The sequence below is a fragment of the Leucopleurus acutus genome, assembly GCF_964270905.1.
Source record: "Leucopleurus acutus genome assembly, chromosome: 2".
Taxonomy (NCBI): Eukaryota; Metazoa; Chordata; class Mammalia; order Artiodactyla; family Delphinidae; genus Leucopleurus; species Leucopleurus acutus.
The window spans coordinates 2,466,315-2,537,758 of NC_139143.1; the positions used below are offsets into that span (position 1 = coordinate 2,466,315).

The 71,444-nt window shown below is 46.4% G+C and overlaps 1 protein-coding gene across 1 annotated transcript; it reads left to right on the plus strand.

The window, feature by feature from the left end:
* Window positions 1–5,695: 5,695 nt before the first annotated feature.
* On the plus strand, window positions 5,696–53,008 carry KIF14 (kinesin family member 14; the record flags this gene model as incomplete). Its single annotated transcript, XM_082865750.1, has 29 exons — window positions 5,696–6,777; window positions 8,637–8,891; window positions 9,415–9,502; window positions 12,916–13,014; window positions 14,011–14,063; window positions 15,345–15,375; window positions 15,812–15,919; window positions 17,280–17,396; window positions 18,121–18,240; window positions 19,485–19,647; window positions 20,615–20,762; window positions 21,048–21,111; window positions 21,707–21,891; window positions 24,933–25,035; window positions 25,891–26,051; window positions 28,728–28,875; window positions 29,244–29,396; window positions 30,885–31,011; window positions 33,450–33,543; window positions 34,068–34,200; window positions 37,129–37,229; window positions 40,992–41,086; window positions 43,896–44,120; window positions 44,288–44,469; window positions 47,016–47,174; window positions 47,764–47,886; window positions 51,467–51,541; window positions 52,126–52,264; window positions 52,626–53,008. The coding sequence occupies 29 exons, from the start codon at window positions 5,696–5,698 to the stop codon at window positions 53,006–53,008; spliced, it is 4,914 nt and encodes a 1,637-aa protein (XP_082721876.1).
* Between the last annotated feature and the right edge of the window lie 18,436 nt (window positions 53,009–71,444).

The following is a 71,444-nucleotide window of genomic DNA, read 5'->3' on the forward strand; positions in this document are numbered from 1 at the left end:
GATTAGTTCTGCTTCCCCTTGGAGACCATTTGTCACTGCTTTCTCCTGATTTTTAATAGACTCCAGTGAGTCCAGTACAAAAGGACTCGCTGTTTCATCTTGTGGTTATTTCTAGGGATTAAATCGTAATCCTCAGCCTTCATAAAGTAAGATGTGTCATTACAGAGAGCCTGTAAATGTACGATCGCGGTTGGTCAACACTGGCCAGGGCCCTGCGGCGTTTTGGAGAGTGGTTTTAGGCGATTCAATTTAGTAGCTTACATTTATGGAACGTAATCCTGTGCCCGGCTCGATGCTAAGCACTTTGCATGCACTATCTAATTTAATCCTCATGACAACTCTTTAGGGTAGGTGGCATTAACATCTGCAATTCCCAGATGAGGAAGCTGAGGCCCCCAGAAGTGACTTTGCCTGCTGGTCAGCTGTGGGCAGGATCTGAAGAGAGAAGCACCGTGTCAGTGGAATATATAAAAGACCCCAAATGCCTCTTGTGTAACCCGGAGGTGGCTCACAGGTGGCCCTTGATTCTGTGGAGTATTATCCCTGTGGCTGGAATTGAATCGGGAGCTTCGTACAGAGCAAGAAGAAGAGGGAAGTGTGGCTAGCGACCTGTGAAGGTTCTCTGTGCCAGGCACTGGGGAGACAGGGTGACATAGACGAGGCCCCTCTCCATCTTGGGCTCACAGTCTGGGGCGGTGTCTGGTCTTTAGGCCACACACTGTCTGCTTCTAGTTAATTCGTAATTGTAACTTTAATGACACTTAGTTGTTGTAATAGAAATTATTATTTTTTTTCTTCATTTTTAACTATTTAAAGCATTCTCTCATGGTTGGCCATTGAGAGCTTTTCCAGTTTGGGGCCTACAAACTTTTAGGATGCCACTGAGATATTTTCTAAGAATAAAGTTTTGTAGGGCAGTAACTAGGTCAAAGAATATGAATCTCTTTACGGTTCTTTCAATACATTATCATATCGCTTTCTTTGATATTTACTCAACAAATGTTTATTAAGCGTCTTTTATATATTAGGCCTTACACTGAGCAGTAGGGGTACACTGTGAATGGGTGTGGTCCTTGTCCTCAAGAAGCTTACCAGTTGCTGTCACTAGAAATGTGTACTTTTAATTCTGATGCAAAATCACTAGCACCAAAATTAAAAAACATTTTTTTTACTTGTACCTCTTTTTTTTTCACACTTGCATTTAATGGCTGGGTTTTACATTCTATTTTTATCTGAATGATTTTTGTGTGTATATGAATTCTTTATTGCATGAAGTCCCTTTGCCCATTTTTACATTTTATTTATTTTCTTATTCTATTTATAAACTTATTTGCCTTATAACATTGAAAGAGATCTTTACATCTTGTCACACTTAATGTATTTTTCTAGTTAGTTTACTACGTTTTATTTTTGTTATTTTGAACGATACTTCAGTTTAAAGTTTTAATGTATTTGTCAGTCTTCCTTTGCCATATCTTCTTTTGCTTCTAGACTTGATCATTTCCCATATATCTGATAAATACAATATTCTTTTTCTCTGATAGTTGCTCTATAACTTAATTTTAATACATTTTAGCATGTTTTTTTAGTATGATTTTTAAAGTGAGCTTTAGAATGAGTACTTTATCATCCACTCAATTTTTCTTTATAGTTGGAGTCCATTTCTGTTTCTCTAGCCTACTGAATACATTTCCATTATCTGCACTTTTTGCTGTTTAAAAAATATAGCTGCTTTATAATATTTGCTGGACTAGAGTCCCTCTCACAGATCTGGTTACTTTTCAGCATGTATTTTTATTGTTTTTTCATGCTTCAAAATCTTATTGTAATATTTATAGAAAGTAAGTTATATCTCACGACGTGGGCTTTGGAATTCTAGTTACACCGCCTGCTACTTGTCTGATTTTTCACAAGTTTAACTCTAAACCTCAGTCCCTCATCTGTAAGCTGGGGAATCATATTAATATTTACCTCGTAAGATATACAGGATTAACTGAAAAAATTCCATGTAAGACATTTAGCGCACTTCCCATCACCAGTCTTTGCACAGGAAATCCTAGAAAAGTGTGAATGATTCTGGTTCACTTGGGGGCAAACAGCCATTTCTGCACCGAGAAGTCCTGCTGTGAGGCGGACGGATCGTACTCACTGTGCACCGAGGTTGGACAAGCGCGCTGCTGCCCGCTTCCTAGTCCTAGCCCACTCGAGGGCGGGCGCCCCGGCCGCCCAGAGTCCGCGCCCCCTGCGCGGCTATGGCCGCGCCCAGCTCCGTGCGCGAAGCCCGGAGGGCGGGCCCGTTGCCTAGGAGATGCGAGCTCGGATCCGCGCTACGGGCGCGCGCTTCCGGGAGGACGTGCTTGCGCGGCGCCCGGCAGCCAATCAGAGGGCGGGGCGCGCGTTCAAACCGCTGGCCGGCGGCGGAGGCGTGAGCGGCGCGGGGAGGCCTGGGGCCTGCTAGGTGGGGTACGCGAGGTAGGTGTTGCGGCCTGGGGGCGGCGCGTCGGTGCGGGCGGCGGCGGGGGGCGGCCGAGCGGCTCGGGAGTCCGGGCGGGGCGGGGCAGGGGTCCTCCAGGGGGACGGGGCGGGGGGTCCCCAGGAGAGACAGGGGGGACCGGGCCTTGCTCTTCGCGCCGCTGCCCCCGCCGGGGCCGCCTTCGGGGCGCGTCGCTGAGAACCGGTCCCGGGGTCTGGGCCCCTCTTCCCTCCGGTCTCACAGCGACCCCCCCCACCCCCCCAAAAAAAACAAAGAGCCATCTCGTTCCGTGTAAGTAGCAGCGGGTTTTCAGCTGCGGTTGAAGGTCCGCAATCTCTTCTTGCCTTTGTATTTGCTTCCGTAACAGGAAGATTCCCTGCTTTTAGTTAAAAGGTGACGGGAGATGCTTAGGTCCTGGTGAAGTTTCCGGTAATGATTGTTAGTGATTTAGAACTTTCAAAGGCTTACTTGAAAGTGAACCTCTGTTATTTTGTTCCTTCAGAGCCGTAATCTCTGGGGTCGACTTTAAAAATACAGCAGCCAGTTGCTGGATTAGCAGGAAGAGTCCGTGTGGGAGCAGCAGAGAACTGCAGCTCAGGGCGAGCTCGCTGGAGCAGAAAGGGTGGACCAGTCCAGAGCAGAGGAGAGGGGCTTGTCTGTCCCGGCACCTCCCAGGTAGTGTGGGCTCCGTGAGACCACCCATGGAGTCACAGGGATGTCTTGTTTCATATAAAAGTTATGTTTGTGCTATACTGTAGCCTATGAAGTGTGCAATAGTATTGTGTCTAAAAAAACGTGTATACCTTCATTTAAAACACTTTAATGGTAAAAATGCTAACCATCATCAGAGCCTGCAGTGCGTCCTAGTAGTAACATCAAAGACCGCTGATCACACATCACCATAACAAGTAGGGGGCTAATGAAAAAGTTTGAAATATTGTGAGAATTACCAAAACGTGACGCAGACATGAGGTGAGCCGATGCAGCTGGGAAAATGGCTCTGACTTGCTGATGCAGGGTTGCCACAAACCTTTAGTTTGTAAAAAGCGCAGTATCTGTATGGGGCAGCAAAGCGCCTAAGACAGGTCTGCCTGTGTGAAGAAAAGGAGGGAATTGAACGACAGTCGGGGTGGTGATCACCTCCTAGTGGCTGAGCTGCGCATCTTCTCATTGGCTGGGCAGTTGCTATAGGCGACGAGGAAACCTTTCTTCCTCTTTGCTCTGGGATGTGAAGTAGCTTCTTCCTGTAGAGTCTGTAAAACATGGCAAGGGATAAAGCGTGAGAGCTGCTCTTTAGATCCCCCAGTTCTATTTTAAATGAGGTTTCCTTTATTTACTTTCACAATGAAATATGTGTCAATGATCAGGTGTCATTTTACAAGTTCGAATCAGGCATGCAAATGTAAAGACTTGTTTACATCAATATAACCAGTTTGATTCAGCGTTGACTAGAAGCCAGACCTCTTAGTTGTTACTGCAGTTCTCTTTTCTCTTAAACATGAATGCTGGATCGCTACTGTTGACACATAGTTAAATACATTCCTGTCTACTTTGTTGTCTAGCTGCTAGAGGGCAGGCTGTCTACTTAACTAATCTTGCATAATTTTTCTCAGCACAAGCAATTAATTTACAGCACTTATTTTTATTGTCTCTGCTACTTATTTGGGAATAATCTGTCTGTGACACCTCTCAAACTCATCTCTCTGAGGCATTCTTGCATGTAACGTGCATTCAGCTGATGTAGAAGTGCTTCACTCCGGTCTTTAACTTTGGTGCTGGAGTGTCCCCGTTAGTCCCCCTCCCTGCTCCCCAAGCTGGGGGTACTTAAAAAAAAACCTTTGCTGACATGTTCTCTTTTCTAACATTTACCATCTTAACCGTTTTTAAGTGTACATCCTTAAATATATTCATATTGTTGTGTGGTCGTCACTACCATCCATACCCATAACTCTGGTCATCTCGTAAATCTGAAGCTCTATACCTGTTAAACACTAACTCTCTGTTCTCCCCTCCCGCAGATCCCCCAGGCAGCTTTCTGTCTATGGTTTTAACTACTGTATGTACTTGATATAAGTGATGTCATGTGTTCTTTGTCTTTTTGTGACTGGCTTATTTCACTTAGCATAATGTCCTCGAGGTTCATCCATATTGTAGCATATTGCAGAATGTCCTTACTTTTAAAAGATGAATAATATTTCATCGCATGAATATACCACATTTTGGTAAGCCGTTCATTGGTCAGTGGACACTTGGGTTGCTTCCCCATTTTAGCTATTGTGGATAATGCTGCTATGAACATGAGCATAAGGATATCTCTTCGAGACCCTGCTTTCATTTCTTTTGGGTCTATACCCAGAAGTGGAATTGCTAGGTCATGTGGTAATTTCAATTTTTTGAGGACTGTCCATACTGTTTTCCATAGTGGCTGTACCATTTTGCATCAGCAGTACACAAGGGTACCAGTTTCTTCACATCCTTGTCAACACTTGTTTTTTTTGATAGTAGCCATTCTAATGAGCTAGTGATGTGGCATCTCATTATAGTTTTGATTTGCTTTTCCCTAATGATTAGTGATGTTGAGCATCTTTTTATGTGCTTGTTGGCCATTCTTATGTCTTTGACATGTGCTTTTTTTTTCTTTTTTTGGCTGTGCCACACAGCATGCGGGATCTTCGTTCCCTGACCAGGGATCGAACCCGTGCCCCCTGCAGTGGAAGTCTTAACCACTGGACCACCAGGGAAGTCCCCAACATGTGCTTTTTACACCTTTAAAGTCACCTGGTACATTTGGCCTGATAGAAGTGTTATCTGTGCATTCCTTCTAGACTAAGGAAATGAAAACAGGGGTCTTGCCTTTGAAAATCCATAGTGTCCATCAGAGGGCCTGGCACCTCATGGGAGCTCAGCTGAGTAATGATTGTAAGTAATGACTGTAAGCTCTTTGAGGTCGGAGGTTTGTCTGAAGCTGCATGGGAACAATATCTGAGCTGGAGATCATGACCCACTCTGATGTATTGCTCTGAGCAGTTACTTTCACCATAGAAGCTTCTCATGTTTTTACGGCCTATTCGTAGTCTGTGCCATCTAAATTTTATTTATTTAATTTTAGCAGATAGTTTTGGAAACTGATGCAGAAGGAATGGCCGGAAGTTAAATGAACGTCCGAAGAAGAGCTTAAAGTTTCTTCAGCAACATCCTTTCTAAAAATAACTTGTTGCCACAATGTCAGTTTACACTGCACAGAGTAGAAATGACAGCAATATCCTTGGTATCCCTTCTTCCCCAAAGAGTTCATCGCTGCCTGTTCTCCCCCACGGTAGCAGGCTGAAGCAGCATTCAAAGTCGGATATGTCGGAATGTGAAAATGATGATCCGTTATTGATATCCGCAAGTAAAACCAGAGACATAAATAGCACTTATGTTATCTCTGCCTGTAAAAAAACGGAAGATACACCCCTTCCCCCTAACCCTGTGGGTAGGTTAACACTTCAGAGGAGAGTGACAAGGAGCAAAGAATCCTGTCTGCTTGGTGAGTTGGGAGACACAACTGCGAAAACAGCAGAAACACGTCTTGCGTTACAACGTCGGGCTAAGCCAGATTCTGTGGAAAAGTGGAAAGCAGCGCAGAATGTGGGAGGTAAAGGAGAAAACAATTGTGCTTCACCAGAAACTAGTATAAATGCAAAGACTGTAAATAATGATAGAAACTTTCTTGTCACACCTTCTGTACCTTTAGCTGCAGACCCAAAAGACCCTGAAGTGAAGGCTGGTGGAAAATACAAAGAAACACTTTCCGCTGTTAGTGGGGCAGACGAAAATGTTGCCCTTAAGTCCCTAAGTGATAGACCACCCGCTGGTTCCCAGAGTCAGACTGACGCTGTTAGATCAGGACGCTTGGCAACAAAACCTATTCAGAGCAAGTTGGATATCAGAGTGTCAGGAACAGGAAGCTTACATCATAGAAGTGCTGGGAAGGATGGTGCGAAACTTGCACCTAAATTTGAAAGCTTAGAGAAAAGAACACCTTCGAAGTGTGTTACAGAGCACAGATCGACACCAAAGCGTGGCATTCCTCAGTTTAAGAGCCCAGCTGCGTCAGTTCTGAAAAACAGGATGCCTACCCTTCAAGTTAAACAAAGGCCGAAAAGTTCTCTTCTCGCAAACAAAAGGGAACGGTCACGAGAAAATATATTCCTTCTTGAAGAAGAAACTGCACTTCGGAGAACCTCTACAGAAACAGACCCCCTAAGAGTGGAAAACAGTCAAGTGACGGTGGCAGTCAGAGTCAGGCCTTTCAGCACGCGGTACGTTCCCCTTTCTGTCTAAGGCCAGGCTGGTGGCGTGGGGCGTGTCCAGTTCCTCTCTGCCTATGGGAAGTCAGTGTGTTCATGCATTTTCAAACTGGCTGGTGATTCTTTTATATAGATAGAACTTCTCGGTTCAGTTGTAGTATGTGGATTATTTTTGATGATTGGCTGTGAAATTAAAGAATCGAAATCACCGTATTTTGCAGACGTAAGTTTCTCTGGCTATGCTGCTTTTTAAAAGTCTGAATGACTTCAGTCTAACGCAGTCTGCTTTCAGATCTGTAATGTACGGTGGGATCTCTACCTTTCCCTTGAAAAGAGCCACAGCAGGTACTCGTTCCCCAAAGAGGTCCTTCCAAAACCCTTTCCAGAGTGGTGGTCACCCCCTCATCATCTCTGCTATGTGGTGGTTATACGCTCATTTATTAGATTAGATTTTTTTTAAAAATAAATTTATTTATTTATTTTTGGCTGTGTTGGGTTTTCGTTTCTGTGCGCGGGCTTTCTCTAGTTGTGGCAAGCGGGGGCTACTCTTCATCGCGGTGTGCGGGCTTCTCATTGTAGTGGCTTCTCTTGTGGAGCACAGGCTCTAGACGTGCAGGCTCAGGGCCCTCATGGGCTTAGTTGCTCCGCGGCATGTGGGATCTTCCCAGACCAGGGCTCGAAGCCGTGTCCCCTACATTGGCAGGCAGATTCTCAACCACTGCGCCACCAGGGAAGCCCTAGATTTGATTTTGATGGCAAAAAAAAATCTCTCCCCAAAAGTGCTTGTGGGTGAGACACTCACAGATTGCGGGTTGTGCTGAAAAAGACGACCCGCCCAGTGTGAATGTGACATCTGGTTATCTTTACATTCTTGGAGAGATGACTGTGAGGACTTCACAGTCAGTAGTTTTTAACTCTGTTGTGGACCTAAGTGAGTTAGAGGAGGGTATGGTGACCCGGCAGTGCAGACGGACCTCGGGTTTGAACCTAAATGGCCAGCAGTTAAGGCAAGTTCCAGAGGGCTGTGGGCCTTTTAGCTGAAAATGTGGGGTCAGTGATAAGGGGAGAGAACTCAGTACCAAAGAGCCTCAAGACTGTGTGGGGAAGAGGGGCAGAAGGGACAAGCCCGGGATGGGTGGCTGCCCTGGAGAGCATGGAACGAGGGACCACGTGCTGATTCCAGACCCAGCAGGCGCACCTGTAGCAGGCCCGCGGGGGAGGATGAGGGAGGTGGTTTCCGCAGTAGTTTCTGATCGAAAGCAGAGTTGGGGGCAGAAGGAGAGACCTGGGGCCAGACAAGGACTGATATTGTTTTTCTGCAGCTCTGGAGCCAGTGAAAGATTTCCTACTAAGTCTTAGATGGAAGAAGGATGGACCCAAAGAGATAATTTAAAGGAGGAGGGACCTTTGGATTCATAGAAACGTAACTGGTAGCCCAAAGACGCTTATGGTTCAGACTTGTATCTAACTGAGTTTGTTGAAATTGTGTTTCTTACCAGCTTTATATAGATTTGTACCTCCAAAATTTCTTTATAATATATTCAAACAAGTTTCCAGGTTTGAACTGCTGAGACAGGTAGATTATAGTAGGCAGGATGAGAAAAGGGAGAGCTTAAGAGAAGAAGGAAAAAGATGGAAAATCCTGTAAAAGTAGGGGGCATTTTTCCAGACAAGCAATCTGGAACTCCATTTTCCCTTTGAGCAGTGGCACTGGAGCTGCAGGAAATAGATTTTGGAAACCCACTATCATTACGTGTGCTGGTCTGGAGTAATGTTGTATTTAACTAGTTTGAGGTCCTTATTACATTCTGTGGGAATAATACTCAGAATAATTATAGTAACGATATTTTTCTCTGTGCTTCTTTTTAAAGAGAGAAGAGTGAAGAAACATCCCAGGTGGTCTTCCTGAACGGGGAAGAAATAGCTGTGGAACATCCCAGCATGAGACAGGTGTACAGTTTTGTTTACGACCTTTCCTTCTGGTCCGTTGATGAGTGTCATCCCCGCTTCGCGAGCCAGACGGCCGTGTACGAGGCACTGGCAGCCCCGCTCCTGGAACAGGCCTTCGAAGGCTTCAACACCTGTCTCTTTGCTTATGGTCAGACTGGCTCTGGAAAGTCCTATACGTAAGTTGTATCATAAGTCCGATTATCCAGAAATGTTTACATTTTTTGTGCGAAGCAGCATAGTTTAATAGAAAGAATATAGTTTTGCAACTGCACAGGCCTGGGCGCAAATCGCACCGTTTTACATACTAGTTCTCCAAACCTGGGCAAGTTACTTTGTCTCTGGGTTTCTGTTTATGTGTGAGATATTGTTTCGTTGGCCCCATTTTACTATAAACTCTTCATTGTGTAAACTGAAGCCCAGAGAGGTGAATTGGAAGTATTGTTGTGAGAATCACAAGCAAGTCATCTGATCAACGGTGTGGTGATAACACCTGTCCCAGAAGGAAATACTCAAATTTTAATAGTAGCTAGCACTTACTAAGTTTTTACTGTGTTCCAGGCCCTGTGCTAAAGGCTCTGAATTAGATAGTTCTTATTTATTCCCATTTTACAGAAGAGGAAATTGAGGTTTAATTTCTCCCCAAAGAACTTAAAAACCTAATTAGTTTTACTTCCTCCCTATTCATAATGTATTTTCCAGGATGATGGGATTTAGTGAAGAACCAGGAATAATTCCAAGATTCTGTGAAGGTCTTTTTGCCGAAATAGCCAAAAAACAAACCCAGGAGGTATGTTCTCATAGTATCCGTAAGCCTTCTTATTAGACTAGAAAACGGTCAAACCAGTTGAAGTCGGAGTCGTGGCCCCTGAGGAACTGCTCAGCAGAAGATGGTGTAACTTCTGGTCGCTCTCCTTTCGGACAGTGGTTTGGGGGACGGGGGCTCCAGACTCAGAGGCGGTTCCTCCTGCCTGACAGCGATGCAGGGTCCTCTCTTCCGCCTTCTCTGCCCAATCACCTCCATGGGTGTGGGGTGCACGTGGCGGTAGTTACGCCCCGTCGTGCGTGTCTGCAGTGGGGTGGCGGCCCGGCCTTCCCTAAGGACGGCAGGCATCAGCATTAGGACGGCGACAGTAGGAGAGAGGGGAGTGGCGTGCAGGTTCAGCCCGGAGTGGAGGTCACAGCCTCGCTCGTGCCCCGCACTGCCCCCGTGCCGGGTGCCCACGCCCCCTCACCTGGTCCTAGTGCGGCCAGCTGTTTGCCGGGCAGCCCGTTAGACCAGTTTTTCCGAAACTCGCTTGAGGATAAGAGCGCCTAGGAATGTGTGTGTGGGTGTACTTGCTGAAAAGCTTCTGGAGATTCTGGTTCAGTTGGTGTAGAGGGTAGCCTGGGAATTTGTAATTTTCATATTTTTCCTCTAGTGATTCTTATGATAAGGGGACTTGGGAAAATGTTGTGCTGTACTTGGGAGCACGGAGTGGAAAGACCTGGTGCCTGTAGTGAAGAGAGTGTGATGGAGAAACGGGCCAGTACACAGTCGAGTACAGTCACTGAGATGCTAAATAAAGTGAAGTGAATACTAGGTTAGGATGAGGGCGGCGGCTATGGGAACAGGTAAGCTGGGGGCATGGGGTCCTTAGAGGAGGCGTGGCCCGTGGGTTAGGCCCCTCTGTTTAGCATCTGTTTTGTTTAGAGGTGGTGGAAGTCAGGGAGGGAGAGCAGGCGAAGGCGAGGGGTCTCTGGAGTGATCACGGGTCTGGGGGCCTCCAGTTGTGGGGAGCGACTTTGTCAGTGAGCGGAACACATGAAACGGTTCAGAGCGTGGACTTTGGAGATGGCTTGAGCTGGAATCCAGGTTCCACACTTCCATGCTGGAAGTGTGACCTCGAGCAATGTGCTTAACTTCTCTGAGTGCCTCAGCACAGAGCCTGGGGACGAGAAGGACGTTCTCCTAGGTTTGCTGTGTGAAATGTGCTCCGTGTGAAGGGTTTTGAACAGTGCCCGCCACATAGAGAGCCCAGCGAAGTGACTGTGGTTTTCTCAATTTGGGATTATTCAGGATGGTAGAAGATAACAGCATGCGGGTGGGGGTCTCGGAGGTGGGTATAGCCACAGATGCCAGGCGCCTCGAAGGAGCAGACAAAGCATGATCCTCTGCGACGTGACCTCTGCACCTCTCGCAGCTCCCCTCCCACAGCATGTTCCTCTCCAAGGCCCCCTGGAAGCCCCATAACACAGTACACTGTTTTATATATAATAGACATTAATGCATGTTTGTTGAATTCTGAGCCCCAATACCTGTATCCACAGCCCTTGTAAATAACCTGTAATTGCATGGGTTCACCTGTACCTGATCTCTACCCGGAAGTGCTTTGTTCCTCTCCCGGGACGCTAACTGTATCCTTCTGTCTGTGTTACTCAAGTGCTGTGTTGCATCTCCAATTAGACTGTGAGTTCTCTGAGGATGAAGCCTGTCCAGTTCGCCTCAGGTTCTCCCACGGCACCTAGAAGAGTGCTGTGTGCCTGGTAGGCCTAATAAATATTTGGCGAATTGAACCTACATCTCTTTGATCTCCCTTGAAGCTTCTAGTTTCGTTAGCGCTGGGTGTTTGCTGACTCACTTTGGGCCTGTAGATGAAATTTATTTCGCTAACAAGGAAACATGCCCTAACTCAGAAAAGCTACATGGAAGCAAATTTTCCCTTTTTGGCTTTTATACCTTGTCTTTCAGAGTCAAAAGGAGGAGAAGCTCAGCTCTACTGAGTCTGGTGATTGTTTTTTGCCGCAATCCGGAATCACAATCTGATTTGAGATCCGCACTTAGCAGATCAAGTGTTCGCCCACAGGGTCCAGCGCGCTGCGTTTCTCATGCCTCACATCCTTTTCTCCTTCCCCAGTCTCTCTGGCACCCGCATCTCCCCTTTCTGATTGGCCGTTTTATCTATGGTCATGATTTCTCATTTTGGTTCTTAATTTTCTATTGCTCTGTCTTATCTGTTGGAGGGTATGTTATGTTTCTCTGAGATGGAAACTCGTGGGTGAGAACCTTGCCATATACTTCTGTATATCCTTCTCATATAGTCCAAAGCCATGCACATACTAAGGTGAATTGAATTAGGTGAATCTCCTAGAAGTTAGTAAGAAATGCAAGGACTTTTGTTGTTGAAATTTTCCTATATTAAGATAAAATTCACATAACATAAAATTGACCATCTTAAAATATAAAACTCAGTGGCATTTAGTACATTTATAATGTTGTGCAACCACCACCTCTATGTGGGTCTAAAAAAATTTTCATCACCCTCAGAGACCATCCATGTACCATTAAGTAGTTATAGCCCATTTCCCTCCCCTTAGCCCCTACTTTCTGTCTCTGTGGCTTTACCTATTCTGGACGTTTCCTGTAAGTGGAATATCATGCAGCATGAGGTTCATCGGTGTTACAGCATGTATTGACACTTCATTCCTTTTTATGGCTGAGTAATATGCCATTGCATATATGCGCCACGTCTTCCTTATCAGTTGATGGGCATTTAGGCTGTTTCCATCTTTTGGCTTTTGTAATACTGTTGCTATTACAATACACAGTTGTACAGTTGTGTACAATTTTTATTTGAGTAATTTTAAAAAATATTTATTTATTTGGCTATGTCGGGTCTTAGTTGCGGAACGCAGGATCTTTCCTTGCGGTGCGTGGACTCTCTGTTGTGCACACGGGCTTCTCTCTCGGTGTGGCGTGTGGGCTGCAGAGCGCGCAGGCTCAGTAGTTGTGGCGTTTGCTTAGTTGCCCCGCAGCAACTAAGTGGGATCCTAGTTCCCCGATCAGGGATCGAACCCATGTTCCCTGCATTGGAGGGTTCTGATTTCTCTACATGCTCATCAGCATTTGTTGTTTTCCGTTTCCTTGATTACAGCCATCCTAGTGGGTGTGAAGTGGTTTCTTACCATGGCTTTGATTTGCATTTCCCTACTGACTTGTGATGTTGGACACCTTTCCATGTGCTTGTTGACTATTTGTGTATCTTTTTTGCAGAAATGTCTGTTCAGTCCTTTGCCTATTTTTTAATTGGTTCTTTGTCTTTCTGTTGTTGAATTGTAAGAGTTCTTTATATATTCTGGTTACTACACTGTTATAAGATATGATTTGTAAAAAGTGCAAGAACTTTTCACATAAATTGTATGCTGTGTTTCTGTTCCTGCTAGGTCAGCTATCACCTTGAAATGAGCTTCTTTGAAGTATATAATGAAAAAATTCACGACCTTCTGGTTTGTAAAGGTGAAAATGGGCAGAGAAAGCAAACAGTAAGATTTAAAAACTTACTTGTTTTTAATTTCTGTTTTTATTGATGCATATAATTATATTGGTTCTCAAGATGATATATAGCTTAATTACTAAAATGCATATGATAGCAAATGCTTGAGATCTAGTCTAACTGCATTGCTATTTACTAAATAAGCTGAACATTATTGTTAGTGGACATTAAACTAGTTATGAACTGTAACCTCATTTTACTTAAACAAGTATTGTGTAAAAGTTAAAGATAAAACATTCTAAGATTTAGTTGGACCACTTATGTCAAATACCAAATTCCTAAAAGTCTGCAAAGCCAAAAAAGAATAAAAGTTTAAAAAACTGTATTGTTATTGTAGAGTATGTATTCCACTCGATTATTTAGCAAATTGATATCTTATAGCTCATATTTTCTGTGAAGTAGAAAGTTTCACAAAGGCGTAAACTTTTTAAACAACCGCTATTAGAATTAAAAACTTCTGACTTTGGAAAGGGCTGTGGAGAGCGAGAAGCTAACATCTGAAGAGGTCACTTGACTCGCTCAAGGTCGTGCAGTCTGCTTTTGGCAGCATCAAGAGACTCACACAAAACTTGGCGTTTCCTTCTCTGACTTCTACGTGTTCTTAAATTTCTGCTCACAAAGTTTAAAATGTATAATGTAAAACGGAAAAAAATGTTAACTGTCTGAAATTTATTGCACGTATTTTAGAAAGCTATTTAAAAGCATATAAACAATAGCTACGGCAGGACTTAGGAATAAAAAACTAGTAAGATATTTGATGTTATGGTATGTTGTCAGATACTGTGCAGATGTGAACAGTTTGTGGTCTTGAGGCAGTTTCCTAGTGCCTTACAGATGTGTTTCTGTGAGGACCTTTATATTTATTTCCGGGTAGAGACAAATCTCTTTACTGTAGACTCGAAATATAGAAAAAGAAGGTCATTTGAAATTCTCTTTTATATGAAGTATTTGCCTTGCTGTTAACGTGCCTCATGTTTGCCCACAGCTGAGAGTGCGGGAGCACCCGGCCTCCGGCCCCTACGTTGAGGGCCTGTCCACGTAAGTGTGTGCAGCCAGGGCCCGTGACCGCTGTGCTCTTGGCGGCCTCCCCAGCTGTGAAACGCTGCGTCACTACTTAGTCTTCTCCCCTTAATATTATCCAGTTAAATGTTCCTCTTTCCAAATAGAGTGTTAGCTGCTTGTTGTTATATTTGTTTATATCTCTCACGGCACCTGTGAAGTGCCTCGCGTAGAGCATTAATTATACTGTGTGGGAAATATTTGTCTTTCCTCCCTTTCCCCTGCTAACCCATTAAGTTAAGCCTTCCCTCTCGAGCCACTTTTTTTATGTTACTTTAAGCTGTGGAGGCGAGAAGGTGCTGAGCTCAATGTTTAGAGTTAGAAATATGCTGAGAGTCATTTATTTGGTTTTCAACTCCAAATGCTCTCTTTTTATATGTGTATATATATATATATATATATATATATATTTTTTTTTTTATAAATTTGTTTATTTTACTTGTTTTTGGCTGCGTTGGGTCTTCGTTGCTGAGCGCGGGCTTTCTCTAGTTGCGGCAAGCAGGGGCTACTCTTCGTTGCGGTGCGCGGGCTTCTCATTGCGGTGGCCTCTCTTGTTGCGGAGCACGGGCCCTAGGAGCAGCAGGCTTCAGTAGTTGTGGCACGTGGGCTTCAGAAGTTGCGGCATGTGGGCGCAGTAGTTGTGGCGCACGGGCTTAGTTGCTCCGCGGCATGTGGGATCTTCCCGGACCAGGGCTCGAACCCGTGTCCCCTGCATTGGCAGGTGGATTCTTAACCATTGCGCCACCAGGGAAGTCCCAAATGCTTTCTTAAAGGAAAAGAAAAGTGGCTAGAAAAAATTCAGCTCCATTTAGTAAATCTGGGACAGTGCTGAGACCCATACACACCCGCACTACCACACCCATATATATGTGTACCTATACATATACCTGTACCTCTACCTACGCCTAACCACACCCACATATACAGGTACCTATACCTATGCCTTTGGGTTAAAGTTTATCTTTTGGTCTCATGATTTAGACTTGGATAGTACAATGTTAAGATGCTATAAGGTGCTTCATTATATTAAGAAAAATCATACTTCTTAAAATTTGTTAAAATGAAAACATTATTTTATTACCTCCCTTTTACAATGGAGAAAATGAAAGATTCTGTAAGAATCAGTATAGTAATACCTATGGATTATTCCACCGTGGTATTCGTGGAGTAATTATGTGGTTGAAAGGTGGCTGATGTTTTATAAGGACAGGAGTGTGATCATGAGTAAAACTGACTTTGTCCTTTGCTTTTGTGAAATAGGAATGTTGTCAGCTCTTACTCTGATATCCAGGTAAGGTCCATTGTAATTGATCTTCTCTCCACTAGATAGAAAGATCAGTCATAAATATTCATAAATATTGCTGTTTGCATAAATAAAAGGTTAATTTATAAGGAACTGATTTTGTTTGTGTAAACTTTAAGCAAAAGAATTACTCTTATAAACGAAAAATTTAAATCGATCATGTCAGTTTAGAGTTATAGAAATAGCCTGTTAAAGGTATTATTTCCTCATTCAAATTTCTATGACAAAAAAAAAAATTTCTATGACAGAAAAAAAAATAGACAATGGGAATGCAAATTCTTAAATAAGCATGTATTAATATTTTTATTTTATAAGCTGATTATAAATGTGTGTATATATGTGCTCACTCTACTTTGCTGTTCGTTACTTTGCTCCGGTGAGCCCCTGTCTGCAGGCCTGACCTCCTTCTCTCCTTTCTCACTAGATTTGGCTGGAACTGGGAAATAAGAGGAAGGCAACTGCGGCCACTGGCATGAATGACAAAAGCTCCCGCTCGCACTCAGTGTTCACCCTGGTGATGACCCAGACCAAGGTACTGTGTTGTTGATTCATTTCTTAGGTAAGATAGTCACTATATTCAAGTTTCATGTTTTCCTTATTTTCTCCTTTATTTTTTTATTTTTATCATCTTTATTGGAGTATAATTGCTTTACAGTGGTGTGTTAGTTTCTGCTTTATAACAAAGTGAATCAGCCATATGCATACATATATCCCTATATCCCCTCCCTCTTGCATCTCCCTCCCACCCTCCCTATCCCACCCCTCTAGGTGGTCACAAAGCACCGAGCTGATCTCCCTGTGCTATGCGGCTGCCTCCCATTAGCTATCTATTTTACGTTTGGTAGTGTATATATGTCCATGCCTCTCTCTTACTTCTTTAAATCAAAGGTAAAAGTCCAATCATATAAATATATAACATAATTGGATTTTAGGACATATACACAGTAACGCTGAGTGGCATATACAGGAGTATGTTTTTCTCACTGTTTTAAAAATCAGTAACGTGATTATTAACTTATCATGATATTGATATTGTCATATCAATATGTGATAATATATTATCAACAATACATGATAATTGTACAGTATTTGAAAAAACATATCAGAAAGTAAAAGATTTTAAATAATTCAGCCGTAGGGTTCCACTGCTCAAATGAAACCCCTCTAAAGAGTTTGGTATATAATCTTTCAGTTGTTTTACAATCACATGTAAACAAATTCACAAAATCTGCAACAATTTTATACTATTAAGATTACTTGCAAAACATTATTATTCACAGCTACATAATTTTCCTTTGACTGTTAAAATTCCTCAAATTTTTCTCTGCTGTTGGACATCTATGTTGCTTTTAAATGCTTTGCCACTTCAGGGCTGGGATGAACAGCACCTTTGTACATTAAGCCTTTTTTCTATCTGTGGCCGTTTCCTTAATATAATTGCGTAGTTATGGGTTTAGCCCTTTAAAGTCATTCCTTTTATTTTGCATAGTCTGAGCACTGCTCAGTATGTTCTTATAAATCGTCACAGATTCAAGAAGGGATAGCTTCAAAAATAAGTGAGTGGTTTGTAATCTTGTCAAACTTTCCGTTTTGCAGACTTATATTGATGGCAAGTCGTAGAAGAACTTATGATGTGTTATTTTACCTTTTTTTTTTTTTTTTTTTAACTGTATGCGGGCCTCTCACTGTTGTGGCCTCTCCCGTTGCGGAGCAACAGGCTCCGGACGCGCAGGCTCAGCGGCCATGGCTCACGGGCCCAGCCGCTCCACGGCATGTGGGATCTTCCCGGACTGGGGCACGAACCCGTGTCCCCTGCATCGGCAGGCGGACTCTCAACCACTGCGCCACCAGGGAAGCCCATGATGTGTTATTTTAATGTCCTTTTGTCCCAGACAGAATTTGTGGAAGGGGAAGAGCTGGATCACAGAATTCGGAGCCGCATAAACCTGGTGGACCTGGCGGGCAGTGAGCGCTGTTCCGAGACCCAGACAAGCGGGGAGCGGCTGAAGGTAAGGGTGAGCCCTCACACTGGGGAGCTCAGTCCTGGCCACTTTTTTTAGGAGATTACTGGCTAAGCACATAATCTTTTTTTTATAAATTTATTTATTTATTTATGGCTGCGTTGGGTCTTTGTTGCTGCGCGTGGGCTTTCTCTAGTTGCGGCGAGCGGGGGCCACTCTTCGTTGCGGTGCGCGGGCTTCTCATTGCGGTGGCTTCTCTTGTTGCGGAGCACAGGCTCTAGAGCACAGGCTCAGTAGTTGGGGCACACAGCCTCAGTAGTTGTGGCTCGTGGGCTCTAGAGTGCAGGCTCAGTAGTTGTGGCTCGTGGGCTCTAGAGTGCAGGCTCAGTAGTTGTGGCACACGGACTCAGTTGTTCTGCAGCATGTGGGATCTTCCCGGACCAGGGCTTGGACCCATGTTCCCTGCACTGACAGGCGGTATTCTTAACCACTGCGCCACCAGGGATGTCCCTAAGTATGTTATCTTAACCAAGAATAGCCTCTCTGTCCCTGCACTTTATAGACTGTGTTGCTGAGACTTAAAGAGGAACCCGTAGTTCCTGGTTATGATTGCTTCTCAGAGTCAATTAGTAAATTTTGAGTTTGAAGAAAGTTGGTAGTTTATGGAAGAAAGTATTTCCTCAGTAATTATATGAAGGAAGAAATATATTTTGTGAAATACATTTATTGCTGGGCAGTTCCTTTCAATTAAAATGTTTGATCTTGTCCCCAGGAAGGCGTGAGTATTAACAAGTCCCTGCTGACCCTGGGAAAGGTCATATCTGCGCTCTCCGAGCAGGCCAGCGGGAAGAGAACATTCATTCCTTACCGCGAGTCTGTCCTCACATGGCAAGTAGCTTTTGGAGTATAAGGAATTGTACAAAATAGAGTGAGTACTGTGGGGGAAAAGGGCATAGACTGACTTCATGTGACTCTGGGACAGAGCAGTGGTGAGCGGTACGGATTCCAGAGCCAGGCTACCTGGACTTGATCTCAGCTGTGCTTCCTACAAACTGTGTGACTTTGGGCAAATCAGTTAATAGTCCTCCAGCCTGTGTCCTCATCTGTAAAATGGGGATAATATCAATATCTGTCTTTTAGGGTTGTATGAGGGTTAAATGATGAATGAACTATTATTAGTGCCTGATGTTTGAGCATATATGGTATCACCAAATACATTACTATGTGTGTGAAGTGAAGTTTAGCACACACTGGCTGGTATGTAAGTGTTCAAAAAGTATTTTCATTAATGAACATGTATTTAACTTCAGATATATTACATTCAGAATACATCTGTATTGATTTAATATCCAATTCTGATACGGACTGCATCACTGTTGACAGCAGTGTATCATTACATTTGACTTATATTATAATTGCCACCTCAAAACCTGTAAGGGAACAATGTGATTTTTTTAATGCCTTTTGAAAATTAAGAATAACTTTTGAAAGTTAGGAATAATTCACTCTGCATTCATAAATACAGAGCTTTTAGTCTCATGATCTTTTTCCTTCTAAAATAAGGCTTTTGCATATAATAGAAAACAAAATTTGTGTTTATATGTTCATCCATCATTTTCTGCACTTCTGAGCAGCTGCTTTGAAGGGCTCTGGTGACCCTGGAAATGCAAGGGTGACAGACACACGGTCCCGCCCCTAAAGTAGCTCGCGGTCTAGTATGGGGAGAGGGATTTTACTAAATATTGGAGAGTTAACCGTATTTTAAAATCTTTGCACAGACTATCGCTTCACAGAACAACATAAAAAGTGTGAGACGAGGGACTTTCCCTGGCAATCCAGTGGTTAGGACTCTGCGCTCTCACTGCCGAGGGCCTGGGTTCAATCCCTGGTCGGAGAACTAGAATTCCACAAGCTGCGCAGCCAAAATAAATAAATGAGAAGTGTGAGATGAAATAAAGTGCGCAGAGATCTAAAAATAGCTACAAATACCAAACAATTCTAACCGGTGTCTGAGTGAGGAGCGTAGCACTGTGTCACGTGTCCCGGTGGTCTGCCTTGTGCTCTCTAGGTAGTTGTCACGAGGTCGTCGCAGAAGCAAAGTCTAATCGTGACTGTTTTCCTTGAAGGCTGCTGAAGGAAAGTCTGAGCGGAAATTCCAAAACGTCGATGATCGCCACGGTCAGCCCGGCGGCCAGCAGCGTGGAGGAGACCCTGAGCACGCTGAGATACGCCACCCAGGCCCGGATGATAGTCAACGCCGCCAGGGTCAACGAGGACGTGAGCGCCAAGTTGATCAGAGGTCAGCAGTTCCCTACAGACTTAAAGATTATCTTGCAAGAGTTTAGTCTCAAATATTCATTTCAGTGATGAAAATATGCAGTTTAAGGAAGTTAAAGATTTTTCTCTCGTATCTGTGTAATAGCTGCTAGCCATCGTTCCACACTGATGAGGAAGGCGGATGGAAGGACGGTGGGAAGGAGAGTAACGGGGAAAGTCAGCAAAAGCTGGGAAATGGGGTGGGTGAAGGGGAAGGAGCCAGCGTAGGAAACCCTCTATGGACTGAGTCGTGCGCCTGTGCAGCACAGGGACGATAATGTCCTTTACTTTTCCTCCTGTAGCCTTTCCGCCGTTGTCTGTCTCTCACCTCTGCTTCCTCTTGGTTCATTGACCCAAAGGCTGCTTGGTCCTGGGTTTCCAGCACGGGCCTCCCTTCGCCAGCGCCGAGTGTCCTTCTCTTGCTCACCTGCTCGGGGATCTTGCAGAAGGCGAATAGTTCCCTCAGAGGTGTGGGCCAGAGGAGGATGGATTTGCCGTCTCGTGCTCCATCTTTTCCTGTTTGGATCCCCTCGCGTTTACAAATGGGACCATTTTCATTAAAAATAATTATTCTGAATTCCAGCTTGGCAAATCTGTCATCTTTATCTAACATGTCTTTATGAGTATGGTTTGCCTGGGGCAGTCCTGGTTCATGGCTGTCATCCCAGTGTGATGAATGGTGCCCCCGGTCCTTCCCAGGCGTGTCCCTCTTTGGACGATACATTACGTGGCCATACTGCTTATGAGGGAGGGAAATTCGTTAAGAGGGGAGCAGTTTTTCAGGTAAAGGTTAGGTAGAGATTTGTAGGTAAAGTAAAATTTCTGCAAGTATTCTGTTTTACTTAGTATTTAAAACGTCAAATAAAATAGAAGATTGGAGGGTTATGTCTAGTGTGGGAATTACTATATATCAAATGTTATTGATCATGCATCTTTCTACAAATATTTAGACTTGAAAGCAGAAATTGAAAAGTTAAAAGCTGCTCAAAGAAACAGTCAGAACATTGACCCTGAGCGATATAGGCTCTGTCGGCAAGAAATAACATCCTTGAGAATGAAGCTGTATCAGCAGGAGAGAGACATGGCAGAAATGCAAAGGTGGGCTCTGGTCACTGCCTTCGATGCTGTGGGTGTTGCCTGGAATCGCTGGACTGGCTTGGGGCAAGGGTCGGGAGAGGGGGCGGGGGTGGAGGTGGGGATGGGAGGCTGAGGAGGTACCAGAGTCTGCCTTTATCCCTGCCTTCCCTGTGAACAGAGCAGCTTATCCCCAGACCATTACGTTTTAAGTATTCCCAAGTGGTTTCCTCATCTCAGAATCTCTTGATCAGTCTTATAAACCTGGATATTTTTAACTCTTTTAAACTCTCGTTTGTCTTTGGTAAGAATGTGGAAAGAAAAACTTGAACAAGCTGAAAACAGGAAACTTCAAGTAACAAAGGAGTTACAGGTATCATTTCAACTCTCTAAACTGATTTGAAAATTTGCAAAGAAATATGACAGTAAATATACAGATGTACTTTCTCAAATTCCAGGCCAAGGAATTTGTTTTATCCTGTGGGAAGTGGGAAATCATTGAAAGTGTTTGACCAGGGAATCGACATTTTGAGAATTAGTTCAGAATTACTTTGGTGTAGGGCGTAAGCAGGACTGAAGCCAAGAGGGACTGTTGGCAGGGTGGGCAGAAGGCTGCCTCAGTGGTTCAGGCAGGAGGTGCTACGGGTCTGAACCAAGGTGATGGCAGTGGAGACGCGGCGGCAGGACCTGACCTGCTGTAGACGTCGGTGGGTGAGATCAGGCACATCTGGTGATGCTGGGTTGAACCGTGAGTGGGCTGAGGATGGTGCCAGGACAGAGGGTCAGCGTCTTCCTGGGAGTCTAAGAAGTATGGTGGTCACGCTTACGGGGAAGTCGTGAGGAGAGGGTCTAAGAGACCGTTAATTAACTGAGTCCCACATACCGCGACTTAAATGTTTAATGTTTTAGGTGGATCTAACAGTTTCATGCTTGTGATTAAAGTTAATTTTTTTTCTGACTTCTACTAGAAAGCAGGAATTACATTTCAAATGGACAACCATTTGCCAAACCTGGTCAATCTCAATGAAGACCCTCAGCTGTCGGAGATACTGTTATATATGATAAAAGAGGGAACAACTACAGTCGGAAAGTATAAACCAAACTCGAACCGTGACATCCAGTTGTCGGGGGTGCTGATCGCCGACGAGCACTGGTGCGTTCCTGCCAAGTACTTTTCCAGATCTTGATGACTGTGGCTTCCTTCACATGAGGCATTCGCTCACACTGATTCTTTGGTATAAGTCTTCAAATGCATCTTTTAGCCAGGAAAATCAGGCAGTCTGAGTGTTTTGTAAGGATGGCAGGTCAGTTACTCTCAATATGAGATACAAGGTAGTATCGCTCTATCAGAAGTTATCCCTCAGCCAATAGATCTAAACTTCTATCCATCATCTATGGCAGGATTTTTGATCGGGCTGACAAATTTTAAAATTTGTTCACATGAATTGAACAAATTTCAAAGTTCATTCATATGAATTGAATGATACTGTGTTGTTAGGGTGACAGTATGCGTAAACTGTTGCAGCTCCGCAGTGTGTTTTCATGAGTTGTCCATGTTGGTGCTCTCTCACTTTTCCGCTGTAAAGTACCCTGTTGTGTGAGTCTACCTGTCTACTTGGTTGGTGGGCGCTTGGGTGGTGTCTCATGTTTTGCTCCCCCAGTACTGCTGTGGGCGCTCTTGGATGCGTCTCCTGGTACAGACGGGCAGAGCTTCTGTGGGGCGAGTTTCATACCCTGAGTTAGGACCCTCAGGGCAGCCGCTGGGAACCCGGGCGGCCAGGCCCTCCTGTCCGCCCCTCTGCGCTGTGTGAGTCTCTGATGATCTTCCTGTTACCCTCCCTATACGGTGATCATTGTGAAGTGTGGGAAAATCGCTCCTAAGTGGTGTGTCTAGCAGCAGAGATGCCAGGCTGCAGCATATGTGCGTAGCCACCTTTATGAGGTAATTTCGGATTGTTTTCCAGAATGGCTGGCACTCCTGCCGCCCTTGGCGCTGAGGTCCCTGTGGCCCCGCATCCTTGCCGACCCTTAGCTGTCAGGTGGATGTGAGATGGCGTCTCGTGGGGGATGCGTGTTGCATTCCCTTGACTAATCCTGTTCACCTGTTCTTGGACCATTTTTGTTTGCTCTTCTGTAACCTGCCTGTTCATGGCTTTTGTCCATTTTTCGATTGTGTTGGGTTTTTTCCATAATTTTTAGGAGTTTTTTAATATATTCTGGTGGCCCAGCTTTTGTGAGTTTCATGTGTTGTAAATGTGTTTTCTCCAGCGTGTGGCTCATCGTTTCACTCTCTCATGGTGCCTTTGGATGGATCAGAGTTCTTAGTTCGTGTAGTACATAAGTCAGTCTTTTCCTTTACGGTTGTCAGTGTTTGCGTCTTGTTTAAGAAATCATTTCTACACTGAGGTCATAGAGACAGTCACCTAAATTATCTTCTAAATGTTTTGAAGTTTTGCCTTCACATTTAAGTCCTTAAGTCGTATGGAATTTTTTGTTTGGTGTAAAGTAGGGATCTAAATTCATTTATTTTCCACGTGAATAACCAACTCTATCAGTACCATATATTAAATAACATATGACTTTTTTTGTGATCTGCAGTGTTCATACAAAAAATTTCCAAAAATACAGAGTGTATTTTCTCACCAATATTGCACGGCCTTAGGTCCTCGAGCCCACGTTGTCTTTGTACCCGGCGTGGCACGGCTTCTTGATCCTCAGATCCTTTTGCTCTTCCTTTAATTAACCATTTTCTATAACAAATAAACCCAGAATTATTTATGCTTGTAGCAAAGATACAGAACATGCCCCCAAAGAGTTGAGAGTCCAGGGGGACCAGGAAGTCCCCCACTCGCCTGGCACTTGGTGTTTCCCCTTTTAGTACACGGATAGGTGTTTGTCTCACTCTCTGGACCGTGAACTTCACGAGAGCAGGTTTCGTGTCTGTCTTCACTGATGACATACCTGGCACGTGGGGCTCAGTGGACAAAGGAGCGCCAGTACCCATCAGTTTATATTAACATTAGGTGGGTCTTAGCTACTTAGTGCTTAAAAGTAAAGAAAGAGAAGGAAAGTTCACCTCTAGCTTTGAGCCCTAAAGAGAAGCTGCTTAGAGGGCTCTGGCCTTGACGAGTGATGGAGATAAGGGAGAGGATGTCTTATGTCGACGGAGCGATTCAGGTAAAGGAGAGAAGCTGATGTTAAGGCAAATCCAGGTGGGGTTCTTATGGAAAAGAGTGGTGGATCAGGGGGTTGGTGGTTGAAGCTGGATGGGGGTGGGAGGGGGCAGAATGCTAAGGCCAAGGGCTTTTGATGGCAGAGCAGATAGAACTGGGAGAGAGGAGGCGTCAGAACAAGCAGACCTTGTTTAAACCTTTATGGGGTTAGGACACTAGGCTGGCGGGAGGGTGGGCTGTTCTTCCCAAGTCCTCTCCTCTAGGTGCTCAAGTTCAACTGTCATTCTTTAACTGGAGATCTCGGAGCCTTGTCTGGAGCTGGAGGGTTTGTTTGGGGCTCAGCTTTTGCTACAGTTTTCTCTTTCTTTCTGTCCAGTTAATCCAAAGATAATTGGATTTTGGAGTTTCTTTCCTATTTTCTGTATAAAAAGACTCAAACTGATATATAGCATTTATAGTTGATTTTCAACAGTATCATCTTATCGTCAGAGTTCAGTTAATTAGACATCCAAGGAGTGTGCTTTTATCTCCATGCTTTTCCTTCCTCTGTATTACCCCTCTTTTCATGGGAGGAAAATGTTGTTTGTTCCATTATTAAAACTCATAAATGAAACCAGAAAGTTAGAAAAGTAAAACATAAAAATACTTAAAACTCTTCCATTCATAAAGAAACCACTGTCAGTATTTTAGTGTATTTTCCTTTAATGTTTGTGTATTTTTTTTTTTTTTTCCATTTCTGGGGAAGAGGGGTTGGTATTTTTTTTAAGTAGTTTTAATCAAAATACATACGATGAAAATTTTTCCCACCACTGGTGGATAGAATTGCTAGAGAAGCCAGGCTTTTTCACCAAACCTTCAAAATCTAATTGAAGGAAAATAAGAGAGTTCTAAGTCATTATGGTCACAAATTGATATGAACCTTGACACTAAGGGAATAACTCAAGGAGGATTATCTGTATTGCCTTTTTCTTACTTGTTAGTCTGTCCTGTAGTTGTAACAATGTGCATCCTGTCTTCACAGCACCATCAACAATTTCGATGGGACCGTGAGTATCATCCCAGCTGGGGAAGCAAAGACATATGTAAATGGAAGACTTATTTTGGAACCCATGGTATTACATCATGTAAGTTGGCTGCTGCTAAGATGTGAGAAATTGTTTGACTTTGGGCAAGTGATCTAGTTTTTCTGAGCCCGGTTCTGTCCTCTGTAAGATCAGTAGTGAACGGGATGAAGGACTTTCTGGTTCTAACGTTCTCTTATTTCACGAATTGCCTGCCTTTGTGCAGAGACCGCAGTTCTGTTATGGTGGGTGGACCAGCCCCCAAGGAGCTGTCCACCAGCAGCAGCATTATGTGTTCCGGGAAGAGCTGGGCTTTGGAATCAGGCCAGACAGGGTCGAAGCCCTGGCCCTGCCACTTGCCATATGACCTTTGAAAAGTTATTAAGCTCAGGGTGATTGCATGTCACCCACGTCAGGACACTTTTGAGAGCATTTCAATAATTATATTAGGAGAACAGGCATGAACTATTCTGTTGAAGGCAAAGCAAGACGTATGGCCACTTGGTATATATCCTGTCTTTCAGGAGGGATAAGGGAGGAGTAGGTGAAAGAATTCACGCCTAGTTCTTTTTTTTTTTTTTTTTTTTTACGCCTAGTTCTTAATACAGTGTCTGCAGACAGTGAGCTCAGCGTGCGCTGATCACTGTTACTGTTAAGCTCTGTGCTCTATTAGTTTCCTCATTCCTAAAATCGGGATAATAACATGCATAGTTGTGAGACATCAGTGAGACGACGTATGTGTAGAGTGTCAGATGCAGTTCTTGGCCTGTAGGAAGCATTTCATAAATGTTAGCTGCCGTGATTTTTATGTTTATCATTAGTGATACTAGACTATTGAATTGTTGAACATAAGGGTTTGTCCCACGGAATTTTTTGGTTCAGACTCACCTCAAGGAGTAAATTTCTTGTGTGCTTTAGGGTGACCGGGTGATTCTTGGTGGCGATCATTATTTTAGATTTAATCATCCAGTAGAAGTCCAGAAAGGGGAAAGACCGCCCAGTAGAGATACTCTTGTGAGTGAGGGTCCAAGAGACTTTGAATCTGCAAAAAATGACTTGCTCTTGGCACAGAGATTACAGTAAGTATTTTTGTTGGTATGAAACCGTAAGTATACGGGAGAGGGCTATGGAGGGCCTTAATCAGGTTGTCCTGACTGCACTCGTTAACTCTTGGGGTGCCGATTTCTAGCCATGTGATCTTTCCTCTTCTGTGTGCATTCACTCAACAAACAAACTTAGCTCCTACGCTGGAGGAATTTGTCTTCTTATGGGGCTGACGGACAGACAGACAGAGTGCCCTGACAGAGCCCTGCACCGTGTGGAGCTCCTGGGGTGACTCCTGCCCCGACCTGGGGTCAGCGAAGGTCTCGTGAGAAGATGTCCCCTGGGAGGGAGTCGGCCAGGGGAAGCCTGGGGAGTGGACCCTTATTTACTTTTCTTCTTTTGCCCCAGTTTTAGCTGAGGCAATATTGTAGGAGTTCTGATTTCAGCAGGAGCCCTGTAAAATAAATGGCAAGTAACACAGAAATAAAATGCTAAAGCATTTGGACTTTATCTTAAAGGTTATGGGGTCATAAGAGAATTTTAAGGAGACATGAGACAGACATGATGGGGATCACATTGCAGAAGGGTGGCTGTGGCCCAGGTCTGGAGGGTGGAGGGCGGTGGAGCCGGGTCCCGGGCTGCAGTGCAGTGGGGGCTGGGGGGTGAGACGGGCATCTCGAGGTCACGGGGAGAGAAGTATCCGCACAGAGGATGGAGGCGGGGGGTGGGAAGGATGACCGGGGTGGGCCACATGAACCCTGCTTTGTCACCTTGTCAAAAGTCTGAGCTTGCTTTGCCTTTTTTTTTTTTTAAGTTGTGGTACAACATACATAGCGTAAAATTCACCTTTTTAGCCATTTTTAAGTGTGCAGTTCAGTGGTGTTAAGTACATTCACAGTGTTGTGCAGCCTCAACCATATTCTGTCTCCAGAACTTTCTCATCACCCAACTGGGCCTCTGTACCTACTAAGCAATGGCTACCCCCTCCCCCCAGGCCCTGGTAGCCATTAGGTCCTCTTTCTTTTGACATTCTTATTCTTTTTTTTTTCTTTTTTGGCTGCCTTGGGTCTTCATTGCTGTGCGCAGGCTTTCTCTAGCCGCGGTGAGCGGGGAGCAGGGGCCACTCTTCGCTGCGGTGCGCGGGCTTCTCACTGTGGTGGCCTCTCCTGTTGCGGAGCACGGGCTCTAGGCGCACGGGCTTCAGTAGTTGTGGCTCGCAGGCTCAGTCGTTGTGGCTTGTGGTCTCCAGAGTGCAGGCTCAGCAGTTGTGGCGCACGGGCTTAGTGGCTCCGCGGCATTTGGGATCCTCCCGGACCAGGGCTCGAACCCGTGTCCCCTGCCTTGGCAGGCAGATTCCCAACCATTGCACCACCAGGGAAGCCCTGACATTCTTATTCTAATTCAGTAAAATTGGGTACGGAAATTTTACGCAGTACAGTTGTTAAGGCGCCGGGCTTTGTTGAGAAGAAGGAAGCTTTTAGTTTTCTGTAGTCACCAATCCTCCCCCCTACAGTGAGAGGTGATTTAATATGTTGACTTCTCAAAATGCCTAAGTGTCACCTGAAAACTGGGCTCACCTCTCGGTGGGTGCCAAGCCAAAAGACACAGCCAGGCCAAAGATCAGGAGAAGGGAGGATGCATTACTCGCATCAAGTAAGGAGAACATGGGAACTTTCCCAATGCCGTGCCTCCCCAACAGCAAGACTGGGGAGGTTTCAAGCTAAGGGTACATGCGTGTTCGTGAAGGGGCCCGAGCAGGGGAGAAGTCAGCATAGAATCAGGGCAGGGATCGACAGAGTCCAGGCTTCAGTTGACTGAAGTCACGGGGGTCACAGATGGTCAGCATCTCCATCCCTGAGGTTCCCGTTGACCTGGTGGCTGAGCTTCAGGCTAACCTTCACCATTGACTCAGAGCTGCGAGTCTTCACAACGGGTGTCTTATCTTTGCTGTTGTTGTTTCTCTTGCCTGATAACAGTCGTTCTTTTTTTCCCTCGAGATCATTGGTCTCTGAGGCTTGTTCAAGGGCAAGCGCTGTGTCCAGGCTCAGATCGCAAAACGGCTCAGGCCAAACATGGCTTCTCTTCTGTCAAGAAAGCCCCGCCTGGTTCTCTCTCTGGGGGACCCCCCACCCTGTCTGCTTACAAAGTTATTATAGATGATTGGAAAAATATGGTACAGTCTCTGCTTTATCAGCTCATGTATCATGCTTTTATAGGCATTTCAGTATATTCCTAATCTGTGACCTAAACATGAATTGAAAGATAATGATATGAAATAATTTTTGCCCTAACCATTGTTAGTTTAACATAAAATGCCCATATTTTGTGTTTACTACAATGTTAACTATAATATTTACTGCAGTGTTCACTGTAACATAATTATGTTATAAATATATATTGTATATTTTTATGTAAGTTAAAACATTTTTATATAGCTTAAGCATTAGAAAAACATTTGCTTAAATATCGAGCGTCTGCAATGGTAATTAAGTTAGAAATGAGCACATTTTCAACCTTTTATGTTTTGTTTGTGTAAACAGTTCTAGAGCTAATAAACATTTCAGAATGCTGCTGACAGAATGTCAGAAATGAAGTTTTGAGATTTGAACTTTTGTTTAATTTAACATCTTAATATGATTAAGAACTATTATAGCATATGAAGAATTCTTGACAGAGTACCCTGTCACTATTGAATATTTTGCTACTTGTAGACTTGAAGCAGAAATAAAGGAGGCGCAGTTGAAAGCAAAGGAAGAAATGATGCAGGGGATCCAGATCGTGAAAGAAATGGCTCAGCAAGAGCTTTCCTCTCAAAAAGCTGCGTACGAAAGCAAAATAAAAGTCCTGGAAGCGGAACTGGTAAGAGGCAGAACTGTTTCCTTTCTCTGCCGGTGCAGGGCCGCAGGGGAGCGTCAGAGGGGAGATCTAGGCTGCTGGGCTGGGGGAGGAGAAGCAGACAGGCTCTGTCCCCCAGCCCTCGGGCAGCCCTGCCTCCCAGAAGCCCATCTGGAGGGCAGCGCTCTGAAAGGTTTGACTAGTGATGGTTATTTTCGGTTGGGTTAGTCAACCTGGATGGGGTGGAGAAGCATTGGGGCACCTTTTCTATCTGTGAGTCAATTTCCTGTGCACTGATTTTTACAAAGGGACTTTTGTACCTATTTGGTATCATTTTTGAAGAATTGCTCTGTATCTTTGCCCTATTTATTTTTTATTATTGTATGTCAAAGAAAGAAGAATGTCAAAGAAAGAAGATACAGGAAATAAATAACCAAAAGGCTAATTACAAAATTGAGGAACTAGAAAAGGCAAAGCAGCGTTTTGAACAGGAAATATATGTCAACAAAAAGCGGTTAGAAATGGAGACTTTGGCTACGAAACAGGTAATTTCATTTTATAGCTAGTCTGAGCTATCTTGAGGAGAGGCTGGATTTTTCTTTTTTTTAAAGAGCTTATGGTCTCTTGATGGGCGATGGCCAAATCCAGGTCTGCAGGTGAGAAGGGGCTTCCTGCCTGAAAGCCTCTGTCCTCACGATGTGCTCACACAGATCTTTTCAAAGGGACAGAGCTGTTGTTTCCAGCGAGTTCCAGTCGAGTGTTCTCTTTCCCTGCGTGCACAGCGCCCCTGTGGTCAGTCATGCCGAACGATGTAAGGAGTGAGGTGATACTAGGGCGTGGTACATAGAAGGGGGGACGGCTCAGCTCCTGGACCGGTTACATCCCAGTGCCAGGGTGGAAAGAGCAGCGAGCAGGCCGTGTGCCCGCGTGAGTCCTCAGGGAACTACCTCAGCCTTGGGAGCTCAGGCGCTGACTTCCCTCATCTCTCTGAGCACAGAGGCATCTTTCAAGGGCAGCTCACGGTGGCTCTCCAGGTGCTGGACCAGCAGCCTCAGCATCGCCTGGTAGACGTGCAGATCTCGGTCCGACCAGAACTGCCGAATCACATCCTCTGGGGTGGGGCCGGAATCCCTTCTAACCAGCCCTGGAGGGGGGCCCTGAATCCCGAAGGGAGAGCCCCTGCTTTCGTCTCTGCTGCGACTTCTTACATCTTCAAGTTTTACTCTCAAATGGCAGTTTTCCTTCTTTCCTTCCTAAGTTTATGGTGGGGTTGGGGATAGAGGAAGATACTCGCAGTAACCCCAGAGAACCGGTACTATAAAATGGTGAGAATACATATATTAGCCGATTCTAGAGCACGGAGGGGCTAGTGAACCACCCTGGAGAGTTTTAAGAGAAAAACAGATGTGTTTAAATCTTGAAAACAATTATCATTAGTGGGCTGTTATAAGGCTTATTTGTATCAAGTGAGGTGTTTTGGTTTTTTTTTTTTTTGTGGTACGCGGGCCTCTCACTGTTGTGGCCTCTCCCGTTGCGGAGCACAGGCTCCGGATGCGCAGGCTCAGCGGCCATGGCTCACGGGCCCAGCCACTCCGGGGCATGTGGGATCTTCCCGGACCGGGGCACGAACCCGTGCCCCCTGCATCGGCAGGCGGACTCCCAACCACTGCGCCACCAGGGAAGCCCTCAAGTGAGGTTTTTAGGTGTATTTTTAATTTAACTTTTTAATTTAGTCAACAAATTCTTGAGTAGTTTTTTTCCTTTTTTTGTTTTTTTCTGAAGGTTTTTATGCTCCTATCAATGGGGAGAAAAAGATTAATCTATGTTATCAAAAATTCCTAATGATTTTGTTGTGGGGGAAAAATCATTTTATAAGGATACTTTATAAATCATTTTTTAAAAGCCTTTATGCTTAATAAAACACGCACTGTGAAATGAGAATTATGTAGTGCATTACCATTGTCAGTCTGGTTTTCTAATTTCTCTCTTTGCACGGTCTCGTGTACGGCTCCACGGGAATGAATATCAATTAGGCTTTAGAAGACCACAGGATCCGCCATGCAAGAATTCTGGAAGCTTTAGAAACCGAGAAACAAAGGATTGCTAAGGAAGTACAAACTCTACAGCAAAATCAGAGTAATAAGGATAAAACTTTCACAAGTGAGTATAGGACGATTTTAGCAGGTATTTTCTAAAGTTATGTATGTTATTTCATACAGTTAGTAAAATGTTAATTATCTTTGTATATTTAAAAATTTTTTTCTAGATGTTGCTGACTTCTCTGGATCTAGATAAATTTGTATGAATGATTATTTTTAGGCTATTCACTTTTTAGAATATTTAGTTATATAAGCAAATAGTAAACAGAATTCCAAGTATTATTTTAATGTGTAGTATGCTTCTTAAAATGTCTTACTCTAATCCTTAATTCTTATTTTATAAGAATTATTAATCTGAGTTGTGCTTAATCATTGCATACTTCGTTTTCTTTCTCACTTGAAAGTTGTTATTTTTTTGTACGTTTCTACATTCCTGTGTAGAGCACAGCATTTTTTTCAAATATTTATATATATATTTGGCCGTGCCGGGTGGCTTGTGCCACCTTAGTTCCCGACCAGGGATCAAACCCAGGCCCTGCAGTGAGAGCGCAGTGTCCTAACCACTGGACTGCCAGGGAATTCCCCAAACACAGGCTGTTTAATGTAAACTTTCTTTTTTTAATTATAGAAAGTTTCAAATAAACTATGAAAGCAGAGAGATTACTACAGTAAACTCTTCCACACTTATCATCCATCTTCAACAGTTACCCACACATGTTCAGTTTTGTTCCAGCCGTGCTCAATCCCCCTGCCCTCCTGGACTATTCTGAAGCAAATCCCAGACATCCTGTCACCTGATCTGTAAATACTTCACTGTGTATCTCCAAGTTAGATAAGAACTCTCTTTTCTCTCTTTCCCTGTCACTCTTTGAAGCATAACTCTGATATTATTATTACACCTAAAAATATTAATAATAATTTCTTACACATCAAATATCTAGTCCCTATTCAAATTTTGTGGACTATGTCATAATTTTTAAAATCCAGGAGCTTCCCTGGTGGCGCAGTGGTTGAGAGTCCGCCTGCCGATGCAGGGGACGCGGGTTCGTGCCCCGGTCCGGGAGGATCCCACATGCCGCGGAGCGGCTGGGCCCGTGAGCCGTGGCCGCTGAGCCTGCGCGTCCGGAGCCTGTGCTCCGCGATGGGAGAGGCCACAACAGTGAGAGGCCCGCGTACCACAAAAAAAAATAATAATAAAAAATAAATAAATAAATAAAATCCATTCGGTTTGTTTGAATCAGGATACAAATGTGGTCATCCACACCCTGTGTTTGCTAGATGTGCCTTTTTTTTTTTTTTTTTTTTTTTTTTCTTGTGGTACGTGGGCCTCTCACCGCTGCGGCCTCTCCCGTTGCGGAGCACAGGCTCCGGACGCGCAGGCTCAGCGGCCACGGCTCACGGGCCCAGCCGCTCCGCGGCATGTGGGATCTTCCCGGACCGGGGCACGAATCCGTGTCCCCTGCATCGGCAGGCGGCCTCTCAACCACTGTGCCACCAGGGAAGCCCTAGATGCGCCTTTTAAGTCTCTTTTAATCTGTCAGCTGGCTCTTCCTTCCTCTCTCTCTGTCCCCTTATAATTCATGTATTGAAGAAGCCAGGTTCTCTACCTGTAGAGTTTCGCAGATTCTGGGTTTGCTGACTGTATGTCCAGGCTGTTGCTTATGCCTCTACATACCCTGCAAAGAACCCGTCGTCCGGGTTCAGTGTTTTAGCAAGAATACTTAGTAGTTGTGCCGTATACTTTCCATAACTTCTGTTTTTAAATTACCTTGAAACTGTTAAATCTGTTGTGAGAGATAAGAACATTGTATTAATACATGTTTTTATTCCTCTTAGGTCCTAAAACAGTACCATGCAATGAATACTTGATTTTTTTTATCCACATGAACAATGAATTTCACTCTTCCAAAAAAATGTTTTTAATGGAATGCTGGTTATAAGTTTGAACAATATAGAAAATGTTTATGCTAAAATCTTAAATTTGAATTAGGAACGTGGAATTATGTACTGAAAGTGGTTTTATGTCCTAATATATCTCTGTTTCTGTCTTTATCTATCTATCTATCTATTTTTAAAATTTCAGGCAAAATTAAAAAAGGACTGTGGTTCTATTTAAGTTAAGGCTGTAGTATACTTTACCTAATACTTTACATAAGTTAGAAGTTAAGAAAAAAAGAAATTAGAAAAAAAATCTTTAAAAATATTAGAAGGAAAAGCAGCATCTTTGGCATTTCCTTGTTTACAAAACCCGTATCCTCTCTCTGTGAACTTCAGTTTTCTTCCATGCCTCCACAGGTGAAAGACCTCATTTTGTGTGAAGAATATTTTATCTCACCAGTGAGGCTTGAAGAAAAGTTACTGAGTTATCGCCTTCACCTTCTGTGATGTATCGTTAAAGCCATTCCTTTGAAGTCAGTTGTTTTTCAGGACGTGTTGCGCCTGGTGGCGTGTTAGTGCTCACATACGTGTTCTGAATCTTCTCCGTGTGCTCTCTGCTAGTTCAGCCCAGTTGGAGCTCCATGAAACTCTCCGTGATGATTCAGGAAGCCAATACCATCAGCAACAAGTTAAAAAAGAATTATGTTTTTGGCAGGTGAGTGATTATCTTATTTGTAAAGTAATTTGTTGTTTTAAACTAGTCACGCTTCATGCTTCATGTGATTTTTTTTCTGTTTTAGTTTCTCTAAGGACATGGTATCCTACATGCCTGTCCAGGAGCAAGTGGGTGTCATAATCCCCAGGGGCACTTCCAGATTCCCCTCTCAGAGCTCACTCTGGAGTGAAAAAGGCTTTCAGCAATGAACATACTTGTATATTTTATAAACAGAATAATTTTAGATGTTTTAGGAATTCACTAATTTTCTTTTGAGTTGAGAATTTATAAGTATTCCACATTTTAAAAGGAATATACAATATTAGAACTTTTAAGAAATTATTATATAAGAAGTTATTTTAATATAGTATATACTAGACATGATTATTAGTATAACAAAAGTACTTAACTATGGAGAGATTTAATCAGTGGTCTGAATTTTTATGGGAGTCATTCTAATTCGGAAAACTCTAGGTTATGTATGTTTTAGGAGAAGCATTTTTTTTCTTTGGTTTTTCTTTCAGACATGTTGTATCAGATAAAGGAAGTAGTTCTGACACTTGTATTCAGGTTCGTAACCTGCAACTAGGGGTCTCAACTGTCTGGAGTCTGGAAAAGTTTGAGTCTAAGCTTGCGGCAATGAAAGAACTTTACGAGGTTTGGAATATTATTAAAATCTCTATAACCTTTTTGAAATCAAAATATTATATGTAAAAACTTACAGGCTTCTGCCAGATTATAGCCTTAATGCTTGAACTGTGTAATGGAAAAATGAAAATAAACTAAATAGTAAACTCAATCTAGAGAAGAATAAACCTAAACCAAAGGAGAGTAGATGAAGGAAGCATTAAACATAAGAGGAATAATTGACAAATTAGAATTAATAAACTCAGGCTTCGGCTCTTTGAAAAGATGAACATGTGATTTTAGGAATGGACATAGCATTTAAATAAAGATCTCAAGCATTTTAAGATTATATTACATTTTTATGTAAATAAGTTTAATAAGTAAGCTAATAAGTTTAATAATTTTCTAGAAAGTTAAGATTTTTCTAGAAAAAGAGAAATTATGAAAGTTGATTTAATAGGTGACTAACCAAGCAATAAATTGAAAAGTTTGTCAATGAACTAGCCTGAAAAAAAAAAAAAAAAGATGCTGGGCTTCCCTGGTGGCGCAGTGGTTGAGGGTCCGTCTCCCGATGCAGGGGACGCGGGTTCGTGCCCCGGTCCGGGAGGATCCCATGTGCCGCGGAGCGGCTGGGCCCGTGAGCCATGGCCGCTGAGCCTGCGCGTCCAGAGCCTGTGCTCCGCAGTGGGAGAGGCCACAGCAGTGAGAGGCCTGCGTACTGCAAAAAAAAAAATTAAAAAAAAAAAAAAAAAGATGCTGATCCCAGTCAATTTCATAGGTAAGCACTTTTGAACCTCCAAAAAACAGACAAATCCTGTTAACATTTAAACTATTCTAGAAGGTAGCAAAGAATAGAAAGTGTCACAGTTACGATGCTAGAATAACTGATTACAATCAAAACAAACAAACCCCACAAAAACTGAAAAGATGATTCAAAAGAGAATTACAAACCAATCTTAATATGAACACAGCTATAAAAATCCTGAAAGAAATGTTAGTAAGTCAAACCCAAGGTTGTATTTAGAGAATACTTATACCATGATTAAGTAGGGTTAATTCCAGGAACGGAATGCAAGGTATATTCACAATAGAAAATACAGAAAGGCTGAAGGGAATCATACAAAAGCACTGACAGTTTACCTCTAAATGATGGGTTTGCAGGTGGTTAAAATTTTTTTCTTTGTGTTTATATGTATTAATAATTTCCAGATTTTCTACAATGAATGTGAATTGCTTGTGTAATTAAAAAAACAAAAAACTGTATTGAGGTCATTTGATAATTCTTGCCTTGACATATACATTAAAGTCTGATGGGTGGGTGAGTTACCTTACATTCCTACTTTCAACCGTTTGTTGCAATATTCTTTACTTATTTTTCCATTTAGTTATACTATTCTTGAATCAATCTCTATATTTATTTTGCTAGCACTTCAATTGGTATTGCTTTAAATATTTAAATTAAAATATAGATTATTATCATGATCAATATATTCAACCAGGAAGTGATTGAATCTTTTTTATTAGAAATAATTCATAATAATTTATTCCACAGTTAATATTGACCAGATATTGCTTTAAGCATTTTATAGTTATTGGTTAATGTATTCATTTCCAAAAATACTGATTCATTAAATTAATATTTTGTGTCAAAGCTAATTCAAATTTGTCTTTGTTTTTACCATCTTTACTGGAGTATAATTGCTTTACAATGGTGTGTTAGTTTCTGTTTTATAACAAAGTGAATCAGCTATACATATACATATATCCCCATATCTCTTCCCTCTTGTGTCTCCCTCCCTCCCACCCTCCCTATCCCACCCCTCTAGGTGGTCACAAAGCACCGAGCTGATCTCCCTGTGCTATGTGGCTGCTTCCCACTAGCTATCGATTTTACATTTGGTAGTGTATATATGTCCATGCCACTTTCTCACTTTGTCCCAGTTTACCCTTCTCCCTCCCCGTGTCCTCAAGTCCATTCCCTAGTAGGTCTGCGTCTTTATTCCCGTCCTGCCCCTCGGTTCTTCATGACCATTTTTTTTTTTAAGATTCCATATATATGTGTTAGCATATGGTATTTTCTCTTTCTGACTTACTTCACTCTGTATGACAGACTCTAGGTCCATCCACCTCACGACAAATAACTCAATTTCGTTTCTTTTTATGGCTGAGTAATATTCCATTGTATACATGTGCCACATCTTCTTTATCCATTCATCTGTCGATGGACACTTAGGTTGCTTCCATGTCCTGGCTATTGTAAATAGAGCTGCAGTGAACATTGTGGTACATGACGCTTTTTGAATTATGGTTTTCTCAGGGTATATGCCCAGTAGTGGGATTGCTGGGTCGTATGGTAGTTCTATTTTTAGTTTTTTAAAGAACCTCCATACTGTTCTCCACAGTGGCTGTATCATTTTACATTCCCAGCAGCAGTGCAAGAGTGTTCCCTTCTCTCCACACCCTCTCCAGCACTTATTATTTGTAGACTTTTTGATGATGGCCATTCTAGCGCTGTGAGGTGACAGCTCACTGTAGCTTTGATTTGCATCTCTCTGATTATCGGCGGTGTGGAGCGTCCTTCCTGTGTTTGCTGGCCGTCTGTGTGTCGTCTGTGGAGGAGTGTCTGTTCAGGTCCCCTTGATGTTGTCAGATTATTCTATTTTTCTCCTGAGGACGCTATCGTTTTTGTTCTCTCTATGTTTTCTAAATCACGTTTATTATTTCTGAATTATTTAATGATTTCTGTTGCTTTTATTAGTAGATCTCTTTTAATATAGTTCCTAGTGTCATGTGATTTTAAAAAATTTTATCAGGAATGCGATTTTTTTACTTTTAACATTATCTAGATAATCTATAATTTTGCGAATTTTATAAATGCGACAAAGTAAACATTTTCCCCTTAGTTGCTAAACATTTTTAACCCATAATTACTAGAAACTATATATTTAATTTTCTTAGAGCCATTGTAGTAACAAGTGTGAAGATGTGTTTTGCGACCCTGAAGATGAATGGGAACCCGACATCACAGATGTTCCAGTGTCTTCATTTTCCAGAAGGAGGTGAGGACATTTGTGTTACTGGCTTTCCTCCTTCTCAAAAGAACTATCTGTTGTCATGGTGGATATCTGGGAAGGAACCCAGTAGGTCACTGATCAAATTACAGCACTTAGGGCATTAGATCGTTTATATTCAGTTAGAATACGAAGAAACAGCCTCAGTATTTTACCATATAAGTTTTAAGAGCAACTTAGACTGGCATAAACCTAATTTCCTATAAAGATGAACAGTGTTTATTACTTTACCCTTTCTCAAAAACCTGGCATATTCTATGATATTTTATTGTAAGTTACCGAGTTTGAAATGCCATTAAGTTAGTATGAGCACCTCAGAACGCTAAATCGCCGTGACGGGGACTTCTGTACGTGACAAATGTTGCTTATTAACTACAACATACAAGACTCAGCGCCAGAGGACGCCGCCCCTGCACACGCCCCCGTGCTTGGGTTACAGAGAGGCGAACGCTGTAGTAGGAACGCCTTCGTCCTGGGACTCGGTTAGCCCCTTGGTTTGATCTTTGAACAGGACTGCTGGCTGCCATGTCCTGAGGATACGGGGATAAGTACAGAATATTCCCTGCCCTCCAAGACCTGGCGTGGAGGAAAGTTGGGGCGGGGCGGGTTGATGAAGACCTGACCCGAGGCTGGGCAGGGGCTGCAGAGGAGGGTAGGTCTACGGGCATCCGTGAGGCAGGATCACAGGCCTCGGGGGCTGGTGTGGGGTGACAGTGATGTGGGGCTGCAGGCGTGTCCTGGCCGAGCGACTAGGGGAGGGTGGGGTTCCCTGAGGTGGACGGTAGGGAGGCTCTTTTGGACGCGGTGAGTTTGAGGTTCCTGGGGGTCATCCAGGTGTACACTGAGGTCTAAGACTTTGTAGAAGGGATTCGGGAATTTTCAGGGTGTAAAGGTCAGTGGCGTTTCATCCAGCAGAAGCATCGCCATAGATAGAACATGAACTGAATGCATGCGGAGCAGAGTCTCATTCACCTCAGGACTGCTGCCGTCCTTACCCCCATTTTACAGGCGAAGTAACCAAGGATTTAAAGAGATAAGGATCTTGTCCAGAGTCACCAGCCTCTCTGTTGCAGAGGGAAGAACAGCGAGTTTCGGGTCAAATGTAGTTTCAACTTCATCGCCTTCAGCGCAGCTCAGAGTCCGTTTGGGTTTCTAAACCTTTTTAGGCCTCTCTTGGTTTTGACCATGCTTATTTTAAACTCATTTGCATAAACTCTCCTCAAAGAGGTGGAACTGCTTAATTACCTGTGACTTTTGCTTTATTTCCTGCATTCTAGCTGCTAAGCTAGAGTGAGAAATAGCCAGGACGTCGCGTTCATGTTATATGTTAGGTACGTGGCAGCTCGAATCTCAGGCTGAAGGAAACACAGAGCGTGTGCTTTAAACAGACTCTGGGCTCCTTGAGTACATCCGCTGCAGGCCCGTGCTGTGCAGAGTCACAGGTCCCACCGAGACCTGAGTCCTCGTCCTGGCCGCACGTGGCCGGGGGCCCAGGGCAGGACGCCTCGAGGCTTCAGTTTTCTCATCTGTGAGCTGGAGACAGGACAGGGTCATCCGTGAGGAGCAGCTGCTTCTCCGGTGACCACCGTGGTCTCTGACACGGGACCGATGACGCGGATGATGCGGTGTTGCTGGGAGGGTTTGGATCCAACCTTGTCTGTGGCTGTTCTGTAGATGGCAGTTCTTGCTCTCAGGCACCTAATATGTATTGAATAACCTTGGGATACAGAGAGGATATGATTTCTGATCCAATTCCAGTGAAAAGACAAGTGATGTCTTCAGGTGATTTGTCCCGAGGACTTCAAAACCGAGGTGGGCTCTGGCACTGAAATGAGCTAACTCGTCCTGGAGTGGAATTGGGCCGATGGGGCCTGGGACACTCACACCAGCCCAGAGTGGGTGGCATAAGCCTCCCAGAATTCAACCCAGACCTACAGATTCTTGAGAGTGTGGTTTATAAATTCCTCTAGATTTAAAAATTACTGATTTCTTATTGTTTTATTATAAACAGGTATAAGTTTTGTGTACTTAGACGTGTGGATCAAATACGAGCCTTAAGAATTAACATTAAAGTTTTATCCTATTGAAGGTTAGTAATTTACATCTTAAGTCCTGCTGACTTAATAATAAGGGAATAATTAGGGAATCAACAGAAACTTAAATTGTCACTGAAAATTCAAAGCAACATTTTCTAAGATTTCGAAATCAGGTGTTTTCATTTGGCAGAGATGTTTTTGAAAACTTCTATAATTTAAAAGTATCATTTTTTTAAAAACATGGATTGCTCTTGGTCAGGAGCCTTGTGTATGAAGTTTCAGCCTTGTAAGAATGTTCATGACAGAATTGCAGACTCTGAGAATGCCTGAAGGTAATGGACTCTTAATTATGGAGCTTCTAGGCAATGATGTGCTTGTTCTGCGGTGAAATAGACCGGTTTGGTGGCATATAAATTTTGATATGTGCCGTTGACAGTTAAAAGTAAAATTTCCCCCGATGTTAAGTAAAAATTCTTTGAAAGGAATGTGACAAGCATTTTTTAATTTGAGTTTAAACATTGTTTAACTACAGTCGTGTTGAAAGAATAAGTTTTCCTAGTTCAGACTTAATGGGATAATGTACGCTTTTCTTTTGCTACTAAGTAAAAAAACTGTAACCTGTGAGAATTGATATTTTCTCTCCCTGTTGTCAGTCATAATTCTGTGTTTCTCTCATAGGAATTCATGGGGAGATTTTATATTTGAAACATTTAGGCGACTACAGATAGAATGCTTTGTTTAACCATCTTTTCAACAAGTAGCGTTTTTCTGTGAGCGGCCACTAGTAGAGAGGGTCCTGTTAAGGAGAAGACTTCAAAGGTCCCGCTGGACTGAGGTCTGGGGCCACAGCCTGATGTCCAGGGGCTGGAGCTGGGCTTTGGAAAGTTGGTCCATGGGTGGTGATACGGAGGCAGGCGCTCCTTCCGTCACACCCCAGGGGGAGACGTGAGTGTTTTTACCCTCGGCTGAGGGGAGAGGCAGCAGGAAGAGCCCTGAAGGTCGAATCTTGGGGTCGCCTCCTGCCTTGTGCCGCTGCTACGCTTCCCGGTGCTGTGCTCTTCGCCCTGTGCAGCAAATATTTACTTGAATTTATTGACCTGGATCATTTCCCTGCTTAAAACCCTTCCCAGGATAACTTGCTCAGGATCAATCCACGCTCCCTTAGCTGGCATCCGAGGTCGGCCCCAGGCTCGCTCCGGGGGCCCTCCCGGCTCTGGGGCCGAGTCCTTCCATCCGAGCGCCTCCGCAGCCCTCCGTGCCCTCCTGACTTCCTGTGGACCGTAAGCTCCGTGAGCCCAGAAGCCCTGTTTGCTGTGTCTTAACCACAGTATCCGGAGCCTGTGAATAGTAGGACAGCTGACCCTCGAACAGCACGGGTTTTCAGTAGTAAACACGACAGGATTGGGGTTGGCTGAGCCCGCGGATGTGGAGGAACCTCGTGTGCCGAGGGCTGACTGTGCGCCCCTAACCCCCGCCTCGTTCACGGGTCAGCTGTGCATTTGTTCTATTCAGTTCATTAACTAGAGGGTTAGACTGGTACCTGAAAAGAGTAAATTCCTGTTCGATAAACCAAATTAATTTAACCCTTGATGAAAATATTTCCATGGAAAACATTCTCGTGGATGTCCATTCTCTTTGGAGAATTTAAAACTGTGTCCTTCGCATTTTCCCACGTGGAGTGTCGCTGCCAGCCTTACGGTTTCTGTTTTTCCAGGAGCAGGACTCTGATGAAGAACAGGAGGATTTCCAGCTGCCTGCATGGCATAGCGGCCCCCGCGGCCCAGGATTTGCACTCTTCACACTCATCAGGTACTTTTCTCTTCAGACTTTGTTGTTTACTGGGAATAGCTCCAAGTCTTGTCTCTGCCACTGTCCTGTTTCCGGTTCTTGTGCAAATCATTTCATCTCCCGGAAGCTTCCATCTCCTCTGTAAACAGGGTGGACCGGAGACCCCTCCCACTTCTGAAACTCTGTGCTCTGTGATGTATTCCAAGCCTTTAGTTGAGTGACTAGTTCAAATGTGGAAGACGTGTGTTTGTTCAAAAATGTATGAGGATGTTGTTTTATTCTAAGTGAAAAAAAAGGCAAAGTGTAGAAGATTATGTATGACAGGATATCGTGTGTGTGAGGAGGAGAAAAAAGATGTATACAAACATGCTTATGAATGAATATGCTCTCCCTGAAAGCGCTGGTTTGTCCAGGGCACTTGGGGGAGGGGACGGGACAGGAAGGAAGACGTCCTTTTCACAGCATATCCTTCGTTTTCTTCTGAAGTTTATATAATATGCATGATTTGTCTAAAGCTGCTTTAATTTTTAAAAGTTTAAAAGAAAAAGTTGTAGGAATTATTCCACTGAATAATTATTTCATGCCAATATTGACTATGTTAATTTACATAAGAAGAGGGGATACACTGTAATTTATATGTGTAAGTACCTGTAATAATTAAAATTACTGCCTGGTAACAGCAGACTACTGCACAGCAATAGAAAAGAACCACTGATTTGTACAACAACCCAGATGAACCCCAAAACATGAGGTTGAGTGAAAGAAACTAGATGATAACAAGTACATTCCATATGATTCTATTTATAGGAAGTTCAAAAATAGGCAAAACTAATCTATGGTGACAGAAGCGGAGTACTTCAGGTAGAATGGTGGGTCACGAGGGAGCCTGCTGGAAAGCGCGATGGGCGTGTTGCACGTGCCGATCTGAGCGGGGGTTGCACGGGGTACACGGTAAAGACAAGCTGCACACTTAAGATGTGCACAGCTTACACTTTACAGAATGTCACTTGTGCGTGAGTAAATGGAGTTTTAAAATTACTCCGTAAGGTAGTAGTGTATTTCGATAAAGGTGTCAGTGGAATATGAGTAGCCATGAAGGAAACTGTGTCTCGTTTTTGCCTTTAAAATAAAGACACTGGGGGCCTTCCCTGGTGGCGCAGTGGTTGAGAGTCCGCCTGCAGATGCAGGGGACATGAGTTCGTGCCCCGGTCGGGGAAGATCCCACGTGCCGCGGAACGGCTGGTCCCGTGAGCTATGGCCGCTGAGCCTGCGCGTCCGGACCCTGTGCTCCGCAACGGGAGAGGCCATGACAGTGAGAGGCCCGCGTACCGCAAAAAAATAAATAAATAAATAAAATAAAGACACTGGGGTTTCTTTTTTTTTAATCATAAAATTATCTTTTAGGAAGATAATTATTATCCTACTACTTGTTTAATATAGACTTTATGTTTACCAGCAAAATAAAAGTTTCTATATCTGTGGTAGCAACTTATTTATTCAGTATTATTTGAGAGTAAGATGTTTTACAAAGGTACCTTTTCCAGATAACTAAACCTGTTTTGAGGGTCGTTTTTGTTTTTTTTAATTGAAGTATAGTTGATTTACATCATTGTGTTAGTTTCAGGTGTTCAAGGGTCATTTTTTAAGGGCCCTTTTTAAAGGTTAAGATACAAGGGGAAGTCAGACATATAAGAGGTCTTTGCTTGTTTGCAGTTTTCAGAGAGGGAGCTGGAAACCCACGTGTGCATTTAGTGCGAACCTGCCCGGGGGGCTGCGAGGTGTGGGAGGACAGGCCTGCCAGCTTCGGAAAGTCGAGCCAGTGTCTGAACCTCTCACCTTAGGGGCCGTATTTCGAAACTAGATTTTTACAAGTCTTTCTGACACGCTGATGCTGGATTTGGGGATGCATTCACACTGGTGTCTCAGTAAGCAGGCGTTACGTGGTTAACTGTCCGTGGTGACGGGAGGAGCGTCGCTGTCATTGTCACCCTTAGTGACAGAGCTTTGGGCTGGCAGCTCTTTTCTCTTCCCAAATCCAGCTCCTATCTCGGCTCTCGACTCTTAATAGTCCCCACCTGGTGCCTTTATTTCACTCTGCCTTTTAGTTTGCTGTTTCTAATGGCTTATGGAGTAGAGCAGAAAACTAATCGTGCATATTCAATGAGAACCCTACTCACGTGTTAGCATTCCGGGATAAAGTTATTTCCAGAGGCGCCAAATGAGCTCTTAAAGTTTTTCCGTTTACCTCTGGTTTGGACGGTGCTTCGAAAATTATGCTGAGAGTCTGTCTCCCCAAGATGTGATAGATTAACTGTAGACAGCTGTTTGGCTTTCACCTCTTTTGGTTGTAGGGTACCTAGAGCAGGGGCTGTTACAGGAAGAGCTGCCGAGAGGTCTCCCTTCTAACGTCGTTTGCTCTATTACTGCCTGCTTTTCCAGCTTATAAATTAATTAAGTTTATTTTACTTATATTTAATGCGTTTATATTATTTTATGCAACTGCCATCGTTTTCACCAACTCATAGTTCCTTAGGTGTTACCAAAAAGTAAATAAAGAAGGAAGTTAAGCCAGTGGTGACGTGGGATGTTTGGATTCCCTGTCATCTGTGTCTGTAGCCGCTAAGCTATGGATGGATGCTGTTGAGAGGTTGATTGATTCTTCTGTGGAATTGTGTTTTCCGCTTGGTGTATGGAAGTAAGGTGTCCTGAAGTAGGAATAGCCTACTTGGAATGTGTGGCCAGTGTTCTGTGGCCGCTTGCACTGATGGGTTTGTTTGCAAGTATCGTCCCTGGAAACGAGGCTTGAGGTGGCTGTTTTCTGTCGACACAGGCTTAGCAGGGAAATCAAGCCCCGTGTACCCAGATTCAGCAGAATCCTTTCTTCCCGGAGTTTGCAAGGAATTGATTGGCTCGTCGTTAGAGCTTCTTGGACAGAGTGATGATGAAGAAAACACTGTCACGGACAACTTGATTAGTAATTTCCTTAAAATCCACGACGGGATACTCGCCGTGTCCAGAGCTCATGAAGAACAGGACGAAGACAGTCAGAGTAACGGTGAGCAGCCCCTGCCACCCGCTCACGAGCACCGCGGTTCCCTGCTCCGTTCTGCGTGGCTCTGTCACCTCTGTCATGCGGTGCCCGGCGTTACAGTGTCTTCATGCAGATCAGACGTGAGCTCTCGTACTTGGGGGTCACTTATCAGTTTTCTTCTTCTTCCGAAGTGTTCTCCGATCGAGCAAACCAGTCGCTCGCTGTGCAGGTGGCGAGCGCCTTCGAGCGGCTCGTGGTGCTGACGAGACACTGGCTGAGCGGCGTCCCCCCCAGGCCCGGCACGGGGGCTTCACCGGCCGAGCTGAGACGGGAAGTGAGGAAGCTGGGAGGCTGCTTACAGTTGTTTCTGCAGGTAAAGTGATCTCGGCTTATCGCTAGGAGAACTCATCTGTTCAGCAAGTGTTTATCGACGCTCTCCTGTTCGCATCTTGCCCAAAATGCGACCCTTAGGATTTTCAGAAGCGCTTTCTGTGTTGAAATCCCAAGACTGTGGATGTTGGATGATTGATTGATGGCAGCGAGACTTCCCAGGGCTTTCTGCGCCCCGGGCACTACAAATGTTAACTCCTTCAGTCCTCACCGCAGCCCCGGACGTGGGCACTGGTGTTGTCACCCTTTATCAGTGAGGAAGTGGAGGCCGGGAGGGTGTGTCGACTGTTCACAAGTAGTAGGTCATAGACTTGGGCCCAGGTCGCCGTGGACCCAGCGTGTGCTCCTACCTCCGCCCCCCCACCCCTACCCCGGGCCGTACTGCCTTCCGCAGGGGCTGCCGGGAAGGGGTTCGGGGTCTCGCTCTGGTTATGGGTGGGGCTTCAGTGCGGGGTGAGTTAGTCACAAGCCTGCTGGCACAGGGGCAAGGAAAGTAATCTTGTTTCCCTGTTTACCTTAAGTCAGATAAGATGAGGCTTGGCTGTAGGAAGAGGTAAGGTGAAAGCTTCCTTCCTCTCATAAAATCTGGAGGCGGGCTTGGCGGCTGCCTCGGGACCCCGGTTCCTTCCGTGCAGCTCTCGGCTGGGCCCCGAGCGTGGCCCCAGGCTCTGTGTCTACCGCGTCCAGGGCTCCAGGGAAGGTCAGTGCACGGGATGGAAGAAGGGGCCTTCTTCTAAGGAGGTTTCTGGAAATCGCCACATGACATTCCTATGTATGTGTCTTTGGCCAGAACCTCCTCACGTGGCCACACGTAGCTGCAGGTGTCCCTGGGAAGTGCATTTTTACTCTGGCAGCCGTGTGACCAGGGCGGACTGGAGGAGAGGGACATGGGGGCTGGTGCTGGAGAGACCCCGCATCTGCTGATGCCCGCACCTCCTCTGAGAGGCTCCGCACGTACGAGGGGCCAAGTAGAAACCCAGAGGGACAGGCTTTGTAGCGAATATTCTAGATGCTTGGACAGACCCTGTAGAGCCTCCCAAGGCTTCCCGGTCCTTCTGCTCTAGTGGATGCTCAGTTGGCTCAGATGCCTCCTGGGAGGCTCTCTTTCTGACTGAACTTACGGGTCCAGTGTTGAAACTAGACGTGTGGTTTCCATTGTCCATTATTCTCCCCTAGGAGGTCTTTGTGGGGCTCCCCGACACCTGGCCACACATCCCTCCTATTAGCTCCTCTGATAATAACCCTGTACGTTACCCGTTGTGCCGTTTAATGCACTGTGTCGGTGTGGGCAGTGAGCTCCCGGCAGGTGGATGGAGTGTGGGGTCCTTTCTCACGAGGGCTCGTTTTGTGATCGATGCTCGGTTGGGTCCTTGTTATTGAATTAATTATAAACTGACATTGGACGAAGGGTCACTTTGGATATAGGTCACGAGGAAACAGTGACCGTCACAAGGAGGGTGGGCCGCAGACCGGTGAGGACGGGGGACAGAGGCAGGAGGGCTCGGACAGCGCAGGCCCTGAGAGCGCGGGCCGCAGGGTCACCCCCAGCCGCCTGGGCTCCAGCCGCGTGGTCACGGGAGGGCTGGGTGACTCGGTCAGCCTCAGATCCTGGAGGCGGTGCAGGATAGGGAAAACCCAACCCAACCCGCCGCGGGCGTTTGGAAGTCCAGTGTGTGAACCGGGGCTGGATTAGGTATGCGTGTGTCCTTGCACAGACTTTGTGAGTCTCCTGTTGCCCACCTAGAAAGTGAAGTGGCAGTGCCAACCTGGCGAGGCTGCTGTGACGGCCAGTTAGTTGGCTGGTGTTACAAGAAAGGACCGCAGGGGACCTGGGGTGGAGCGTTCTCCCGTCTTTTCCGTCTCGAGGAAAAGCACTTTGACCATAACTTAGGGCCGTGGCGTGTTGCCCTGTGAGAAATGCTTTCCATAAGGAATCAGGGCGGAGAGGACGGGTGACCTGGAGGGGGAGGTCAGCGGAGCTCAGGAGACGCTGAAGTTCAGCCGGCAAAACTGGATTTAGGAACTAGGCTCTGCCTAAGTGTAGCCTGAGCAGCCTTACCTTGCAGTGATACAGGCAGCATTTTCCAGGAGGCAGACCCGGGAGGGGTGCTGAGCCGCCCTCCCCGCTCCTCTGGGGGACGTGGGGGAGCCTTTCATCTGCAGGGTTTCAGGTCTTCCCTCCCTTTTCCCTTCCCCTCCCCACCCCCCATAGTAGGAAGCCTCCTGGTTACCCATCCGTCAGACGGCCCCGGCACAGGGAGCACTCGGCCGCCGTCTCACGTCTGGCTGCTGCCTGCTCCCCTTCCGTCTCCTGTTAGTGCAGAAGCTCTCTGAGGGCAGCCTGTGTCCTAGTCGTGTCATCACCGTCAGAAGCTATGGGATCGCACGTTGTCTGGTCCCGATCGGACTTTGATGAAGCACGGTCACCGTATCGATGAATGCAGAATCCGTTTTCTTCACACTGGTCTTGTTCTTACCTCCCCTGGTAATCTCACGTATCCGATACCCTGGTCCATTTTTATCTCACAGGGATGCTCTTCGGATATTTCATCAATGGTGAAAGAGGCTCAGAAGCAAGTGATCCAGATTGTACACCAAGCCGTCAAGTACGCGGGGCAGCTAGCAGCTCTCAGCGGGGACCAGCTGCGCTCCCTGGAGAGCAGCGACTGCGGGGCTGCCGGCCTCCAGGTAACTCGGCAGCGTTCGTGGTGGAAGCCTTCATCTCAGGGAACAGTAGGGGCTTCTGATAGTGGTGTCACTAAGCAGGATGAGTAGCGGCACATCCTTTACTAGTTTAGCAGGAGATTGAAAGCTGTCCCAGTCTAAGTGGTTAAATGCACCTGATGATCTGGGATCCTCGCCGTGCCTTCCAGATCTTTGGCTTGAAGGTCTGCCATGTGCCCTGGAGGGTGGGTGCTCAGCCGGCCAACATGTGAAGAATGTAATTACGTTTGCATGTCATTCTAGAAGATGTGTATTTGCTTGCTTTAATTATTCATGCTACTGAAAACATAATATTGTATTAAAATGTTCTAGCAACGCGGTGTCCTAAGAGGATGAACATTCTTTAACGTATAATATGTGGGATACAAAATTACAGACTGGCTAATTTTTTTTCCTTATGCACCGTTAGTTCTTATTCTAGCTTTTGTTGAATTAATCAACTTGGAATGTATTACAGTCCTAAAATAAGCAGAAAATATAACTTAATTATTTGGTAATTTAAAAAGAATATAGAACTTGAATTTGCCAGTTAACGTTTAAAAACTTTTCCTAGGATGATTTCATGGGTGCTATTTGTGATGGTGTAGGCTTGGGGATGGAGAGTCTCCTAGATTCTGGACTAGAAAAAGCAAAAGAACTGGAGCGTGCACTCCGAAGGCAGAGTCCCCGAGATGAGGTAAGACGAGCAAGGGGATGTCCTGTATAGTACCAGCCGGTATGTAAAGCTGGTTTTTAAACATAGTTTAACTCAGTCAGTGACTGAGGTTTTTATAAATCTATGTATTTTAGCTTGTGTTGGATTGTTTTTTACTGAAAAGGCTGTTGACGTCATCACTCATGGTGACATTTCCCAGGTTACACCTGAGTCACTGCAGCCCCTTTTGTGGTTCGTGCTTTGCCGGTCCTGCCAGGGCTGCCTGGGGATAAACTGAGCGGACAGAGTGTGTCAGCGACCCCTAGTGGCCACTTTCCGCTTCTCTTTTTCTTCCTCATCTTTGTTCAGGACTCTGCTCTTCCACTTGAGAATGGAAACTACCATTTATCGATCCACTGTCTTGAACAAGGGGAGTTCACATCAGTTGTCTCGTATCAAGATATAGGACCAAAGGAGATGTGGGTGGCCTCCTGGGACAGGCCTGTCCCCACCTCCTCCAGCTAATTCATGTCACAGTACAAAGCCAGTGCTGGCTCACAGCAGGGCTGTGGGGACCGGCTGGATCTTGCCATTGGAGGACCTGTGTGTGTGACCCGGCTCCGTCGCCTTCCAGCAGTTGTTTACCGAGTCGCTCGGTGTTCTGAGCCTGTTTCTTCACCTGTCATGTGTGATAACACCCGTGGCACAGGTTGTGAGCCGTTTACTTATTAAGTGACTCCTGGTAGCAGGTACTGGACCAGATGTTTACACGGAGTAGAGGTGACCCTCACTCACCACCTTGCGGGGGGTGGTGGTTACTGCCGGTCCCGTGGCTTCACTGAGCGGGGGCACCTAGTCTCCCTGAGTCGGGGTCTTACGTTCTACCTGCTTGACTCCCAAAGTCAGCCTGCCACGTGGAAGTCACTGACCACGCACCAGTCTTCTCTGTTGAGAGTTTGTATTAGTGAGTCGGGGATTCGGAAGGTAGAAGTTCAAACCTTGTGACGGTGGATTTCAGGTTGGTCTGTTCTAGAGTCTTGTTGTAACACCTGTTGTTAGAACCACATCTGAAGGAGCTCCCCGGGGACACTCGGGTTCCTGAGGTCACCCGCGTGGGTGAAGAGTTACGTACGTGCTGGTGATCTGGGGAAGGCAGGTGCGTGGAGGGCTGTCGGTTCCCACCCCTCTGGGGCGTTGTTTACAGGAAGGCGGGGAAAGTTCTTCCTCTTAGGGAAACCTTTGCGTTGGTGTATTTCTAGCTCCCTTAGCTGAGGGGAAGCTTCTCATGTGAGCCAGAGGGGCTCCCCATCCTTCCGTCAGATGATGGGGCTTTACCTCTGCCCAGGGCAGCTCAGAGCTGGGAGACGCTGAGTTGCTTCCCCAGGTCCCGTGTAGCCTTGAGCAGCCGCCTGAGCCTCGGCTGTACCATTTACAAGGTGAGGACGGACCATGCTCACTTCCTAAGCTGCTCTGAGCATCCTACGAGATTAAGAACAGCGTACAGGAAATCCTAACCGTAGACACTCTGCTTGCACTTTCCTGTCTCACTTTGTGTCTTGTTTTGTTTTTAAAATAAACACACTCCAAAGGAGCTCACATTGTCACTGCCTCAAGGTCTGTGGGTCTAATTGTGTCCAGGGGACATGAGGCTGATTTGGGTTCCTTGATGCGGCTCTGCAGGCAGGGCGCTCCGCCAGCGCAGCTGACGCCGGAGCCTGGCTGTGCCCTGCAGCAGTGGCAGTGACATTCATCACTAACGCTTTACTTATCGCTGTTTGCAAAGTAGAATTTCCACTGGCAAGGAGTGCAGAAGGGTGCAGAGTAAGTTAATGAACGGTGCAGGTGGAATAGTGCGTGTGGGTGTGTTTGGCGGGTGCTGAAGCAGGTGCAGGTGTTGGCGCTGGTCTTTTTTTTTTGAATTGTATTTTATTTATTTTTGTATACAGCAGGTTATTAGTCATCGGTTTTATACACATCAGTGTCTACATGTCAATCCCAATCGCCCAATTGATCCCACCACCACCACCCCCGCCCCCACTGCGGCTTTCCCCCCTTGGTGTCCATATGTTTGCCCTCCACATCTGTGTCTCAATTTCTGCCCTGCAAACCGGTTCATCTGTACCATTTTTCTAGGTTCCACATATATGTGTTAATATACAATATTTGTTTTTTCTCTCTCTGACTGACTTCACTCTGTATGACAGTCTTTAGGTCCGTCCACGTCTCAACAAATGACCCAGATTCGTTCCTTTTTATGGCTGAGTAATATTCCATTGTGTATATGTACCACATCTTCTGTATCCATTCGTCTGTTGATGGGGACGCTGGTCTTGTTTTGAGGAAGTAAACGGCTAAAGGGTCAGGCCCCTCGTCACAGAATTGACGGGATCTGCATTTCCATGTGGACCTCTGTTCCCACCCCATCCTCTCCTTTCCTCTCTGCAGAAGGCCACAGCAGTGTGCTCACGGCGGGGGCTTAGTTTATCGTATTCTTAAAAGTTAAACTCATAAGAACCCACAGAAGGAGAACAAATATCTGAAGAAATACAAAATCGGCTCAGACATAAGGCGTTGGAGTTGTATTTTCAAGCTGGAGTCAAGAGGGAAAAAACAGAATTTGGGTGCTCTTTTTTTTTTTTTTTTTACCACAGAGAGGAGATTTGAGTTAGACCCAGGGAAGGCTCTGTGGGAAAAGCCAGTTACATGCTTCAGCAGCTCGCGTGGCAGAAGTGCTGCGGGACACAACCAAGCAGCACAAGCCACAGCTTAGAATGGGGCGGGGGGAGGGGAGGGGTCCCACCCGGGTTCTGGCCTAGGCCTCGGGGTCTGGTTCCATGTTGTAAAGTGGGGCCAGGCGCGTCTGCAGCACGGGGCCGTGGTGCAGAATCAACTGAACATCAAGTGGCAAAGCGCGTGAGAGTGAACTGGCTCAGACAGAGACGCGCGCTGTGTGAGCTCGCGCGCAGAATCCAGAAAGCCCACGCCCACTGAGACGGGCGGGTGGGGCGGGGGAGAGTGGGCCGGCGGGCAGGAGGCGCAGACCTGCAGCTGTAAGATAAACGAGTCCCGGGGCTGTGACGTGCACGCTGGTGGTTGACAGTACTGTGGTTTACGTTTGAGCGCTGCTGAGAGAACAGATCCTGAAAGTTCCCAAGAAACAAAATCGTGTAACTGTGGGGCGACAGATATTAACTAGACTTGCGGTGATCATTTTACAGTACATACAGGCATTGAATCATGCTGTACACCTGGAACCAATACAGTGTCTCTGTCGGTTTATCTCGGGGGACTGGTGAATGCATGCAAAGTTCTGAGGGTGTGATCTTTTTCTGGACACGTTAGTTATCTCACCCCCTTCCAAAGGAGGTTTTGGAAATTTCTTTTCTATAAATATTTAAGTAGGCACATGCTGTTACTACAGCAAACATCAGAGGGGATCCACATTTAATGTAGAATCTGTGTGTGATTTCTTTAGAAAGGAATTCCACTTGTGTGATTTAGACACTCCAGTCTCGTGACTACTAGACGAGAACGCTTTTCCCTGGCAGATCCGTGGAGTTCCAGGGTTTTTATACTTCTAAATAGTTATTTGTATAACAAAATATTTTAACTTTCTCTATAGGTTACCGAGCAGATGAAAGCTAATGCCGTAGGATTGATTGAATCCCTTGAAAACCTCTTTGCTGAGTGGAAAACAGTAAGAAAAGCATTAAATTGTTTTTAGGGTTAATTTTGTTTAGTGTACTTCATTTGGTTCCAGCGTGGATGTGTTTATTTCAGTTTCTGTCGTTAGCCAGTGACTCCTCTGTGCACGTTTAGTAGAAGCAGGTACAGTAGCTCTCAAGCTTCTTCCTCTTGGCGTCCTAGCTTACTAGGTTTAGCGATGGATAAAACAGTGTGCAGAGATTGAGTAGTAGTCATGGATTTTATCTGTTCCTTCCTGCTGCTGGTTTAGTAACTGTCAGCTTCTGCTTGAATAGTCAGCAGAGGCTAAAAAATTGTGTTTAACAATCAGTATGCTCAAAGATTTTAAAATACAGGCAAATTAGATAAATTATTTTATTCTCATGTCACAGGTAAATAGAAAAATATTATAAGCTAAGTATATAATCAGTGTGTTACAAAGGAGAGAAATTTCTGTGGCTTGAAAGTGTTTGTTTAAATAAAATAAACGGGAGATATAAAGTTGAACCCTTAAAAATTAAATAAGTTTATCTTTTATGATGTTGGATAATAAATGGTAGGTACTGCTGTTTTAAACTATGAACTTTATTTACACAGAAAAGCTTCAGAACTCAAGTACAAGAAGAAAATTCTGGATACCAAGATTTGAAGAAGATGCTTAATTTTGCCCCAGAATTCTTGAAGTTAAAACATTGCTTAGAGCAAACTATTCAAATTATTATTTCTGCGCTGAGAGGTATATACTGCCAATGGAATTTATGGTTAATCAGAACTGACAGTTTGAGGGATCTCAGACATCTTCTCGTTTCTAGTCTGGTTCATTCACTGGGGCCTGCCCAGTGCTCCTTCACTGACATTAATTACCTGTAGGAACTTGTGGGATTGAATTCCCACTTAGCATCTGTAAGTTCCTCTGCCTCAATGACTAGATCCTAAGAGGCAGGTTGCTTATTTAGCAGATAAACTGAATAATCTTAAGTGGTTTCAAATTGCCTTGAGGGGTCACTTTGGCTTAAAGGGCGTCTTGAGTCCATCACAGCGCTCACTACCTGGTGAGGAACGCCGAGGGTGACGGCCTTTCCCTTCTCCTTGCACAGGGCACCGCGGCCACGTAGCACTCCTCCAGGACTGTGTCCAGAGTCTCTGCAGCTCGGCCAGGGGTCTCCACGGCGACCGAGCCCGCCACAGGGAGCTGGAATCTCGAGCTACCTCACTCCTCTTGGGTTTTGGATTTGAAGAAAGACCTGGTTTGTTGGGACCCTGGGAAGCTTGTGATGGGGATCCCACAGCAGCAGGACGAGAGCAGCCTGAGCCAGACAGGCCCGGCCCCCGGAGGACCCGAGGTGTACCCAAGCGGGTGTATGAGCTCCCGGGCCCGGCCCCGGGGGGCTCAGAGCAGGGCGCGCTGCCCACCCAGGAGGGCACTGGTCGGGGGTCTCCCACCGCTGGAGAGCAGAGTGACCACTTCACAGACATCTAGTCTGTGGGTGGCCTCCTGTTGGGTGTGGACATATAAACGCAGTGGATCCTGATTTCAGATGCCTGTGTGTGCACCCAGAGGTTTCCCAGCAGATGGTTTAAAACAGGTATTTACTATGTTGGAACTTTGTGGCAATAGGATGGAATCAGGAGTTCAAAGCCAAGTGAGCAGCCCTTCCTCTGGTTTTCCTTGAATCGTAAGTGTTCATCTTTGACGCTGACGTGCAGTCTCTGGTTGGCTCACTAGCCTGTCGGTAAAGGGTTTTTGTGGTGATTGTGGTGATTGTGAGTTATTTTCCTGTGAGTGGAAACTTTTGTGCCTGTATCTGCGCTCCCCTGCAAATAGCAACAATGAGTTTTATGGTGAAACTGCTAAAACAAGTGTAACCAGAGCAGCTTAACTTGCCCCGGTAAATCTAAAGCTCTTTTCTTGAAGGGTTAACTGGCTGCTGTTCTGAGTAGTGTGTTCAGGACACAGTTTCCTGTTTCTTTCCAAGTTGTAAGGTGCTTCCTAAGTATGGTATAGTTTACATTAACAGTGCGGTTTGCTGGCATACTAGTTTACTTCGCTATCCGTTGGGGGTCATATTAGGGGCTGTGCGAGTATCATTTACAACCAATTAAATACTGCCAGAAGCACACTTGACGGTTAGATGAGGTTGGGAGACCAGAGGCTGGGTCGTTTCTTGATAATCCTTGTTTGATAAACGAGCAAGGAGAGCTTGTATGTGATTTGATGACGATTAAAGGTCCTCACTGTGTCTCACAGCTTTATCTACAGTCAGGTAATAAAGATGACACTGTACTTCAGGCGTCTTCCATTGAGGAAATAGTTTGACATTTCTGACGGCAGAAATGTATGTAAATTGAAGAGATACACAGTGACCTTGCTTGGGTGATGTCAGGCATTTCCTGGAGAAGAATTATTTTAACTGACCAGGTCTTTCCCTCGCAGACACACTGCGTGCTCGGCACGGCTGCTGGGAGCCAGCTGTTGGTGCCAGGGCTGAGTGTGATGATTTTCTCATTGGGCAGAGCTTGTTCTGACACAGTGACCAGTATTTATTTACGGTGTTAATGAACCATGTGTCTTCAGGTGCTTGAAAATGGTGCAGTGTAACAAATGTGCTTTGGTTTTCTTTTTCTTTTACTTTTGGCATTTGAGCTTGTATTCCTTCTGAGGTTCCGTGTGTATTTGTCGTAGCTGATGCTCTACCAAGGGGCACTTCGATCTGAAGTTTACGAAGAGTAGGTGTGCAGACAAGGATCCTCTCTGAGGATCTTAAAGTATTAGTTTGGTGGGGTTTATCTTAATTTTCAGTATTTAATCTTTACTTTTGCTTTCTAAACTCATGACTTCATTGGTCAGAAACCTTTTTTTTATTGTCTTTGTAAAATTTTGTATATACATATATTTATACTCTGGACCGTTACATGATATTTGAACCAAGGGTGGAGAACATATTTGCTATTAGAATCATGTGCGCTAATAAGACATGTTATAATAAAGGAAATGCCTTCAACAGGTCTCGCCTTGTGGTCTCAGTTCTCACTCCTGTTTGTAAAGTTAGTGTCTGTCGTCCTTTCCCATCACCAGTCACAAGACCATTGTCATTGTGCCCACAAGGCCGCCCTCGGGGGCACCTGCCATGTGTGGACGGTCACCGTTTCAGAGACAGTCTCACTCCTCGCCTGCCTTCCCCACGCCTCCGTCACCCAGCCGGACGCTGGCTCCACTGCCCTTCCTCCGTGCAGTCCCCCGTCGGCACCTTCCTCTCCATCCCCAAGGGCGAAGCTCGGCTGGGAGGCCGCTCGTGACCCATGTCACTCCCCGGACCCCCTGCTCCGTTGTGCCCAGCGCCCACGTCCAGGAGACTCTTCAGCCTCTGAGCTTATCTCCTCGAGTCCTTCTCCCCAAGAACAAGCGATGCCCAGATACAGCGCGTGGCGTACAGTCCTACAGACATCTCCCAATGCGTCACCCGCTCCGGGCTGCCCAGGGGGCCCGTGCGTCCCGCCTCCGGGCCTTGGCCTACTCGGAAAGCATCCCTCCTCCTCTCCACCTTGTCTAGTCCTGCCCGTCTCTCAGATTCTGGAAGTGTCTCAGTCATATTAACTGTAACGCTGGGGACGTGACGGGCGGGGCCCTGAGATGCTGAGGAGACAGCGACAGAGGACCTTCAGAAGGGGGACGACAGGTCACTGCAGCGGTGACACAGTGTGGCCGGTGCCCCAACGTGACGGGCGGGAGGCTCCCCACCCGAAGGCCGAGACGAGCAAGGTCGGACCTGGGACAGGGCGGCAGCAGAGGGAACTGCATGTGCAAGCCTGCAGGACGGCGGGGTTGGGGCGTGACCAGTGGGACTGGGCTGCTGCGGGGGGCTGAGCGGGGTGGGGGGGTGGCTAGGCCGGGAGCGTCCTCACAAGGACGTCAGGAGAGGCCTGGCCCCATAGCAAGGCCCTTGAATCGTTGTAAGCTGGGAAGTGATCTCAAGTTTGGATTCTAGGAGCATCCCTCTGTGTGGGGGATAGAGCGTGGGTTGGAACAGCTGAGAGGTGATCTCCAGGATGCCTGGACCAGGGTCACGGATGCAGCTGGAGACAGTGAGAGGGTCCTAGAAACGTTCACGGGGGCGGGGTGGGAAACGGACCAGACTTGGTGACCTGGCAAAGGGAGGAGCAGGGAACGGAGGGAAAAGCCTGCTGTCCAGACGTTCGGCCTGAGCTGCCAGGTGGGGTGGGTACCACTGACCGGGGTAGGAAGCTCCAGAGGAGGGGGCGTGGGGTGGTGGGCTCGTTCACCACAGCTGCTGTGACAGGTACCACAGCCGGCAGCTGAAACAGCGGGAACTGAGTGTCTCCCAGTCTGGCGGCCAGAGTCCAAGTTCAGGTGTCAGCGGGTTGCTTCCTCCTGAGGCTGAAAGGGAGGATCTGGTCCAGGCCCCCTGCGCCCCCCTCCCCTCCGCAGGCTTGTGCATGTCTGTCTCCAAATTTCTCCCTTTTATCAGGACAACAGTCATATTGGATTGGGGCCTCCCTTAATCCTTTCATTTTAACTTGATTATCTCTGTAGGGACCCTCTCTCCAAATAGGGTCACATTCTCAGGCGCTGGAGGTTAGGATTTCAACATATAAATTTGCGGTGGGGGACACAGCTCAACCCATAAGAGGAGCTGTAATGAACTTAGTTTTAGATCTGTTGATCTGAGTTCTCTGGGCACATCCAAGGCGTGGTGTCCAATAGGAAGTTGAAAGTATGAGTCTGAAGCGTGAAAGGGTTTATGGGTCTTTTATATTTTCATACTGTGGTGTGTCTTTCCCTTTTTCATATAAACCTCATCGCTCCAATCAGTAGGTATGTTGCCTGATGGGAGTTTAGTGGATCATTTAATTCTTACAGTGGCTATCATGTAAACATAAGTACTCAGCTCCATTTTACAGAAGAATGAACAAAAAATTTTGAGAAGTTGAACTATTTGTCCAAAATCACACAGTGAGAAATAATTAGAATTAGGCCTCAGATACAAGTTTATAAACTCCAAATATCACACTTCTTTGTAAATCTCAGTAGATGGAGGGGTAGAGGGAGGAAGAGAGGGTTGGATGATGAATAGAAGGACGAGTAGATGGATGGATGGATGGATGGACGGACGGATGGATGGACAAGTGGATGGATGGGTGGATGGATGGACAAGTGGATGGATGGGTGAGTGGGTGGGTGAGTGGATGGATGGATGGATGGACAAGTGGATGGATGGATGGATGGGTGGATGGATGGGTGAGTGGGTGGGTGGGTGGATGGATGGATGGATGGATGGATGGACAAGTGGGTGGGTGGATGGATGGACAAGTGGATGGATGGGTGAGTGGGTGGGTGGCTGGATGGATGGACAAGTGGATGGATGGGTGAGTGGGTGGGTGGGTGGATGGATGGATGGATGGATGGATGGGTGGATGGATGGACGGATAGATGGACAAGTGGATGGATGGATGGTTGGGTGGATGGATGGGTGAGTGGGTGGGTGGGTGGATGGATGGATGGACGAGTGGATGGATGGATGGACGGGTGGATGGATGGGTGAGTGGGTGGGTGGGTGGATGGATGGATGGATGGACGGATGGATGGACAAGTGGATGGATGAATGGATGGGTGAGTGGGTGGGTCGGTGGGTGGATGGATGGATGGGTAGATGGATGCGTGGATGGATGGATGATGACAAGAGCTCACATTTGTTGAGAATTTACTGTGGGCAGTTACTAAACTAAAGCAGTGTACAAGCAGCTGCTCATGTAATCATCAGACTCTATGAGGGAGATGCTGTTGTTATCCTTACAAGCCAAGATGAAGGAAGTGAGGCTTGGGGTGGGGGGTGATCCTCCTGGGGTTATAGGGTTAGGAAGTGGGTGGAGCCTAGGTTAGAACCCAAGCCTGTTTCAGAATTTGTAGTCTCTCTGCTAATTAATGCAGTTCTCTGAGAGTGTAGATGCCACTGCAACATTCAGATCCTCCCTGGTTTCATTTGAGTCTATAATTAGTAAGCATTTTTTTTAAGACTGTAGGTGGGCAGGATGACACCTACTCACTGTGGGAAGCCCCTTCCTTTCTTTGCCCCTCTGAGAGCTGTCTTGCTACCATTCTGGGTACCATGATGAGGACCATAAACTTTAAGGCATTCACGTTTTAAATGTCTTCTCATTTTTTATCCGCCCTAGTCGTGACATCCTCCCTGGCAAGCTCAGTTTTTTTCAGATCAACTTTTTAAGTGAAGCATGACAGATACATAAAATGCACAAATCACGTGTCCTACAAGAATTTTCACTATGTGACGACATCAGTGTAGCCACGACCTAGGCAAAGGAGCAGAATATTACAGACACCCAGTGGCCCTCCTCATGCCCGCTCCTGTCATTGCCCGAAAGGTGATCCCCTGCCCTACTGTAACACCATCGTTAGTTGTGCCTGTTTGAGCCTCATACAGGTGGCGTTACACCTGTGAGTTCCTTAGTGTCTGACTTCTGCTCGGTGTCATGTTTGTGACTAGCAGCCGGTCATCCATTTTCACTGCTGTATAGTATTCCCCTGTGTGACCATATCACAACTTAACATATGTGTGGGTAAGTTGCCAGCTGCCCACCCACCCCTTCCCACCCGTCTGCCATACCCTTGGGCCTGTAACCTTTCAGGGCCTTCCCCCTGCCATGGCTTTGGCTGTCTGACTGGCTTTGGCTAAGAGGACATTAGCAGGAATGATACACAGTCTTGGGAAAGTGCTTTGAAGTTGGGGCTTAGTAGCTCTTGTACTGCTGCTGTCACCACGAGACAGGTACATGCAGCCTGGTCCTAGGAGAAGGATGAGAGGCACGTGGTGCCGAGGCTCCGACCCCCAGAATCCAGCCTAGACTGGCTCATAGATTCGTAAGCTAAAAGCAAGCGCTGGTGCTGATGCCATAGAGCCTGTGTGGGCGCCGTGCTCAGCTGACATTGACTTCCTCTCTGCCCCATGCTGTGTCTCGTTGATAGACATCTTATCCCCTGGCTTTGGTTATTACAATAGTGGTGACGTGGACATTTTTTTAAAAAAATTTGTTTTATTCATTTATTTGGTTGCTCTGGGTTCTTAGTTGTGGCTTAGGGCTTCTTAGTTGTGGCATGTGCAGTCTTAGTTGCGGCATGCATGTGGGATCTAGTTTCCTAACCAGGGATCGAACCCGGGCCCCCTGCATTGGGAGCACGGAGTCTCAACCACTGCGCCACCAGGGAAGTCCCAGACATGAACATTCTTGAACTGTCTTTTGGTGCACACATCTACAGTTTCCTGAATGGCTCAATATTTTAAAATTGAGGACTTCCCTGGTGGCGCAGTGGTTAAGAATCCACCTGCCAATGCAGGGGACACGGGTCTGAATCCTGGTCCGGGAAGATCCCACATGCCGCGGAGCAACTGAGCCCGTGAGCTACAACTACTGGGCCTGCGCTCTAGAGCCTGCGAGCCACAACTACTGAGCTCGTACACCTAGAGCCCGTGCTCCGCAACAAGAGAAGCCACCACAATGAGAAGCCCGCGCACTGCCACAGAGTAGCGCCCGCTCACCACAACTAGAGAAAGCCCGTGTGCAGCAGCGAAGACCCAAGGCAGCTAAAGATAAATAAATAAAATAAATAAATATAAATAAAAATTGAAAAGAAGGAAGGTCCTCATGCAATTTCCTTGAACGATTTTGTTATGAAAATATACTATATTCCCCCAAGTAAAAGTAGCATCTGTATGCCTTTGGTTTCATTCAAGCCTCTAGAAAGATGAATGTTAACTGCAGACACACAGACAATCCCAACAGAGGTGGTTAAGCATGGGCTCCTTACCTGTGTGTGCGGCTGCCCGCTCTGCTGCACACGGGAGGCCTGGTGAGGCTGGTGGGAACAGGGTCCCCTGGAGTCCAAGTGGGGCTTCTCTTACCCCCCTACAGGCTCCACCAAGCTCACCTGGACTTGTGCTCTCCGGGGGGATGCCCTTGTTGGAGCCGTCCAGCACCAGCGCGGTCCCCTGACGAGCCTCCAACTCTCCCTCCTCCTGGGAGCGGGGGCCTCCCTGAAGCATCGCTCTTACAGATCGGCAGGGCGAGCTGCGGCCCCGTCATCTATTAGTGTAATACACCATCAGGGCGAGGCGCACAGAGGGCCCAGCTGGTCCATCTGTGAACTGTGGGATCCAGGAGTTCAGAGTGTAACGCAGATTTCAGGCTGGATTGATGTGGCTGTGAGTGGTATTTTATGATACAAAGTTTACCTCTGATTTAGAAAGTAATTTAATGTGGCTGACAGCTCAGGTTCAGGCTGAGAGGTGGCCGCAGTAGATATTCATACCTCTTGGAAGATGTATTTCAGGAATAAATTACTGTTCTTTATTTCATTTTGCAATATGTCATCAGGGGCACCAGAAGATTGGCCTGCGAGGAAAGTTTTGCACATAAAGCAAAACGGGCTCATTCTGCTGCTCGCCAGGTAAATATATGTGGGGCAAGCGTGGCCTCTGGAAGGCTCCGTCCGTCACCATCTGTTTTGGGTGGCTGGAGCTGCGTCCTCAGAGGGCCTTGCTCTTGACCTCATGTTTAGATAACAAAGCAGCAGTTGCAATGCATAAATTGTTAACAGTTTCTATAAGACTTTGGACTTCAGGAGAACTGTCGTGTTTAGGCAGAGGAATAGGGTACAGGAAGTCCAACGACAGGAACCAATAAGTGGTTCAAATAAATCAGGAACCCAGATCAGGGGATGTGTAGCTACCTTTGTTGCTCAGGAGAGAAGAGGCTCTGTTCTGTCCCATGGACGTCCCCGAACTGCTTCTGACTAGACACGGAAAGAATTTTCTGGTGGCTCTCAAAAAGAGTCGTCCACAATGATCAGTACTTAGTATATACTCATCCATTATCTCACATATAGTTCTCACAACAGCCTTATGAGTTAGGCTATTATTATTATATCTATCTTAAAGTTGAGAAAAGGAAAGCACAGAAAGGTTGAGTGACTTGCCCAAGGTCACACAGCTGGTAAATGATGAACACAAGTGATCTGGATGCAGCCATTCTGCTCTTCACCACTGAGAGAGGCTCCGCTGTGGTTGTGCGTCAGCATCACCTGGGGACCTTTTAAAAAATATTAACCCCTGAGCCCTGACTCCCAGACCAGAGAGTTTGATTTAATTGGCATGGAGTGGGGACGTCTATAAATGTTTTTTTTTTTTTTTTTTTGTCTGCGTTGGGTCTTCGTTGCGGTGCGCGGGCTTCTCATTGCAGTGGCTTCTCTTGTGGCGGAGCATGGACTCCAGGCGCACGGGCTGCAGTAGTTGTGGCTCGCGGGCTCTAGAGCGCAGGCTCAGTGGTTGTGGCTCGCGGGCTCAGTAGTTGTGGCGTATGGGCTTAGTTGCTCTGCGGCATGTGGGAATCTTCCCAGACCAGGGCTCGAACCCGTGTTCCCTGCATTGGCAGGCGGATTCTTAACCACTGCACCACCAGGGAAGTCCCTATAAATGTTTTTAAAAAAAAATTTTATTGAGGTATAGTTGATGTACAATATTATATAAGTTATAGGTGTACAGTATAGTGATTCACAATTGTAAAGGTTATACTCTATTTACAGTTATTCTAAAACTTCAGCTGTATTCCCCGTGTTGTACACTGTATCCTTGTAGCTTATTTATTTTATACACAGTAGTTTGTACCTCTTACTCCCCTACCCCTATATTGTCCCCACCTTCCCTCTCCCCACTAGTAACCACTAGTTTGTTCTCGTATCTGTGACTCTACTGCTTTTTTGTTATAGTCACTGGTTTGTTGCATTTTTTAGATTCCACATGTAAGTGGTATCATACAGTATTTGTCCTCTGATTGATTTCACTCAGCATAATGCCCTCCAAGTCCACCCAAGAATACATTTTTAAAGCTTCGTAGATATTTTCTACTGTGCAAGTAAAGATAAGACCCACTGATTCAGTGGTTCTTTCAATAAATGGTCCTTATTTTCATCATGATATTTTAATGCAACTGCACCAAAAAAGGGCAGAGCTCGCTTTTCAATGAGCTCTAGGGAAGCAAAGCAGTTAGAGGGCCCTGGGCTAAGGAGGTGCCACCTGGGCCGCGGGACCCTCATTGGCCCGATGACACCCCGGGTGATGTTTTCCTGTAGGAGCCTCGGCACCACCGTCGCCATGGAGACGTCAGGCCTGTGGCCAAACAGGCCCTGAAGCTCACGGCCCCTTCTCAAAGTAGAAAGGGCTTACTTTTGAACCTCACACCGGCACTCCCTGGCGGTCCAGTGGTTAGGACTCGCGGCTTCCACGGCAGGGGGCACAGGTTTGATCCCTAGTCGGGGAACTAAGATTCCACACGCGTGCAGCCTGGCTGGAAGAGAAATAATAAACCTCACACCAATCTTTTCAGAAAGATTTTAAAAATCACTCCTTATCTCGAAGGCAGTGGGTATCTTGTTGCAACTGAGATGACATCCACATTCTTTCCAGTCCTGATGGCGGGATCCTGTGCTCTGTCATCTCAGGCAGCTGGGACAGGCTCTTGGGCTGGGCCGCCCCTGTGAGGCTCCCTCCCCTCTGGGGCTCCCTCCCCTCGGCCTGGCGCAGGGAATCTCGATGCTGCTGTGGGCCTGGCTCTTGCTGGTTGAGGCGTCAAATCTGCACCTCGGGCCAAATGCAAGATGGCATACGGCCAGCTCATGCAAAGAAAATCAGGAAACATCCATTCCTCTGAGGGTTTTCTATTTAGCGCAGAACGAGAATACGAATGGACATCCCAATATTGCGCATCCTTCGGAGTCTATTAATGTTTCTAATGTAGTTCAAGCACGTGAAATCATCTGAAACTGACCATGAAGCTGTTCAGTGCTAATACAGTTGTAGATGGCTCTGAATAACACTTGATTTTAGCCTAAAGCTTTTGACCCTAATAACATTTAAATGCTGAATGGGACTATAAAATTTATGTGTATAATTTTAGAAACTGAAACCAGTAAGCTTTTAAAAATGTGATTGAATAAATCTAAAATGAATCCTAATTTCATAACAGCGAGCTGTTTGTTATACATTTTATATCACAGATCTGTGTATATTGTATCGGATAATGACGGGGCTGTGGAGAAAATCAAATCGATTAAAGGGGCTGGAAAGTGCTGGCCTGGTGGGAGAGGGGTTGTGCTCTCTGCCAGGTGGTTAAGGAAGGCCTCACTGGGGTGGAGATGTGTGAGCAGAGACCCCAGGACATGCCGAAGCCAAGCAAGTCCTGGGGCAGTGAGGGGCCCTGGGGACTCGACGTTGGGTGAGCCCAGGCGGGGCGGGAGAGAAGAGTGTGGTCCGTTAGGGGAAGGGCAGGGTCTGCGGAGGAAGGAAGGAAGGGAGGGAGGGAGGGAGGAAGGAAGGAAGGAAGGAAGGAAGGAAGGAAGGAAGGAAGGAAGGAAGGAAGGGAGGGAGGGAGGAAGGAGACGGGACGTGGGGAGAGAACCCCCTGTCCCCGCGCAGCCCCGAGGGGTGGAGAGAGGCCCTTTAGTCTGCTTGCAGGACGGAGAGAGGCCGTGGGAAAGTCACGGTGCCTAGCGCCGGGGCGCTGTCAGCACCAGGAGACGTGTGCTTCGGCCACCAGCGCTTGCTTTCCACTGCCCTGCACACGCAGACACACACAGACACACGGACATGCGCACACAGACACACACGCGCGTGCGCACGTGCACACACGCGCAGCTTCCGCTGCGGGTACCCCACCACGTGGCTGCCTCCCGGGAGGGTCCCCGCCAAGAGCCGTGGGGCAGCGGGGGCCCAGGGCTGCCCGGCCCACCCCCTGGGGAGCTCCCGGAGCAGCCCTCTGCCCTGCGGCTCGCGGAGGAGCTGGATCTGCAGACCGGGCACACGGGAGCGGGAGGGTGTCATCTGTGAGTTTCTGGACTCCCTCAGCCCGTGGAGCCTCGGATGCTTCCGAATCCCGTTCCAGAGCAGACCGGGTGGGGGGGAGGGGGCGCGTGGAGGGGGTCCTGGCCCCTCGGCTGAGCAGGGCCTCCGGTTCCCTCCGGGAGTGGCCATGGCAGGGGTGGCCGGCGCTTGCGGGGCGGGGCGGCGGAGGCGAGCAGAGTCGTCCCTCTCCTGTGCTCTTTCTGCCCCCATCCCCCGAGCGCGGGGCCGCTCCTTGGCATGTGCGGGGCCTCCATCCTCGGGGAAGTGACCGGGCCGGGCGTGGACGCAGAGGCCTCTGGTCCCCCGGCTCAGGGCGGTGAGACCGTAGGGTCACCACCCCGGGCAGAGCAGAGCCCTCGGCTACGGCGGGGTCTTCATCTCGATTCACAGCCTTGCTGACAGGCTGGAGAGCACAGCTCCCTTCACACTAAACCAATCACCTGTCGGGGCTGGGTACCCAGGTGACCTTCGGCCCCTGCTCTTTTCCCCATCATGTCAAGAAGCCTGAATTTCCTGTCGCAAACCCCAGAGGGCAGCGCTCTACCGGGTCCAGGAGAGACAGAAGGGGGACCCGGGGCCTGAGAGTCTGGCGAGGCTGCCCACGGAAATGACGGGGCCTCCTCTTAGCCTCTCACCGCCTCTGACAGCCCTGCTCACAGAGGGCCCACAGCCCTTAAACCAGGCAGACCCCGGCCGTGTCTCCTCACGAGGGTCCCATCGGCCTCACCTCCTCCTACACGAGAAGGCGGACAGGCGCCGTGGCTGCCACCGGGCAGGGCCGGGATTTGAACCCCGTGCTCCGGTGGGAAGCCCCCGTGCAACCCTGCCTCGGGGGTGGAGATGCCACGTAGAAGGACTCGGAAGAAGTACTGCATGGAAGTGACACACAGCCGCCACCCGGCTACTTCCACCCCCGGGAGTCACTACTCGCTTGTTGCCTGTTTTTGCTGCGGTTGAAACGGTGACCGCTTTCTAGGCACGATGGGTCCCGTCCACCCGTCAGGAGCCTTGGGAACGTCAGATGTGAACCAACGTGGACAGGATAAAAAAGAACGATCGTCACCCTTCAAGTTTTAAAAATCTAAAACCGCACGGTGCCTCTGAACGAGTTTCATAGCCGTCAAGCTCCTTCCCAGCAAATCTGTTGACGACCTGGCATCCATGGGGGACTTTTCCCCTCGGAGTCTGATGGGGGTCGGTCAGGTGGCCGAGGGAGGGGAGCCGTCGGTCTCAGCCGCCCCCGTCGTGTAGTGAACAGCTTGTTAGTTGTTTTCCTGTCTGTCCAGCATCCATGGTGCGTGTGGTGAACTGCTTCCTCCCGGCTCTAGACCGTGTGGTTCGGATGGGTGGCCTGTTGTAGTGACCACAGGGGTGGTCACGTGACCTGTGCCTGCCCAAGGGGTCGGGGGTGGCTGGAGAGAGAAGGAAAGGGCGGAGGCCTGATGATATCAGATCCAGCTGTGTCTGAACAGGGTTTGCTCCTCTGGACTTCTCAGTTCCACGAGGCAATTGTGCTTCCGTCACTCATAACCCAAAGGGCCCTAACGAACCTCTGGGGGGCAGGTGGGCAGCCGAGGAGACTCAACCTGACGGACGTGCGTGGCCATCAGGCCGGGCAGAGAGGCGTGCAGCTCCGGAATGGAGCGGCCCCCAGCCCCGCCCCCGCGCACGGCACCGCAGCTGGGCTCCGTCAGCCTCCGGCGTGGGGCTCTGGAAGTTTGGGGGTCTCCTCTCTGAACCGTCCCCTGATGCCTGAGCCGTCATCCCAGGAAGGAGAGGGCTGCGGGCAGAGCAGTGTCTTCCTCGGGTCCGAGACAGTCAGCACGGCGGCCAGGGCAGCGTGGGACAGGAAGGGGACCGCATCTCGTCTCCGGAAAGGGTTTAGGTTGGGGAGTGCTCTGCGGGGGGCCGGGGGGGGGGTCCCTTCTGACCTCTAGCGCCCCCCTCAGCCACTGTGGAACCCAGGGCCACACGCAGGCCTTGACCTCTCCAGGCCTGGCTTCCCTATGTCCAGGCCAGCCCGGAGGTGCCGTTGGTCAGAGCCGTGGGGGTGCAGGGCGTCCAGAGTCCCCCAAGCTGATTGGCACGAGTATGGCTTCCACCAGCTCCGGCAGGTGACCAGCTGACCGGCACTCGGCTGGTGGGGACGAGACGACCTCCCGGGCTCTGGGAGGACAGAGGAAAGTTTCCATTACCCTGTCTGTTGCAAGATACACCTTAAACTCCTCCCCTTGACGTCTGCTGAGATGCAAACGTGCCCCTTGGCCCTTGGTCTTTTTCCTACAACAGGGCTGGGCCTCCTGCAGCCCATCATTAGGAGGAATGCTTTTCCACTCACTTGCTTTAGATCATCATAAGGACGTTTTCAGGTTTATAGGAATGACTCCCATCCGGGTCTAAAACCTTGACCACACGCCTCTTGCAAATGCATTGCTACTTTGGCATTGAAGAGTTGTTGAACTTTCATATGTTTTATGCCCATGGCCTGATGCTCAGCAAACGCTGCTGGGAAATACATACAAAATGTCAAGTCTAATTAAAGTTCATGTGATATTTCCAAGAAACGCTGTCAGTGAGTGAAGCTACTATGTGTCTGGTGACACCTGGATACATTTGGACCTTGGTCTCGTGATCAGTTGACTGGGAGAGCCAGAAACACACGAGCCCTTCCCAAAGGTTCATGCCCTGTTTTACATATGCTTAGAATTTTCTAGTTTAGCCTCTTTGCCTCCAAAGTATGCATGCAATTATCAGAAAGTTCACTGGTTTCTGTGACAGTAACGGTTCATGTTGCTGCCTCTCTTGTTTTGTTCTGGTTTTGCTTTGCATCTCATCACGGAAGGATTTAGAATAAGCGCAATGGCGCTTATGCAGTTGACTCGACAGATAGGAGGCTGACGTCTCAGTGACTGGTTTTCTTGTCTTTCTCTTTAGAAGAACTTGAAGTATTGGGGCTGACACTTTTTAATCTGCCAGCCCCCAGACATAATCCTGGTAGTAATTGTTGGAAAATGCACACACTGTGACGTAATAGAGTTTTTTACTCACTAGGTATTTTCTAAATCCTCACAGCAGGAATGGTCTCCTTTAAAGTTCCTAGTGATTTATGCAAAGAGCCTTGGCTCCTGGATGTTCCTTGAGCCGTAAGCACGCGGTCTTATGGAAGCATTTGGGGAAGAGGTCTGGGGAAGAGATCTTTGCAGGGATTTTTGGCACAAAAGAAGCCCTTTACACGAAAGCATGCAAAATGGGAACCGGAGAACTCCGGAGGTTTGCCTTTGCTTTTCGGTCTATAAAGCTAACTTCAGAATAGATTTGTGTAGAGGAAAGGCAGGGCCCCAGTTAATGAGGCAGCTTTAGGGTAACCAGTGCTGTTTCCGGTGGAGGCCTGGAGTGCCCGGCCGTCTCTTCCCTGACACTTCACGGCTCCTCAAGTGGTTCTTCAAGAAATGCCCCCTCCAGCTTCCCAAGTTCAAAAACGGCAGCTCCTGGGCTGATGCTGGCTTCTGAAGAGAGACCGTGCCCCCAGGACCTGTGATCACGGTGGCGGGAGGCGGGCGGCTCCGCAAATCTCTCTCTAAGTGGCCTCACCTAGTGCTGCCATTTCCACCATCAGTGACCGCCTTTGGGTCAGAACTTAGGCGAAGCCCTAAAGTGAAAAGACTCAGGCATCCAGGATGGGATTTAATCTTGTTTTATCTTATTTGATAGAATCCGAGAGCTTTCTAAGTCGTCAAGTTTTGCACAGAAGAGAAGGGTAAATAAGCAGATACCAAACTCCAAAGTCTAAGCTTTTCTTCACTTTTGTCCTATTCCGTCTCTATCCTCCCCAAACCTTTTGCTTCTTAATGGCGCCCCCCTCCCCCCCCGAGAGCCGCAAGCTTTCAAGTTTCTCTGAGCTCTAGTGTCTGTTGTGCTTTGCTCCAGGGACCCGGAACCTGGCTGTGAACCAGCAGAGGCTCCCTCAGCCTCGCACTCGGATCTGAAGAGGCAGGGCGAAGGGGCAAAGGGAAAAAGCAGGTTGGGTCATCAGTCATCATCAGTCATCGAAGACGGTGTAAGAGAAGGAAGGTGTCGGTAACCTGAGTTTTGCTTCCAGCTCTGCGTCTTTCCGTGTGATCCCGGGCAAATCAGTGGTCCTCTTGGCTCTGCAAACTCCACCCTCATTGCAAGGACCTCTGAGATGGGGCTGTGGAGGCCGCTTGCGGAGACCAGCGCTGGTGAGCTGCAGGGCCGCACGAATCGCCAGGGGTCTTGCTAAAGCCAGAGTTTCTGAGTGATGTTCCATTGTGTATGTGCCGCATCTTCTCTATCCATTCCTCTGTCGATGGGCGCTTAGGTTGCTTCCGTGTCTTCGCTATTGTGAAGAGTGCTGCTATGAACACTGGGGTGCGTGTAAAAAGGAATGAAATGACGCCATTTGCAGCAACATGAATGAACCTAGAGATGATCGTACTAAGGGAAGCGAGTCAGACAAAGGCAAATACCGTATGACATCACTTATCTGTGGAATCTAAAATATGACACCAAGGGCTTCCCTGGTGGCGCAGTGGTTGAGAGTCTGCCTGCCGATGCGGGGGACACGGGTTCGTGCCCCGGTCTGGGAGGATCCCACATGCCGCGGAGCGGCTGGGCCCGTGAGCCATGGCCGCTGAGCCTGCGCGTCCGGAGCCTGTGCTCCGCAACGGGAGGGGCCGCAGCGGTGAGAGGCCCGCGTACCGCAAAAAAAAAAAAAAAAAAAAATATGACACCAATGAACTCATCTACAAAACAGAAACAGACTCGCGGACATAGAGAACAGACTTGTGGTTGCCAAGGGGGAGGGGGGGAGGGGGAGGGAAGAACTGGGAGTTTGGGGTTAGCAGATGCAAACTAGTATATAGAGAACGGATAAACAACAAGGTCCTACTGCATAGCACAGGGAACTATATTCAGTATCTTGTGATAAAGAATTCAAAAAAAAGAATGCAGGGCTTCCCTGGTGGCGCAGTGGTTGAGAGTCCGCCTGCCGATGCAGGGGACGCGGGTTCGTGCCCCGGTCCGGGAAGATCCCACATGCCGCGGAGCGGCTGGGCCCGTGAGCCATGGCCGCTGAGCCTGCGCGTCCGGGGCCTGTGCTCCGCAACGGGAGAGGCCACAGCGGTGACAGGCCCGTGTACCGCAAAAAAAAAAGAAAAAAAAAAAAAAAGAATGCATATATATGTATAACCAAATCACTTTTCTGTGCAGCAGAAATTAACACAAAACTGTAAATCAACTATATTTCAATCAAAAAATAAAATTTAAAAAAAATAAAAATTAAAAAATAATACAAATGAACTTATTAACAAAACAGAAACAGACTCACAGACATAGAAAACAAACTTATGGTTCCCAAAGGCGAAGGGGGAAGGGGAGAGATCAATTAGGAGTTTGGGATTAGCAGATACACACCACTCTATATTAAATAGATAACCAACAAAGACCTACTGTACAACACAGGGAACTGTACTCAATATCTTGTTATAACCTATGATGGAAAAGAATCTGAAGCTGTACACCTGAAACTACCACGATATTGTAAATCAACTATACTTAAATAAAATAAATAGGAAAATAATCTGACTTCCTGCCCGAGCTGAGAGCTTAGGGTCATCCTCTTCTTGTCCCAAGGAGGCACGAATTCACCATTTCTACTCGTTAGTTAATGGAGACCTGTTGAAACAGGAGGAGATGTGAATTTTCTTTAAGATCCTCCCTGGATTTCCATAGTCCGTGCCACATTGCTCTGGAAAGTGGGGGTTCCACCTGCTCTGACCCAGAGCAAGAAACACGTGCAGCGCTGGTAACCCCAGGCAGTCAGAGAATCTCCAGGTGTCTTCCTCTCTGACCTTTACTGAATGTTTTAAAAACAAAGTTCCCTGCGTATTTACACTGAGCTTCGGAGGCACGTGAGAATTTGCAGGGGGCAGAGCTCACGTGGCCTGTGTCCGCTTTTTTTTTTTTTTTTTTCAGTCAAGGACTTCCACCATCTTTATTTTCTGAGACAATACTATCCAAAATTCCCCAGGCACAAAATTATATCATGTTTGGATTCCGTAAATGTTAGCCAAATTCTATAAGTGAGAGAGTTTAGGGCAAACATCTCTCCTTTGCTTTGACTTGTAATGTGTAGGGGTGTCTAGGTTGATTAGCTAAGATCTGGTCATAGCTGCAGTGCAAATTGGGCTCAGGTGGAGATACAAAGGGTTAGGTGCAACTCTAGTCAATCTGAAAATACATGAGGCTGAGGTTCAAATGGTAGATCAGCTTATCTACCAACAGCAATCTTGGGCCAGTGAGTTTATTCGACTTAAGAATTATCAGGTCGGGCTTCCCTGGTGGCGCAGTGGTTGAGAGTCCGCCTGCCGATGCAGGGGACACAGGGGTCTAGCAAATTGAATATTTCGGAGTCACCCTTCTGGAGCTGCTGGAAGTCTTGCTAAACTTATGGCCCCCATGTCGTGCCTTCGTAGAGTATGCTGAATGAAGTACATTTCTCTAAAGCTCAGGTTTTTTGAATCTGCTTATGAAAATATTATAAAGCTCATTTGTAAAAATGGAAGAAAAATTGAGAAAGTAAAGAAAATAAATATCATCTATAGTCCTTACTGCACAGAAATAATAACTGCTCTAAAGTTTTAATTTTTTTTTTTTTTTTTAATGGCTGCATTGGGTCTTCGTTGCTGCGCGTGGGCTTTTTCTCTAGTTGGGGTGAGCGGGGGCTACTCTTCGTTGTTGCCGAGCGCGAGCTTCTCATTGCGGTGGCTTCTCTTGTTGCAGAGCACGGGCTCTAGGAGTGTGGGCTTCAGTAGTTGTGGCTCGCAGGCTCTAGAGCGCAGGCTCAGTAGTGGCGCAGGGGCTTATTTGCTCTGCGGCATGTGGGATCTTCCCGGACCAGGCCTCGAACCCGTGTCCCCTGCATTGGCAGGCGGATTCTCAACCACTATGCCACCAGTAATTTTAATTTTTTTGGTACACGCACACAGACACACACACACAAGGTTTTAGCAGGCTGCATCTTGCTTTTCTCATTTAATATTTTATATTTCATGAATTCTTTCCTGTTTATTAAGTTTTTAATGTAATAAACACACCTAAATTTTATTACTTAAAAAAATTTTATTGGAATATAGTTGACTTACAATGTTGTGTTAGTTTCAGGTGTACAGCAAAGTGATTGTTATGCATATACATATCTACTCTTTTTTAGATTCCTTTCCCATGTAGGCCACTACAGAGTACTGAGTAGAGTTCCCTGGGCAGTACAGCAGGTCCTTATTAGTTATCTATTTCATGTATAGTCGTGTGTATATGTCAGTCCCAATCTCCCAATTTATCCCTCCCCTGGTAACCATAAGGTTGTTTTCTACATCGATGACTCTACTTCTGTTTTGTAAATGAGTTCATTTGTGCCCTTTTTTTAGATATAAGCGATGTAAGAGATGTCATGTGATATTTGTCCTTCTGTGTCTGGCATTAAAGCATTTTTTAAAATACGACTTCAGTGTCTTCATACGAGGTACACAAGCAGGTCTTTCTTCGGCGGTTTAGGCCTCGCAGGCTCAGCATCACCCGGAATATTAATTTTCACTGGTGATGTAACAGGAGTAGGTGAGTTGGCGGAGGATGAAGTGTCAGCAGAACCCAAACAAAAAGCTGAGTGTGTTTTAATGCATCATTTAATAAACCATTTCTCACACTAACGAGCTTCTTTCCCCCTGATGCAGGAGTAGAATAAAAATCCTAGTTAATTTAGATTTTTCCTGAGGTTTGAGGATGGTAGGGTTGTTTGAGAGCACCTGGGTGGGAAGAAAGCAAGACCCCAATAATGTTCCTTTAACTGCCGCTGTAAATCCGCAGAATCTCCCAGCTTCAGTGCCTTGTAGCCTGGTGACAACAGATAGGAAAACTCAGACGGGGAGCCGGCTCCGAGGTGTTTCCTTCACGACTCCTGCTGAGACGAATCCA